The sequence below is a fragment of the Arvicanthis niloticus genome, chromosome 2, assembly GCF_011762505.2.
Source record: "Arvicanthis niloticus isolate mArvNil1 chromosome 2, mArvNil1.pat.X, whole genome shotgun sequence".
In the NCBI taxonomy this organism is placed as follows: domain Eukaryota; kingdom Metazoa; phylum Chordata; class Mammalia; order Rodentia; family Muridae; genus Arvicanthis; species Arvicanthis niloticus.
In genome coordinates this window covers 93,749,637-93,821,725 of record NC_047659.1, presented here as the reverse complement: position 1 = coordinate 93,821,725, position 72,089 = coordinate 93,749,637, and the positions used below count along the sequence as shown (strand labels likewise).

Here is a 72,089-nt window from a genome sequence, read left to right as displayed (position 1 = left end):
ACTGGGCTACAGAGTAAAAGATAGATGAAAACATGCAGATTCGCTTAGAAGAAAGGAGAGGATTGTGCCACAATCTCCAGTGAATACATCTGCAAAGTCTGTCTTCATATTCTTTTATTCTTCTATTTGGATTCCCTTACCCTAAAGTGAGCCCTTCCTATCGCATTCAAGTATAACGTCTTCATGTGTATTCGAATCACTTGGAGTATTTGCTCAAGTGCAGGTCTTTAAGCTCTGCAGCCAGAGGTTCTATGTTGGTTTGTGTGAGGGCTCAGAGGATGTTTAAAGGTAGTATTGAGAGTGTTAAGCACTGAGTACAACACATTTCACTTATGTGAGTTTCCTGGAATAGTTAAAGAGGCTGATGGGAACATATGACATCAGTTGTATGGCCTGTATACAGGATGATAGACCTACCAACGCTTTCTATCGTGGTTACTTGAAGATATTCCACTGTAACTCCTTCTAAATGCATTCTGGGAATATCTTCTTCCTTTTTCTCTTACAATCCAGAGGTAAAAATTATGGCCATCCTCTTACTACTTCTCTGTGTGTCTGCGTTCTGGACACACTGAATCAACAAATACTCCAAAATTGAAAATAAACATTGTCTAGATGATGAATCAAGGGAATGTCCATTGTCTGTAGTTCAGCCCATTTCCTGAGATGGACAGAATGGCAGTTTCCTGATGAACCAGTAAGACAAGTAGAAGACTCCCTTCATCATTTAAAATGCTTTATCTGGGAATGTAACTAAGGGATAGCATGTGTTGTGCTCAGCAGGCCCTGGATTAAACCACCAGCACCATATAAATTAAAAGCATTAAACATTTGTTTTTATTTATGTGCATGTGTTTGTATATATGTATGCTCTGTGTGTGTGTGTGTGTGTGTGTGTGTACATGTGAGCATGTACGTGCATACTCATGTATAGAGGTCCTCAGATCCCCTGGAGCCAGAATTATAGGCAGTTTTAAGTCACTCACTTTGGGTTCTGGGAACCAGCTCAGGTCCTCTGGAAGAGCAGGAAGCTCTCTTAACCACAGAGCCATCTCTTCTGCCCAAGAGAAAATATATGGCTTTATCAAAGTATGAACTGTAAAATTCATGTGGTTTTTAATATTTAAAAAAAGAAGACCTCAAAGAAATTTTACTACCACCTTGGCTTCTTTGACTGAATTCTTATTCTCTCGGGAGTTCTCTGTGCTTCTAGGGGTAATTTGGTAACTTAACAATATCGGGAAATCTTAAGAAAAATAATCTTATTTTCTTAGAGTGTTCCAACATCAATCATTAAAAACTTCTGTAGCTCATGCCAGAATGAAAAAAAAATTTTTTTCTAGGTTATTTAAAATTCAAGGCCAGCAAAATGGCTCAGCAGGTAAAAGTGTTTGCCATGCAGTCTGCTGAGCTGAGTTCTATCCCTAGTTTTGGTGGTAAGAAGAAAAGAACTTATCCCTGAGAGTTGTCCTCAGACCTTTGCATGTATGCTGTGGATGGGGACACACACACACACACACACACACACACACACGTATATACCTAATGATAAGCCTGCACTTGGTGTTTGTTTGTTTGTTTGTTTGTTTTGAGATGAGGTGTCTCTATGTAGCCCAGGCTGGTCTTATCTAAAGCATCCTGCCTCAGTTTCTCAAGTGCTAGAATCATAATCATGTGCATATGTCATGTATGCACTATGTATACCTACAACCTTTTAACATGCTAAGTAAAATTTCCTATGTAATTTCGTGAGCCAGCCTAATTTTCCATGATTTTTTTTCCTCTTCCAGTGATCACAAATGCTGAAATCTGTTCTTGCCCATGTTACAAATAAAAGCTGTGTGATTGAATTTTGTGTGGGAAGCACAGAAAAAAAAATGTCCCCCAGTCAAATCTGAGACACTGAGCCTGACACGTGCATCCACACATCCTGCCCTCAGGGACACAGAGACTGAGCTTCCATAAAGACCTCAAAAGTCCTTCCCAGGACCATCACCTCCGTAACCAGAGCTTTGGCTTCGGTCCTGCCTGGAATGAGCTACATTAGACACAAAGTTAAACTGCTTTACATGACTTCTAAAACCAGCTGCCCTCAGCAATTCCTTCTCTGTTTTTTTTCCTATTAGTCATTTCCATTCTAAATATACAGATATGTTATCGCTTTCCCACTTAACAAGGAAAACAAAGAAAGGCTCTCTTGGCCTCACTTCCTCTTCTGGCAACTGCTGTTTCTACTATCTCTACAGAAAGGCACCATCCAACAAACATCCCTCCTCCCTGCCCGAAGCTCGCACGTGCTCGCTCTTCCAAGCCAGTTCACTCAGGTCCCTACCCTCATCTCTCCACCTAACTATGCTTGTGACTCTTTTCCCTGATATAAAATCCAAGGCACATGACCTTCCCTCTCACATGGCCATCAGCAGCACTGCTATCTAAATGGCTTGAAAAATGTGTACTTTATATCTGGCCTCGTCTTGTCTGTTTGTGTATATTCATCTGCCAACGCAAGATTTCCACTCGACTGTCTGATAGGCCTGCTCCAAACTGGATTTCTGATCTTTCCTGCTAACCCTGCCCCTCCCTGGCTCCTCCTGTTGAGTTGAGGCAATCCTATCCTAGCAGGGAACAAGCAGACATTAGTAGAGATTCATTATTGGTTCCTCTCATTTCCTTGTCTCACATCAAATCCCCAGACAATGTTGCCTACTTAAACTATATCCAGTCTCCAGCAGCTTCCTAGCACTCAGGAAACAGAGACAGGTGGGTCTCTGTGAGCTCGATACCAGCCTGATCTACATAGTGAACTCTGATCCAGCCCGGGCTACACAGTGAGACGCTGTCTCAGGAAAAATAGCAACAACAAACCAGAAATAACAAAACTTTAGTTCCTTCATAATTTCACTGGGCATGTGGGAGTCCGTTTTTTTTCTGGTTGATTGCTTTTCTGGGGTGTGTGTGTGTGTGTTAAGAGAGAGAGACAGAGACAGAGACAGACACACAGAGAGACACAAAGACACAAAGAGAGAGCAATGTCGACTTCTTCAATTGCTCTCTTCCTTGTTTTGGGTGGACAAGGTCTCTCACTGAACACAGAATTCACCAATTTAGTGTAATCAATCTGCAAGCCCTCAGGACTCTGCCTTCCCAGAGCGAGGACCATAGGCAGGAAATGTCCACTTCTTATATTTTGCATGGATATAAGCATGAATGCTGGGGATCCAAACTCAGATCCTTCTGCTTTAGCGACTGAGCTATCTCTCCAGACCTATTGTAAGCTGCCCTCCCCCGAGTCTGAGAAGCTTGACTAAGGTATTTTACATGTGGCTGGTAAGAAAACCAAGTTGCAGATTCCTGCAAACTTCTATTCCAGGCACTGAGGAGCAAATAGATAGATACTTTTCATATTTTGTGGACTGAATCATTTCTGTGTGTTTACATCACCAAGACTCAAAGAAGCATCTACTTGTCACTTGACAAATGTTAGACTCACACGAGACTCCTGTGGGAAAGAAATTCATGGCAGATTTAGAAAGATCATAGGACATCACCCCTGCTGTTAATCATGTGGTTTTGTGGGGTTTTTAATTTTCAATTCACCTAAATAACCTTCTTCTTCTTCACCTTTCCACAAACACAGTAAACCATATCCCAAAAGGAGGAAATGAACATTACTAAACAGGTAAATCTCGAGGCTTACCGTTCCTCTGAGAGTGTCCATGGCAAACAACAGGACTCCGTCCTTGTGGTTTTGTTATGTAAGTGCTCATTTATTTGGATTTGTATTCTAGCATTACTTTTTTTTTCTACAAAAGATAGAGGAATGACAGGCTTTAGAAAATAAGAAGCAATAAGAAATAAATACCTGTTAGAGCCAAGGAATCCCATGATGCCCCAGAAAATGCTTTACAAATAGATGCTAGTACATGACTCATAGAAACTTGATGTCAAATAAACCAGGGTAAACGTGAGGGTAGAGTGGCAATGTTCTTATTAGGAAGTTTGTATTGGTCATGGTTCTCCAGAGAAGCAGGCCTGAGATTCTTAAGGAACTGGCTCAGGAAGTTGCTGGATCTGACAAGTCTAACATTTTTAGGGCTGAAAATTCAGGTTAGAAACTGTGGTTGCCAGTCTTGAATCCAAAACTCCCAGGGCGGGGCCACAGGCTGCTCAGGCTGGGTTTCCATGTTGCAGTCTGAGAATTCTTTCTTCTTTAGATATTATCAGTCTTGACATTTTAGTCCTCAGCTGATTGGATGAAATCTGTACCCTAAATGCACTAATTTAAATGCTAGCCACACTTTAAGATGCCCTCTTGTATGCTGTAACATCTGCACTGGTATTTGCTCTATCGTGCATGACAACCTAGCCAACTTGATGCATAAAACCACTCATCAAGCTGGGCGGTGGTGGCGCACACCTTTAATCCCAGCACTTGGGAGGCAGAGGCAGGTGGATTTCTGAGTTCGAGGCCAGCCTGGTCTACAGAGTGAGTTCCAGGACAGCCAGAGCTACACAGAGAAACCCTGTCTCGAAAAAACCAAAAAAAAAAAAAAAAAAAAAAACCACTCATCAAAAGGTAATCAAGGAATGTTCTCCCTCTGTTATCCTTTCATTGAGGAAGAAAAACAACTCCGAGACTCTAGGACACATGAAGGGGCTCTGGAAAAGGGAAGCTAAAGGAAGTTATTTAAAAATACCAGACAGTAAAGTAATCTTGTGGCTTTGATATCCAACACTGCTGCTAAAGATTCCAGAACTGTGAGTCCAGCCCTTAAAGCACGAGTTCAAGGGGAAAAAAAAGTAGTGACATAAGATAGCAATATTTGATTATTTTTTATCTAATCAATTTTCAATTACCACTGATACCCATTTGTTACTTAGACCCATAAAGTAAAAGATAAAATTTGCAACAACAGCAAATTAAAATAATAAGATTAAATGACAAATCTTAGGTTTAAAAAAAGGAATCTCATAGGCTGAATTTGAAAAATTCATTTCTGAACTATGTTGTCACACATGTCTGTAATCCCAGTACTTGGAAGTCTGAAGCAGGAGGACTTCCATGAGTTCAAGTCCAGCTTGGGTTATATAACAATATCCTGACTCAAATAATAATTATTTTTATTATTATAATTATTATACAGTTATTATAGTTGTTTCATTCTAACTATGGTGTGGATAAAAATGACGTATACAGAATAACAGAATAGTCAGTGAGGAATAATAATAAAATACTATGAAACATAATTTATTATACCTAAGTGTGGATTTTCTTGAAATAGCTAGTTGAGTTCAAGTTCTTTGCGCTTAGGGAAAACTCTGGAAATTATTTATGCTTAGCTCCTTTAGTGGTGCTATAATTTTTTTTTTTTTAAATAAAAAGCATAGCAATCTTTGACCCAGTTAATCTGTCTTTGAGAATGGCATCTGACAGTAGCTTAATTAATACCTAAGTGAATGCAAACTTTGCAAACCTAGGCTAAAAATCTCTGGTGGGATAGCAAAAGTCCAAACCAGTTTTTCTATGACATTTTCTTCAATCTCCACCTATCTCTTCGTTCTCCGTGGCTCCCTTCTCACTGTCAGTCCCTGTAACTCCTAACACTGTCAATCAAGAGGCAACTTGAGATCTTAAGAACCATCTCTTGGTTCTCTCTTCAGGAACAAAGTGTTCTCAACTTGTCAGATGTACAGGGAACGACTTCATCCTTTCCTTCCTTCTTTCTTTCCTTCTTTCTTTTGCTTTATTAAACCATGAAAGAACAAAATTATTGGCTTTCATTAAAATTAAACTTACCAGCTACTCATTTTACCCATGAACTTTGTGAGAGTAAAGCTGTTTACCTAGCTGTGGTGCTGGGGATTGGACTCCCAGCTTTGTGGATACCAGGCAAGTGCTCTACCACTGAACTACATTCTCAGCAAATCTATGTCTTTGACTCTCATGGATCCTCTGTGATCACTCACATAGTTTAAAGGATTGGTCTGTGCCGAGTAGCTGTCTAGATTTTATTAGCACTTCTGCATCTATCTATGCTAAAACAGTTTCAGACTCGTGGACAAAGTTCATTAACGAGTGGGTGACTGTCTTAGGAATAAGGACCCAAGAAAGCTAGTTTTAACAACACATATTTCAAATTCAAGGACACAGACTTGCTGAGAGTGTAGTTCAGTGGTCGAGCACTTGCCTGGTAGGAAGCACTGCCTTCGGGTGTAATTGTGTCTTTCTGTCTGGGGTTTGGCTGCAACCATAGGGATGTCTTATACAGCCCTTTTCTTTCTTTACTCAACACAGATTAACGAGGGTGCAACTCTGCCTCTCTGGACAGTGCAGATGATATATAACAACACATTGACACTCATTTCCTGTCTGATCTCCTATTTCGGAGAGAGATGTTTATTTTTACACGTGCATAGCTGCTGATACATCACAAAAGTTGGAGATGTTTAATCCCCAGGACTTTGGCTGCTGTAGGGACAGAGCTGAAGCTGCATGGCTGAAGCTTCCACAGGCTATGGGCCCACTGTCAGTAGCACTAAAAGTTAATCTTACAGCTCAAGTGCCTGAAAATTTAGGAATCTAACATGCTTCTTTTGAAATGTCCATTTTCTAAAAGTAGAATGCTGACATATTTCTCCATAGTTTCTGACAAGAAAGATTTTCCTAGGGAAATGAGAAAGGTTTATTTATCACAAAGATGAACATGGTAACATGCTGGGGTGAGGAGGGGCATGACAAGAAAAAGTATTTTTGTTATAAAGTGAGATGTGATTGTAAAGTGGGACGTGGTGGCTGCCTGACTCTGTCCTGGTTGCCTGATACGGAGTTGAATTTAAACTCCTGCTTCTGAGTAAAGCTATTTTGAAAAGCTAAGAGCTCAGAGTACTGCCATGCATTTAAAGGCAGCAGCCAGTGGTGGGAAGACACGCTGCCAAGGTCAGTGTGTCGCTGGCAGCAGAAAGTGCAACTCAGCAGTGCCCACTGCCAACACTGCAGCCTGGAGAGTCCCTTGGAGCCTCCTGGGGCCTCTGCTCAGGTCCTTGACATCCACCACAGGAAAAGATTCTTGATGAGTCAGCGGAGAAAAGTTAGTGAGCTTGTCCACTAAGCAGAAAGATCTGGCTCACTTAAAGAAAGCCAAGCATTAGGAGAGGAGGAGCAGACCAATTGCCTGGGCAGTAACTACGTAAGTGACATGGGGGCTCTTAAGCTAATTAATTTGCAACTAAGTTTCCATATTGGAAATCACGTCCTGCCATCCCACTTTTCCATAGCCTCGGAACTATATCTATGAAGATGAGGCTTTAAAAAGTTACATTGTGCTGGGCAGTGGTGGTGCACGCCTTTAATCCCAGCACTTGGGAGGCAGAGGCAAGCAAATTTCTGAGTTCAAGGCCAGCCTGGTCTACAGAGTGAGTTCCAGGACAGCCAGGACTACACAGAGAAACTCTGTCTCGAAAAACAAAAACAAACAAACAAAAAGTTACATTGTATCTATTTTAGCTGGAGAAGGACAAGCTGTAGAGACAAAAAATTGCCCAAAACCTTTAGTGACTTATTCATAGGTCACTAAGGGATTGTATTTCAGGCATAGATCACTAACCACTTTTAACATCCTCATTTGTGACGTGTTACCTAGAAAAGGCAGTACAATTCTTTTACAAGTGACCTGGTCAATTATGCTGAAGTTTTGGGCAAAAACGTGTAATCAAAACTGGAAGGGCAGGCTGGAGGGTTGGCTCAGCAGATAAGAGCACTGGCTGCTCTTCCAGAGGTCCTGAGTTCAATTCCCAGCAACCACATAATGGCTCACAACCATCTGTAATGAGATCTGATGTCCATGTCTATCATGCAGGCATACATGCAAATAGAACATTCATATACATAAATAAATAATCTTAAAAGAAAACTGGAGGGACATTTCTCTTGTTTCCTACCTATCCCTCACTGTCTCAAATGTGACAGTTGGGTTTATTGTGCTAAAAGTCTAGGTTGGTGCAATTACTGTGATACTCACGATTATATCTGGGGTGACTTCTGAAAATAAATTGTGATTGCACTCAGTAAATATGAGAAAAGAAAATGATAAGATTTATTTAAAATTTGTGTAAGGACATGACTTCACTAGGCTTCTTGAAGCTCCCAACATATCCCCATAGCTAAGTGCGGACATATTGTTCCTAATGTGATGTTTCAAGCAAGAGTAAACTCTGACTTCCAATGGTGTAGAATATTGTCCTGAGTGACAACCAGGCACAGAGATTCCTGTGCATTCACATCCTCCTGGTAGACCAGACCTTAGCTGGTAAAATGGAGGAAGTGAGGTTTGTATCAGATAATAACTGTTGCACAAGCATCGGCACCTTTTGCTATGCCCCTCAGAACACACATTTGGACCTCAGGGAAACCTCAGGAGACTGAACAATGAGAAGGGTACAGATAACGGAAACTGGTCTAGCCTTCAGTCACCCAAGAAAGGTCACTTTGCTTCAATTAGGCTCTAAATACTCTAATCCAAATGGAACATTCTGGAATAGAAGGCTAGAAAAACGTCAAATGATTTGGACCAATCCTGGCCCACTGAAATTCTCTCAAAGAGAACTTTTTGCCCCCAAAGCTAGCATTCTCCATCTGCAATGAAGTTTTTAGAACTTATCTACCCAAAGTCTGAGGACAGACAGGCAGTCCTGGCATAACCCAGGATTAGTACTGAAGGGAGCTGGGGGAATGGGGTGTATGTTTGTAACTCAGCACTTAGGAGGCAGAAGCAGGAGGATTGTTGGAGATCCAGTCCAGCCTGACTCAAAACAAAACCCCATCTCGCTAGAAGGCACCTAAACATAGAGCATTCTTAACCAAGCAGGAAATTTAGCACTTGCATCCACTACCCACGGACACTAGCTTCCTTTGAGAATAAACGCTGACACTCAGTGTTCCAAAGAGAATTAGACTTGATGCAAGAGCGACATGATCCAGAGTCTTAAGTTCTAGAATATGATGGAAAATACCCTGGGGATCTCATGTTCTTGTTTGTTCACAAAGGACCAAAGTAAAGATGTAAGACCATCAGGGAAACTCTTGCACAAGCTCTGATAGCTGGTGCTCCGGAGGGGCAGGTTAGGGCTGGAGCAGAGCCCTGTTAGACATAGGAGGCTGCCGTGGTGTTATTCAATCTGTATCTGCTGCTCTCACCTTTGTCCACATTTAACAAGAGATTCTCCCAGTACACACACAGCACCCTTCAGACTTCTTTCAATGGGAGCAAAATCACCAGCCTGTGGCTGCTTGGTAGGAGAGTCAGCATCAGCATCACTTTCTACAAGATAGTTAGCATCAGAATTCCAGTTCCCACAAATGAAAGAACCCTGGCTATTAGGCTTGCAAAGCTGCCCAAGAAGCAGGAGCACTGAGGTACTTTAGTTGGTGGGGGAGGGGTACCTGAGTTTGAAATTTGGAGATCCAGGAGATCAGTCATCAGAAAAGCTTGAAGTGAATTGACCTGATTAGTTTCTCTCATGGGAGAATTTTCTTTTTCTTTTCTTCTTCCTCTTCCTCTTCTTCTTCTTCTTCTTCTTTTTGTTTGTTCTTTTGTTGTTGTTGTTGTTGGGGTTTTTTTTTTGTTTGTTTGTTTTTGGTTTTTTCTTTTGGTGTTTTGTTTTGTTTTTTGAGACAGGGTTTCTCTGTGTACCTCTGGCTGTCCTGGAACTCACTTTGTAGACCAGGCTGGCCTCGAACTCAGAAATCTGCCTGCCTCTGCCTCCCAAGTGCTGGGATTAAAGGCGTGCGCCACCACTGCCCAGAGAAATTTCTTAACAATACTAAAAAAAAAAAAATCTATATAGACCCAGCAAAGAGTTTGGGAGACTGGGAAATTTAATGGTGAAAATATAACCTATTTTCTAAACTAATGGGAGAGATTTATGTTATTTATCACATTACAAAAACATCTTGTAACACGTACAGAGCTTCTGCGCCTAACTGCCCAAGAAACCGAGTCACCCAGGTGATGTGTCAAGAGACAGAAAATAAACAAAAGTATCTCCCTTTCTACTTCATTAAACCCTGGAAATACACTCGTGCGATATGGCCCAGCTGTTAGTGTGGGCACTAGCTTTGCTTTGGCTTCAGTCATGATCCCCGGAATTTACTTTTATGAACATGGATGGACGCATGCACATGCGCATACACCTTCATTCGTTGCTGTTTGTTTCGTAGAGCCAAGATGGCTACCTAAATGAGCTCAGAGAAAACTTCTTCAATATCCTTCACGCTAGAGTTCATTCAGCTGGCTGACCATCACCAAGAGGTTACTTAGAGACTCTAGCCCACTGTCTAGAGGTTGAATTAGCTCTTTTATAAATTACTATGTTCTATTATAGTGAAAGCAAAGCCGTCTGCTCCACAGCTAATAGCAAGCTACCAGTCTGCTCACGCCCTTGTTAACTTCCTGTTATTTAGTACAGGTTGGGTAGGACTCTATCAGCCCTGAAGTCTCAGCCAACACCTCAACTGAGTAAAATCTAATTGTCGATCTTTTCCTGAAAATCTGACTCACCCGACCTGGGTCTAGGAAAACGTGGTGGTTTGGTTCCATCTCCTCCGTTATGGTGAAGATCGATCAAATAGGTCTTTACAGTTTCTAGTAGTGTGCACTGTACTGACTAGTTTTATGCCAACTTGATATCAATGAAAGTCATTTTGGAAGAGGGAACTTCAATTAAGAAAACACCCCCACCGGATTGGTCTGTAGGCAAGCCTGTTAGGCATTTTCATGATTGATGATCCATGTGTGAGGGTGGAGCTCACTGTGGACAGTACCACTCTTGAGCTGGTGGTCCTGGGGGATAAGAAAGCAGGCTGAGCAAGCTACGAGGAACAAGCCAGTAAGTAGCATTACCTCCAGGGCCTCTGCACCAGCTCCGGCCTCCAGGTACCAGCCCTGCTTCAGTTCCTGCCCTAGCTTTCCTCAGTAATGGGCTTATCTAACCTGTGGGGTTCCTTCCTCAAGTTGTTTTTGATCATGGTGTTTCATCCCAGCAACAGAAACCCTAAGACATAGATGTTACATAGATCTACAGACATAGATCCTTTTCCCAAAACTCTCAGTGACTAAGAATAGTTAACGACTATCTTCTGAGATATCATTTACCAAATGTTGGACATTCCCTTGGCTTGGGTGGCTTATTTCTTTCCATACATCCTAGGGACTTCCTCTGGCACCATACTGCATCTTTTGACATTTTATTTATAATTCATAATATAAAATTTATATATTTTATGTAATTTATAATAGAATATTTAATAATATTAAAAATATTACCGGGGTGCCTGTCACTCAGCAGCAGGGCACACAGTCCCTCCCAAGTGGGAAGCTGCAGTACCTAGAACCAGTGGAACACAGACTGCTCTGAGGCTATAGGAAGGAGGATGTGTGGGCACCTGCACCCTGCAAATGCATTACAGCCGGAAAGACGAATTTCCAGGGCTGACAATCAAATGAGTACTGTAGAAGGAGTGCTGTGGCAGGGTGTTTCGGAGGAGTCGCTGTGCTTTTCAAGGGATCCACAAATGCTAAAGAACTTGCCTCTGAAGAGTGAAAATTTGGCACGCCAATCGCTTTTTGGCAGCTTCGGATTTTCCACACAGCAGAAAGAGGACCTGGGCCCAGCTTATGGTTTCCAGTAAAGGTATTTGGAAACAACTACAAAGATATGGATTCAGATGACTCCAGTTAAGGAGTAACAAACAGTACAGACCAACTGTAAGTGATTGACATCATTACAATCGATCCTGGTGACAACAGATTATCGTGTGTGCCTTGAACCCAAAACATTTTCCTTTAATGGGACTGCTTCCTTACCAAGGCCACTGACAGCTCTATGGCGTGAACCAGGAGCTGTCCTGCCAGCCATATCAGAGGTCAGAGATGCAAGCAGGGTGTGTCCTTCAATATTGTCAGTTTTTGCTCCCCTACATCAGCCTGTAGCCAGGTGATACTGTCTGTCCTTCAGAAGATGCATGTTTTTACCAGAGTCACAACAAGTACTGAAAATTCAGCTTCGGCAGGATCCAAGATTTTCCCAAAGTTCAAAATTCTTCAAGAAGTTGAGACAATTAATGACACCAGTGTTGAAGAGTTTCAGAGCAAAGGGAAAAATACAATCCAGTGATTAAAACAGAAATGGTTGTGTAGAGTGTTTTCAAAGACTCTGTGGATATCACTCGTCTTTAGGGTTTGGGTCAAATGCCTGGGGTAAAATAAAGTTCTTTTTTTTTTTTCTTTAAAGAAACAATGAACTAGGTAAAAATCTTACAGTGGCCTATTTGCTACTATTCATTAACTTCTAAGACACTGTCACTGGCAGATAGACCATCTTTGTTTTAATATTCACTGAAGGTACATGGAAAGCTGAGAGTGGATATATGAGGGAAACCGGAAATTTATATACTCCTAGCAAAACAAACAGACATTTCTGTATTCCCATGTATGTAACGTAAAATGATTATATACTATAAAAAGGAAATGATGACTTTGAAAAGAACAAGGAGGGGTATAATTGGTAATTTTTGGAGAAAAGATAGGAAAGGGGAAATTATGTAATTATCTCAAAATATAAAATAAACAATTTAAAAGCACAGAGTATGAAATTTTCAAAGAATTAACAAAATCATTATTAAAATAAAAACAAATAAATAGAGACAGCGGAAATCCCACCAGGGCTACAGAGATGGCTCGGCAGTTGAGAGCATGCGCTGCTCCTGCAGAGGGCTGAGGCTCAGTTCCCGGCACCTGTATGGTGGCTCACAACCGGCTTTGACTCCAGTTCCAGGGGATCCGTTGATCCCTTCTTGCCTCTGAGGACACCACACGCTTACTTGGAGCACATACATACACGTCGGCAAAACACTCATACACATATATAAATATGCTTTTAAATTAAGGATGAATATTTGTAGAATGCTTGCATGAAACTTTGTGTCCACCACAACAACTACACTTTAAAATTCGATCTTTAAAACCCCACCCACCTACACCCTACCCCCAGAGCCTGACAACCTCTCTCTGTTGTCTTGGAGTAACCCTGTGTTTTAATTGACCCCTTTGAGGCACCCCTGCCACCTGGTGGCCAACAGTCTCACTACAGAAAACCAATGTTTCCTTCTACTTATGAAGTCTCAGTTTTTCTGCTCGTATTCTTGGGTGGATCTTCCTTGACACATCAGGCTGTAAGTGCTAAGAATTCTGGAATTCTTGGATATTTTTCTCCCATCATTTTGTTCTTGCTGGAATATTTTTATCAGAGATCCCTAATTGATCTTTCACTTTCTTAATTTTTCTTCTCCCTACCCTCTCAAGTCTCTATTTTTTTTGAACACAAGTGATTTTTGGCACTGTACTGGCTGGTTTTGTGTCAACTTGACACAAGCTGGTGTTATCACAGAGAAAACAGCTTCAGCTGAGGAAATGCCTCCATGAGATCCAGCTGTGAGGCATTTTCTCAGTGATCAAGGATGGGAGGGCCCCTTGTGGGTGGTGCCATCCCTGCGCTGGTAGTCTTGGGTTCTATAAAAAAGCGAGCTGAGCAAGCCACGGGAAGCAAGCCTCCATGGCCTCTGCATCAGCGCCTGTATCCTGACCTGCTTGAATTCTACTCCTGACTTCCTTTGGTGATGAACAGCAATGTGGAAGTGTAAGCTGAATAAACCCTTTCCTCCCCAACTTGCTTCTTGCTCTTGATGTTTGTGCAGGAATACAAACCCTGACTAAGACAGGAACCATCAAAAATTTTACCAAAATAGCCTACTGAATAAACAAAGCTACATTTTCTGAACTCCCCTGTCTTGGTAGTCTCTTAGAGAAAGGGTAAAGTCGAGGTGTTTTGAAATCTAGTTTAACAGAGGTCTTAACATACACGGACTTGATCAGGATTGGGGATGGTTTAAGGCTGGTGGTCACAGGGAGCAAGGGTGTTGAGACCAGCAGCTCCATCTTGTCAGTAAGTGAACAACCTGACTAACTGAACAGGTTGGTGTTCAATCTAATGGAGTTGTTTTAGATTGAAATACTTAATTCCAGAATAAAGAATTTCTTCCATTGCCCCTTGGGAGAGTTCTCTGTTCTGGGATCTTATTGGTGAAATGGGGAAAGAAAGCACTGTAGATAAAAACTGTAACTTATGGCTATGGACAGTTCCAAAGCCGAGAGGACTCCTTGCCTCTCTTCCTTCTGTTTAGGGGGTGGCTATAGACTGAACCCAGAACACAAAGCGCATACTCTGACATTGACCTACACCTAGAGCCTGCTTTTTTTTTTTTTTTTTTTTTTTTTTTTGACTTTTTAACTTATTTTTTTAAATTTATGCTATGGTATCTTTGCATTTTTTTTTACAGCATTCTTTTAAATGTTTTTTTTTTTTCTCAAAGCTTCCTTTCGAGGAAGGGAAGCCTGTTATATCTTTTCTTACTATCAATAATAGGTCTTAAGGTCTTTAAATGATGTTTTCTTGCCAATTTTATGCCTTTGTTTTCTCTGGAGATATTTTCTGAGTGTTTGAAGGTGATCTTTAACCACATGTTTAAGACCTCTTATCAACTAAGCAAGACAAATAAGCCCTTGGGGTCTGCTGTACAACACAGCACAACACAGATGCATTGGCTACTAGTGTATAAAAGTGATCAACGGTCTTATCCCCCTGTGAATCCTGTAAGCAACCTTCAGACAAGATGTGGCATGGCTGCCACTTCCTGACTGGATTTGAGACCCGCTCCACAGATAATAACTCATGTCTGATTATATAAAATTGGTGAAGATACTGTGGCTGAGGAAGGATGTCATAGACCCTAAGGGGAAGCTACGACCACTGTTTTGCTCAGTGGTTATGTTGTCAAACAGCCTTCTAAATACTCATGTGTACACATATATAGTAGTGTCTCACCCAGTCTTCCTCACTGACTTTTACAGCGGATGGCAGTTATAGCTGGCCAAAGTGCCTACAATGAGTGACGATGGAGTTCTTCGTCCTAAATGAAAAAACATGACAGAGCCATTACACATCTGATTCATTGCAGCTGTGATTATCTGTACAAGATCAGAACCCTCAATGCTTCATCAAGGATAGGGGAGGGGCCACGAAGCCCCTCCCATCCCCTATAGGGGTTAGCAGTTCACAGTTCTTGGGGGATGGGTGTCAAACCACTCTGTGGTGCCACCACTGTTAACTTGCCCTTGTTCTAGTAAGTAACCTCCCACTCATACTCAGGCAATAATAAACTAACCAAACTTACTGGATCACAGAAAGAAACAGAAAGTAAGATGGAGACTTTCTGAGAAGAAAGGGTCCTAAGAGAGAGAAAGATGAGAGAAGTGACTAGCAAGTGGAAATGCCTAAAATTAATCATGTTTACATATGAAACTGTCTCACAAGAAAAGATTTGGAACTTTACATGGGTACATTTCACCTTGAGTAGTCTTAAGACAATAAAATAAAACTGTGGAAAGAACTCTGAGGCCCACAGCAGGGGTGGTGCGGGGTAGGAGGGAGGTTGAGCCAGCCAGGGTCTGATGTGCTCCTTAATCTTGGAGGCTTCTCCTGCTTCTGGCTAATAAGTTTTCCAGTAGAGAATGTCCCTGCCGTTGTGTGTGTGTGTGTGTGTGTGTGTGTGTGTGTGTGTGTGTGTGGTCTGAAGAGGTGAGCCTGGCTGCCACACTCTCAGCAGAGCTGGTGTTGAGCTTGGTCTGTTGCTATGTATTGTAATGCATAATTACAAGGCTTCCATGACTCCTGTGTACTGTAATGCTGAATTCTGTACTGGAAGATCAAGGTGAGCAAATTCTCACAGTTACCAGCCTTTGTTGTGCCAACCTTGCTCCTTAATTTAAAACTGTTGAGGTGTGGTCTGTTCTTATGTATTACAATGCTAAATACTGGCCCTGGCTGCCTTGGGGATGAGGAGATCCTCATGCAGACCAAGTGATGCTGTGCAACCTTGCTCCCTAAGTTGTCTTATTGGTGAATAAAGATGCCTACAGTCTATAACTGGATGAAAGAGAGATAGGCGGGGTTTGGGTTCCTGGGCTTGGGGTCTGAGTCAGGAGACCTGGAGAGATAGGAGAGAAGATGGAGAGAGGAGAAGACATCATGGGGAAGGCAAGTCATGAAAACATGGCCATGAGGCCTACCCAATTGGGGTTAATAATTAGAACATGGCAAGTTAAACACCTTGGGGTTAATGATAGGAAAGTGGGTAGTAACAATAGCTTGGAGGGTAGATGTCTGCCCGGCTCTATTGCTTTAAAGGCTTATCATAAATATAAAAGGTTTTGTGTCTTGTATCTGGGAACTGAATGATCTAAGGTGGGTAGAAACCCTCAATTAATATTAAATGTTTACCACAACAAGTTGGAGAAAGGAGAGAAGACATCTATGATTCATATTGACTTTCACAGAATCCCCACTGTGAATACAGCAACCCTGCCCACCACTATGCCTTGTATGTTTGTGTCAGACACTTATTCGTTCAGAGGCTCCTAGTGCCTCCATCACTTGAGTTTTCCTGGCATTTGGGGACCTCGCTTGCTCTGAGTTTCCCTCACTGATGGTTTACTGGTAACCACTCCACTAGACAGTTTCCACTCTTGCATCTGCTCTGTGGCTTTCAGAAGTTGGTCCCTGTTTCATTTTGCCCAGTGTCTTTGTCCTTGTCTGTTTGTGCAGTTTGACATATTTGTCATCTTAGAGGCTTTGGGAATGGGCAACAGAAACAAATGGATGTTCTCATTCAACCACATTTAACTAGGACACCTGCAACATCTAGTTCTGTTATTTAAAATGCATTTTAGGCAAGGAAATAGTAAATAAATCACTGAATATGATACTGGGGTGTCACATCTTGGGAAATTTATGGGAAGAAAAGGAAGAATCCATCTAGGAGAAGCTTCACGGAAGAGATAAACTCCTAAAAAGTAGGCTTGCAGGCTTCCCTCCTTCCCTCTCCTTCCTTCTGTTGAGGTACACTAGGTGGTGCTGCCTACCATGAAGTTTCGGCAGCAGCCCACTGAGCACCTCCTGTGAGTTCTTTCAGAACCCCTGTGAGCTGCTTTCCAGAACTCCAGCCTGCAATTTCCCACTTGACAGCCCTGCAGGCAGCAACTGGGCAGACTTCATCAGTCAGTGGAGTAGGCCAGTCCTTCATTCTGCTGGAAACCTAGCTATCAGTAAGAGAGACGGATGCACTTCCAAATTGGCTACTTCCTTCCATACCCTGTCTCAGCCCAAGGGATGGTGGCTGCCCTGTTCATCCGCTGTTCCTGTATTCTGTTACTTAAACCCTATTACTATAGTATAGTCCTTTTTTTCAACCATTTAAGAATTTTTTACTATAAAACTTTCCAAACAAATGCAAAAGGAGACTCTCAAGTGTCCATCTCCCAGCTTCTTTCTGTGCATTAGTTTCATCTCGTCTACTGCTTTTTTAATGTCATGTGGCTAGAGAATTTTAAATCAAATCTCAGATATTGTGTCACACCTGCCATCTCTAAATAATTCAGTGTGCATCTCAAAAAGAAATATGTAAATAAGCAGGGTGTGGTGGCACTCACCTGTAATCCCAGCACTTGGGAGGCCAGTGCAGAGGGACCACTAGATCAAAGTCAAGCAATGGGACCTCATCTCAAAATAAAGAGAAATATGCAAATGGTTTCCTGCATAACCACAATGTCATTATCTTGTCCTTAATTCCTTAATATCATCTGATATTCAAAATGCTAATCTCTTCTATTATCTAAGAAAAACTGTAATTGTCCTTTAAAGTCAAGATTAAAAACAAAAAGTTACTCATTTAACTTAGTTATATCTCTTGAGATTTTTTTAAGTCTTGGAAGTTTTGCTCATCTCAGTCCAGTGCAGTACCCCCTTCCCCCTTTACTTATGTTTGGATTGATTTATTTATAGAATGAGAGTCCAACATCAAGACCCTCTTCTGGTATTAGAGATGTTACTTATTCATGTGTTTTTATCTTTTAGATGTAATATTGTACTAGAGGTAAAAATAATTTTTTAGAAAGTATTTTATGTGTATGAATGTTTTGCCTGCATGTGTGTCTGTGCACCACAGCACATCTGTGCTTACTGATCCCCTAGGACTGGAGGTACAGAGAAGATTCTCTTCCCTCAGCGCCCCCTTCATGCAACATGTGGGTGCTGGGAATCACACCTGAGTCCCCTGGAAGAGTAACAAGTGTTCTTAAACATTGAACCAACTCCCCAGACCCTTCTGATTATGACTTTGAAAGATCTTCCTGGGTAGGGAGATGTCTTTGAGGATAGAGTGTTTGGTGCTCAAACCTAAGTTCAGATCCCCAGGACCCATGTAAAAGATGGGTGTGACTAAAAGCATAGACAGTCTAGTTTCTTTACTAGCCAGCCAGAACCCAGGGGAAAATGGAAACACCAGGTTCAGTGAGACGTCCTTTCTCAAGGAAATGAGGCAGAGAAATAGAGAAGGACACCTGACCTCCTTGAGATACGCACATGCATATCTTGGCATACACAATTGTATATCCATGCACACACGCATGTGCTCACACACACACACACAAATTCCTTCGAGGTAGTGCTGTAATTTCTATGCACAATAATGAAGCACATGCTGTTGTTTTACTTCTTGTGGCTTTAGGGTTGATCTTTGAAGCCAGATAGGATGGTACATACGTATATAAACCTATCTCACTAGGGGCTGAGGCGGGAAGATCTTGTGCTTGAGGCCAGCAGGAGCTACATAGGAGACCTTGTTTCAAACAATCCAAAGCCAATTTATTTTTAACTAATTTCAGGCTTAAGGAAATGTTACAGAAACAACTTATCATTCTCTCGTAGCTTTGTCTAATGCTAGCATCTTATATAAGTACCACCATCAAGAACAGGAGATCAACCCTAGTATAATGCTATTATCTAGAGCACAAAACTTATTTGAATGTTAGCGATGTTTCTACTTCCATTTGTTTTCTGTTCTGGGAGTTTACCCATTACATTTAATTTCATTTCTGCTTCATCTCTTCTAATCCATGGCAGCATCTCCCCCTTTTCATTTCCTCTCATGACCTTGATTTTTTTTTTAATCAAGAATATTTTTTTTAGTGGTAGGACAAAATACCAGACAGAAGCAACTTAGGGGAAGGGCCATTCGTTTTAACCAGTCTCACGATGAGAAAAGTACAACAGCCGCTCATGGCAGTGGGGGTGACCCTGTCCATAGCAGCAGGAAGGAAGGCAACTTGTTCACAGCTTAGTGATTGACTAGCGAGCTCAAGCTAAAACTGGAGCCAGATCTGACCCTCTCCTGTGACCATCTAGACCCTATGTCCAAAAGGTTCCACAACCTTCTGAAATAGCACCGCCAGGTAGAAACAAGTGTTTATTTAAGATGAGCCCACAGGAGACATTTCACACTCAAACCACAGCACCCTAACCCTGGGCCTCCATAGGCTCACAGCCATCTAATGATTAGAATGTATGCAAACCCAGTTCCAAAGTCTTTATGGTCTTAAAGCTCCAACACTGTCTAAAACCTCCAAGTCTTTTCTGAGAAACAAAGCAATCTCTTAACTATGAGTACCTGTAAAGTCTGAAATCAAATTATGTAATTCCAATATAAAATGACACAGAATTAGCATTCCCAAAAGAAGGAGTAGAGAAATAGCAGAGAAAGCCTCAACCAAAGACTAAAACCTGAAGCTCCTTGTCCACCATCCAGGACTCTGGTGACCTCATCCGGAGTCCAGTGGACTTGGGTAGTCCTGGAACCTTGGTACAGGCCTCCAAAAAGCCTGTACCAACTCTTGTATCTTGCACACCTGAAAACCCAGTACCACGTGAACAGTAACATCAAGTTCTGCAGCCAGCACAAGAGCTACCCTGGCCTCTCTCACCACAACCATAGTGACCTGTGTAGTTGGTAGCCAAGCCTGGGGACACACTTTCCTCAGAAACTGTTTTGAATTAGCAAACCCTTGTAGGAATACTCTTTGTTTAAGCATTCTTTTTCAAGCGAGTTTCCATTTTCACACCCTAAAGCCTTTGGTTGGGTAGGCCTTTGCCCTTAGCATGGCTTTCCTAGTGTCTTTCCTAGTGTCCCAAGGCAAAGGCACAGCTTCTTATTAACCACGCTCATTCCTTTAACTACGCGGCTCCTCTGCAGTGAGTACCCTGCTCAGAACTTTAACTGGGCTCCGATAGCTTTTTAGCTAAACTTCACATTTTTACCATCTTTCTGCTCTTTCTCACCATAAACCTGGCTAAAAGACGAGTGTTGGGGTCCACACTAGCCCCACGTTGGGGCGGCCAAAATAAATGTTGCAACCCAGGCAAAATGTTGAGGCCCGGGCCGGCCCACATTTGGGCGGCCACTGTATCCCGGCCCAAGCTGCTGCTTCGATCTGCATGTCGGGTTTCAGCAAGAGCGAGGGTGAGGGCAGATTTTACCTAATGTCTGATGTGTATGAATCTCTCTCTCTGGTCTGATGTCTGGTTCTGTCTTCTATAGTCTGATTCTAAGCCACGCCTCTAAGTTACACCTTTAATCATGCCCTTAGGTCTTGTCTCTAACTCTGATCTCTATACTTCTAAGTCACACACCTTTAATCTCACTCACCTTTAATCTCACGCACCTTTAATCTCAAGGTATCTAAACCAAGATTATCGGAGTGTTCTCAGCTGTTGTAGGCTATTGTAATTCAAGTCTCATGTCAGGGTATATGGCTCAAGATGGCTGCAAAGCTGATAGCCGCTTTCTGCTAAAAGTCAGCCCCCAACAGACGAGAGTGGGAAATCCACCAGACTCAGACAGGGGTGCAGATAAATCAGTGAAAACTGTTCAGGGAGTTAAAGTCAGGGAATGTTAGCTGAGTCTAGGAAAGTTGTGAACAGTAGCGTCTGACCAAGCCAGCTCAGTCAGTCAAGGAGTCTCCAGGGAAGGAGTGAGGATTGAAAAAAAAAAAAAAAAAAAAAAAAAAAAAAAGACAATTAGACAACACTATAACATGACCCCAGCCAGTTCTGAGGCTGAAGCGGGTTTATCTTTTTCTGCTTTTATATCATTCTAGGTCGGTCACAGCAGATTATTAGACACTGTTGACCAGAAATTATTTTAAAAAAGCTTCCATGTCCTAGCCCAATGTCAAATTCTTACCTGAGCCTACTTCCTTATCCTAGCCCAATGTCAAATTCTTGCCAAATTCCTAGAAGGTGGCCCCAAAAGCTTTCCAGAAACGTCCCTTGCTTCAGTACACCTGCCCTCACTATTTCTCACACTTGCAGTAGCTGCTTCAGGAAACCACAATTTCTAGCCTCAGCCACTTCAAATTTGCCATCCTGTAGCTAAGATGGTCTTTCCAAAAGGAAAATCTGACAACAGTGCAACTTTTCAAAGTTATGGAGAACCCAGGTATGGTGGTGAAAGGTCTGGGACTCCCCAGAAAGGAGGTTCACTTAAGTCACAGGATAGCACGCACCCAAAGGACACACGAGAGACCGTCTTGCTGTAAAACACATGAGGTGGTTTATTAAATCAGAGCTCTGGGCCAGCCCATATCCCCATATCTCACATAGGGGATAGAGGGACTGACCCCGTGGCTCAGTGGTCTAGCGCTTATATATGGGCGGGGTGGGGAAAAAGCGAACTTTTGCTCGGGTGCACAGGATTGGTTGTTTTACTTTTTTTTGAACACTAGTAGGCCGTACCATGGGGCAGGGTGTAGTTCCTCTCTTGGCCAGTCAGTTTCTGGGATGTTCTTAACAGGCCTTTGTCCTGTAACTCCCCCTCCTCTGTAACTAATTAGATGGACCCAAACCTGCTGGCAGGTGCTTTTCTGCCCAAGGTCTAAGGCGAAAAAATTTACACATATTTCATAAAATGGCCTTTATAATTTTTCACTCTACAGTGGCACATGCCTTTCATCTCAGCCCTCAAGAGGCAGAGGCATGCAGATCTCTGAGTTCAAGACCAGCCTTGTCTACAGAGAGAGTTCCAGGACAGCCAGGCTACCCAGAGAAACCCTATTTCAAATCAAATAAGTCTAGAAACTTATTTGAATATTAGCCATGTTTCCACTTCCATTTATTTTCTAGGAGTTTCCAGGAGTTGTAGGAGTTTACACATTAAACTTAATTATCATTTCAGCGCTTCCCCACGTGTGTGTGTGTGTGTGTGTGTGTGTGTGTGTGTGTGTCCTAAACACCATAACAAGCACACACACTCAGTCACTCACTCTTGCTTGGGCAGTGTTGAGTACCTCATACTGCTGCGCTTTTATACTTCTGCCCAGTGTATGTCAGGGGAATCCCTGAGTATGTGAAGGCCTGAGTGGCTGTGTATTGTTTACATGAGCTAGCCATGTCAAGGATCCCAGCCTCAGACCCATGGGAAAACAGCAAAGTGTCCCATGCCACCTCACAGGGTGTGGTGTGGCTCACAGGGCAGGCAGAGCCTTCTCTTGTCCATGTGCAGATGATGATAGTGTGTGCAGAGAACATCCACCAGAGCTTCCCCACCAGACTCAAATCTCAGTGATGCTACTATATGCAGCTCTGGGATGAGACAAGCACACAGTGTGGGTTGGTCCCCCCAATAAGGATACTGGCTGTAACTACTATTTGTTTAAAGTTTTATCAACCATAAAGTCCTTATTATCTTGATAACTGATTGGTAGCCGGTGGAAATGTGCTTCAACATGATCAACCTTCTAAGGACCAAATAAGTGTTTCTGATGGTTTGTATATGCTTGGCCCAGGAAGTGGCACTGTTGGGAGGTGTGGCCTTGTTGGAGTAGGTGTGGCCTTGTGGGTGTGGGCTTTAAGACCATCATCTTAGCTGCCTGGGAGCCAGTATTCTGCTAGCAGACTTCAGATGAAGATGTAGAACTCTCAGCTTTTCCTGCACCATGCCTGCCTGGATGCCACCATGTTGCCACCTTGATGATTATGGACTGAACCTCTAAACATGTAAGCCAGCCCCATTTAAATGTTGTCCTTATTAGAGTTACTGTGGTCAGGGTGTCGGTTCACAGCAGTAAAATCCAAACCAAGACAGTGTCTTATCTGAATAATTTGATGCTATAAAGATCAGCAGATGCTCATTTTCTGTCTCCCCCATTCCTGCCACATTTATTAGTTGTTTTTAGCTGTAAATAAGTCTACTTCCTCCCCATTTATTTCCGTAGCTTTAAAATCTTTTTTTCTAAAATTTGTTCATATGGGTGCTTTTCCTGGATGTATGTCTATGCACCACATGAGTGCCCGGTGCCTGTGGCAGCCAGGAGAGGGTGATGTACCCTCTGGGACTGATTCTAATGGCTTTGATTTTTCTCCTTTGTCACTTTAAGACAAGAGAGCAGAGACCAACATGAGACCTAGAACAGGCTCTGCGTCTCTGAGAACAGAGTGTTGAGTCATTGCATTAAGTGGGTAAAAGGCCACGTGGGTTTGAAAAACAAGACAGTTAAATTAGAATTTCAGATAAACAGTGAATAATTTATCAGTTGAAATATGTCCCAAATATTGCATGCAACAACTTACTCTAACTTTTTTAGGCTTAATGAAAATTCAAAGCTAACTGAGCACTTTGCATTTTTTATTTGCTAAACCTGGCATCCATAGAACCAGACTGTGGAGAGATTTAATATATGCTGAGGAATTTTCTCCATGGCTAATATGGACCCATGGAGGGTTTGGGCACAGAGTGGCATTAGTATAAAGTGAGATTTGAGACCAACTAAAAGATGATGACAGTTGTTGAGGTCGGGGTTTCTGAGATATAAGACTGAGGTTTGGCAGGAGAGAAAAAGAATAGATTCTAACTACTGGTTAAATATGACTGTAAAGAAGGAAAACAAACAAACAAACAAACAATCCAGGAAGAATATAATGACAGATTTTCAGACTTAATGCCTGAAAAAATGACATTCATCAATGTAAAGAGATGGCTACAGGACAAATTGCCTTGAAAAAATAAAAATGAATTTTGAGATGATTTTTTTTTTCATTTTTTAGTGAATTTTACAATGGGTAGAATAACAGCTACATTTTCTTTGTTGCCTTCAATAAGGTGCTATGTAATTTTTTTAAGGATGTATTTATCATTTACAGAGCCTTGCTCTGTAGCCCAGGCTGGTCTTGAAACTCATGACCTTTCTGCTTTGGTCTCTTAAGTCCCAGGATTACAGGCAGGGACCACCCCACTCAGTTTTGGATATTTAACAACCTCACAGCCATCCCACTTAATGAAGGAAGCTGTTGCCTCCTGGGTAGTTGGTAAAGTCAAGGATTTAAAGTCTCAGGAACAGCAACTAAGCAGGACTCCTGGGAGCTCACAGAGACTGAAGCAGCAAATCCTACATGAGTCTGCACTGGATCCTCTGTGTATGTACTATGGTTGTTGATTTGGTGTCTGGGGGGACTCCAGAGAGTAAGAGTGGGGTGTCTCTGACTCTTTTTCCTGCTTTTGGGACTTTTCTCCTCCTATTGGATTGCCTTGCCTTGAAGTGAAGATGAGGGCCTGGTCTTATAGCATCTTGTTGTACTGTGTTTCTTTGCTATCCCTGGGAAGCCTCCTCTTTTCTAGGGCGACCTAGAAGGGGCATCTGGGGGAAAGGGTTGCTGAAGCGGAACTGAGAGGAGTGGAGGGAGGGGAAGCTGTGATCAAGACGTATTGTATGAGAGAAAAAGAAATATTTTTTTTTTAAATCTCAGGAGCTGAATGTGGTGCACATCTCTAATCCCAGCACAGCAGAGGCCGAGGCAAACAGGTCTCAATGAGTTTCAGGCCCAGCTAATCTACAGAGTGAGTTCTAGACCTGCCATGGTTACATAGTGTGAGATAGATGGATGGATGGATGGATGGATGGATGGATGGACAGACGGACGGACAGACAGACAGACAGACAGACAATGTTAGATTCCTGAGTTCAGCCATCTTACGAGCAAGTTCCATCTTGCTGTCAGGGCCAAAACTGAGTTTATGTTCCCAGGCCCCAGAACCAGCTCTTATTCCGCTTCTTCAGATATTTCATGTTTGTCTGTTAACCACTAAAGAACGTAAAGAGGGAAGATGCTCTTATCCTGTTGTCTAAACCAAGGCACACAAGTTGTAACTGTCTTGCTTGTCTTGACTTAATTGACCACATGCAGCTTACCCACTCCTGTGTTCCCTTATCATTGTAAATTCTAGTAGAGTCCAGGAGGGGACCTGACTGCAAAAGCTGAATCAAGGACCCTGAAAGCAGGTGACCCAGATGAGCCCAGAGAAGCAATGTTAACTTCCATGCTTAATCCCGGATGTCAAAATATAACTGTTCAATGCAACAGCCCACCCCGCTCCCGCTCACTTTGTGATCCCATCCTATAAAAATGTTGTACAATCTCCTTACAGAGATGCAGTCTAGATCACCAACTGGCCGCCTCCCAACTGGCTGCTTCCCTGCACGAGCAGACAACAAACCTTTCCATTTTAAGCTTCCATCTCCGAACCAGATAGATAGATAGATAGATAGATAGATAGATAGATAGATAGGCAGGCAGATAGACAGACAGACAGACAGACAGACAGACAAAGATGGCTACTCAGCTTCAATTCTGTACCTATCCCATCTGTCATGCCTGACCCTGAAGAGTTTCAACTGTTTCTCTTGAAGACTGCCTTCTTCTCTATCTTGGAGAACTCCCATCTTCTCTGAGACACAGTGTTTTATAATTTTGAGGTTTGGGCAGGAATGGCTGCCAAGCCAAGGCCCCACAGAAGGAAGCAGAGCTGCTTATCCAGACACCGGGTTCTGTCAATGAATTGCCTAGAAGCCACATCTGCAGTATCAGTTCTCATGGCGGAGTTTGCTCTCAGGTGTACAGAAAGTACACGTTCCTTTGAAACACAGTGGGTCTCCTGAAAGAACCCAGACTCTTGAAACCTGCCAACTATTTGGAGTGCTTAATTGTTTAAGTAATGACATAAAATCCATACTTCCTCACACGAGATGTTTGCACGTTTAAAGGGTGAGCTCCTCCCAGACATTATGTATCCTCAGAAGGAAATTTTTCTTGGTGTTCCTGACTTTACAAAAGTAAATACTCAAGTTATTTTTTTTTTAATATTGATCAGTGATCATCTTTATTTGTTAAAGATGTTAACATTTTATTTACATGTATATGTGATTATATGTGTACATGTCTTGAGGCACCCATGGAGACCAGAAGATGGCATCCAGCCTCTTGAAGCTATAGTTGCAGGCAGATGTGAGCCCATCAGTGTGGGTGCTGAAAACTGAACTCAGGTACTCTATATGAGCAAATACTCTTAGCCACTGAGCCACCATTCCAGTCCCCAGCAAAATTTATCTTTATATACTTTCTGCCCTCTAATTAAAATAATTTTAAAATAATTTTATAGAATCCTTTATGAAAGATAATTACACCCTTAAGTGACTACTTAATTACCAATGCTATTATATAATCAGATTATTATTTGCTTTATAACAAGATATTGAGATTGGCAGAGTTTGTGGTTGAAATGTGTCTGTCCATCTGTTTGTCTGTTACTCAAAGATAAATTAGTGTTATAGGTCAGAACCAGTGATTACGTTTTACTTGTGTCCATATCTCACATCCCTTAAGCAATGTTACACAGCATTCACTGTTGAATAAAACTTGATAAAGCTCTCTCTTCCTGTTTTTCAAGACAAAGACTAATAGTTTCTCTTTTTAAAATGTATAAATCTAAACGTCACAGATTCTCTGCGATATGGCTTATTAGGCATGCCATCTATATATTTGTTACACACATACACATATTCACACACACAGACACACTCACACAAACATATCAAGAAACTTTTAAAGAAGTATCACAATCCACTGATCATTGTTAACTTCCTTGTAGGTCAAGACGGTTTGCCATTGCTCAGGCTCTGTTGTGCACAGCAGTGACTGTGTGCACTCCCTTGGTTAGTTAAGGGTACAGAGAGAATCTTGTGTATTGTATGGATGCGTCACTTGTCAACTAAAAAACTATAGCCTATAGGAAAGGGTAGACAAGAAGGCGGGACATCCAGGAGGCAGAAAGAATTCTGGGCTAGACAGACATGGGAGATTTGCCTGAGAAGATGTGAAGAGACAGAAGCATGCGTGGTACCTGAGCACAGGTAACCAGCCACATGGCGGAATGGAGGTTAGAATAAATGGGATAATTTAAGCTGTGCTCTAATCAGAGAAAAGCTTAACTATATGGCCAAGGTATTTGTAAATATATTTTGAATCGGAGTCTTATTTCTGGAAGTGTGGGGCTGGGAGGAAGAGCATTAACTTCTATAGCTGAATGTTATTCCAGGGCCTCTGTTTTTCTAGAATCCCATCACCACCTTTGATATTAAGGATTCTGGTTTTATAGCAGCATCCTCCACTACCGGCACCAACTTACAAGAGCCCTGACATCAGGCCCTGACTCGGGGTGATCTTTATTCTTTACTAAGAAGAAGTGTCTTAAGTTCTACTAAAGTGCACAATCAGGTGGCAGCTTTCCGAGTCTTACACACAAAAGTTGTCTCTAAACATCGTTTTTCTATCTAAAATTCTCACTTTTTATTTCCGTTTAGTACAACATTTCTGATATTTCCAACTCCAGTTTCAAGGAACCATCACAGCCAACTCACAAAGCTTTGGCTTGACGTTCCAGGGTGTGTCTGTGTGTCTACTTACCAGGCACTAAATAAAAGTTTGCCTGTAGATGCATCTCAGACAATCCTATTCTTCAAAATCTTGAACCCTCCTTCTCCCCAGCTTTCACACATTTGAGATCTCACCTTTCCCCACTTGCACAAATTCCCCAGGCCCCATGAATCCCACAAAGCATAGGCTAGTTCTTTCTACAGCAGGAACTACTTTCCTTCTTGGCTGTGCTGAGCCCTAACACTGGTGATCACAGCAGAGGCAAAGACACTGCAGGCGAATCCTGCTGTAAGCGAGTTGTTTCACCATTAACCTACTTCACCCAGTTCCTCGGTGTCCTCCAGGCAAGGAGAGCTCACTTCCTTTGTCAATTGAGACTTTTTAAAAACTGTCCCTGCTGGCCAAGAAGATTCTAGGACAATTTTAGAATCTTAAGATTCTGAGGCTGATGCATCTGAATATTTCTTGTCCAGGCTTTAAAGTCACACACATTTTTTTTTTCTGTCTGGAAGAGACTGAGAAGAGAGAAATGTAATTTTAATTTTTTATGATGGTTCTTAAACACTGTAAGCTCCCTTGTAGCCGACCACCCACCAGAGGTAGTAGAAAAGAAAGAATACAGGGGAGGGAGGAATGGACCTGTTTAGAAATGGTTCTTTGGAGCAACTCCTGTCTGTGTTGTCTAGAAATTGGCAGTTCAATTCACAGGTCAGCAGCGGCAGCTCAACCCAGTAAACACTTCATGAATAAACCAGCAGTCCAGTTCAGTAGTGTTGGGATAGCAAACACGAATCAGCAGTGGTGGTACTACCTAGCAGAGATAGCCATGCCTGAGCCTCAGCATGAGTCAGTAGGAGAAACCCAGAGGGATGTCAGAAAAACTTCTTGTTTGTGCCTCTCTCAGCAACGCAAAGGTGCAAGACCCACAATCGCCTCACAGCTAGCTGTACCAGCAAGCTTCCATCAATGTCTATGGAGTCCGATTTATACCCTCCAAACATCACCTGTCCTCCACGGGTCTTGCCTCAGCATGTGTCTTGCCTCAGCTGACATCATTGTGCAAGTCATCCTGAGTCCAAGGAAACAGCAAGAAACCTCAGCACACCAGAAGTTTTTCGGTGCGTTTCTCCCTATGGAGTCCCAACAACTGGAGCACAACTACATAATGAAAAGTCTTTAGCTAAGAAGCTTCCATCTGCTTGCTTTAGCAGAATATCCTCTCTCCTGTGTCTGCTTCAGCTAAACATTCCTTCAAGAGTCTGCCTTAGTCTTTCACCTATGTCCACTTCAGGAAAACACTTCTTTACATGTTTGCCCCAGCAAAACACCATCCAGCACATCTGACTTTCCAAAGAACCCTTAAAGCTTCCACTTTAGCGAAGCACTGAGTCTTGCCTTTGCCGTCTTGTGCAGCTGACTGTTTCAGGTCTGAAACCCAAAATTTTCAACTGTCTAATGTGTTGTTGCAAGAGAGAAGTGCCTCACTTATGGAAGCTCTCGGGCTTTGGTAGAATTTTCTTTTTGCAAAATGTTAATATGTGTTCAAAAGCTTCCTGTTTCTCCTCTAGTCCTTATCACCTCCATCATTCCTGGGCTAAGCAAGCATGGCATTCCCTGTGGTCCCAGGCTTCATCTTCCCAATCTTCTATCTTCTATCTGCTCTTCATCCCCAGGCTGCAGTGATCACAGTGTGGCCTAAACTTTTACTACATCTCCACCACAGAAACAGCTCCAGACGCCTTCAGACAGGTGTGGGGGTGCTATTCAACCCCCCCAATCCTTCTGTGAGGATCTGTTCTTGAAGACCACTTCTGGCATCCACATGTTTTTAGCCTAGGATCCCCCTCCCCACCCCACTTCCTGGGGGAAAGAGAGGGGAGAGGGAGAATAATATACAAAAGAGTTCAGTTTTTTTTTGTAACTGCTTTTTGGATGGTATTGACTGGTGTGTGCATCACATTACTGGCTGAAGCACCTCCCATCCTGCTTAAGCCTTAGTTAAGCACCATGGTGCCAAAATGTCAGTCAGACACACAGCCAGTAAGACCTGGCTATAGGCCATGGTCAGCATAGGCCAGGCACAGCTAGTGGTCCAGGAAATCCACATGATGGTGATCCCTCTAGGTGATAAAACTAGGTAGCAGTGAGTGACTCCTGGTGACACCTTGCATTGTTTATCTGTCTTTAAACATTTTAAATATTTGATTTGTCTCTGAAAGCCACCAAATAAGTCTATATTAGCTTTGTTTTATAAATGACAGCCCCATGGCTAAAGAATAGTTTTCTCAGTCACAGATTTCATAAATTTGCTTCCAAAACCACACAGAAACTCTCAAATGTAAAATATAAGAATAGTGATATTTTCTTTGGGGAATTTGCTACATTATCCTTTGAGTTTGCCTAGCTGTGAGAAAATATCATTCATTTGATGAATAATTCAAATTCAAGTCATGTTGCCATGGAAAGGGATCAGCTACCCTTGCCAATTGTTTTTATGAGGTACTCAGTTCCACAGACATAATGTTTACCTCTCTTGAGGGAGCAACAGCTCTTGACTAGAGGAAATACGATTTCAGCAAAAGTCCTAGTTCTCTGTGCTCATTAAAAATTGTTTCCGTATTCTGTTTGGCTTCTTGCTCCAAATACATAGGAACGATTATTATAGTCATGGGTTATCTGGCAATGACTGCCAGAGATGCCAACCTTGAGAGAGGGACAGAGAGAATTTTGAGCTTTAAAAAAGTGTAAGTTTTGCTTTTCCAGAAATTGATCAAAGTCATTAGTTCTAGTGAAAATGTAAGCTGTGAGGGAAATGGTTCCCAGCAAATCTCCTGATGTTCCCTCTCCTGTTGTTAAAACTCATCTGTGTGCATGTCTGGTTGTAGAGATTCAGCTTGACTAGCCATCTTGGCTGGAACTGCCATTTTCCCTGCCAGGCGACCCTGGCATACACTCCAAACTCTGTGAGGCAAAGTTAAAATGGCTGAGTATGTTATGTTAGCCATGATGCCAAGATTTTTTTCTAACATTTTATTTAATATTGTATATGTGGTATGTGTAAGAGAGAGAGTGCACATGCCCAGGGTGAGTGCAGAGACCAGAGGACAACTTTGTGGAGACATTTCTCTCCTTCCAGCTTTGCATGAGTAACAAGTTGAACTCTGGTCATCAAGACTTTGAGGCAAGCACTGTTGCTGGCCCCTAGCCTGCTACTTGACTGACACATGAATCCTCTCTGAGAAAGGACAGGCACATTCTTATTTGCTGTTGTCTGCTTTTGTCTCACTTAAACCCTTGCTTCTGATTGAGGTGCATTAACCCTCTCATCCCACTATCAGTCGATATGAGTGTCTATCCATAGGGTATCTCCCAGATAAATTGTACTGTGTGCAATCCTGGATGTAGCTACTTCTTCAAATGCTTCCTCACCTTCACCCTTGGTGGCCAACCTCTCATCCCTAGGACAGGTCATTCCAAGGAACTCTTATTCACACTGGAGCATTTGATGACCTGTATACTCCTGTTCCTGGGATTGTTTAAAAGTGTACATGGCTCCATCAATTCTGAATTTTAGACTTGTACCTTAACCAGAGCAAGGGCTTCCAGTCTGTACCCCTGAGCAAACTCCAGCCCAAATAGACCCATCCTCTAATCCTGCCGTTCTGAGACTAGGTAGGAGAGGAGTTGGGCATATACAGAACAGGGTACCCCTGGAGAAAATAAAATATGTCTATGGTAGAAGTATGCAAAAAGTATCCACCTTCATCTACCTGATTTATTAGAAACAAAATACCTTAAATCAAATGGCATTTAAACAACAGAGATATATTATTCCTCACATTTCTGACGGCTGAGAAATCCCATATCACAGCAGCAGAGTTTGGTGTTTGAAGACCCACTTAAATACACATGCCCGTCACTCACCGACAGGTGTTTTCTGGTTCTCTCATCAGAGCACAGATCCCATTCATGAGAGCTCCACCCACACGACCTTACCACACTCTAAGTTCTCACCTCTAACACTAACACCTCCTGGACAGGATTTCAATATATGAATGGGGTGGGGTACAAACATTCAGATTCTAGCAGTGTTAAAGGTTAGGACAGGAGCTATGGAAGACAATGAAGGCAGGAGAAAAGAGAGCAAACACTTGCTATGCATCTCTGTGTCCCAGTGATGATACTAGAAAGAAGATACTGCATCTTCCACAGCAAGCCTTCTATGAAGCTGTAGTTATTTTCACTTGAGAGGGTAGGGACCTTGGAGGGTCACTTAGTAGGAAGGTATAGATTTTTAAGGAAACTCAGTAGTTGTGTGTGGATGACTGAATCGGCGTGCTCATGGGTAGGTGGCATGAGATAATGTACAGTGATGAGAAAGACAGTCTTAGGTTGGCAACATGAACTAATGGATAGAGGTCCTAGCACACAGGTTAAAGACCTAAGACAGATTTCCAGATTCCACAAGGGGGCAGGACAGACCTGACTCCAGACACTGCAATTCTCCGATGGCTCATTCATACCAGCATACTTAGACAGACAGACAGACAGACAGACAGACAGACAGGCACACACACACACACACACATGCACACACACACACATACATACACAAACACACATGTACGTGGGCACACACTAAAACACACAGTAAAATAATTACTTTTAAAGCTACTCTTGGGCTAGAAAGATGGCTCAGTCAGTAAAGTGCTTGCTGAACCCCTGGATTCGATCCCCAAAGCCCACACAGAGAGTATGACAAAGGATTAGCTGTCTTTATGTCCTCTGTGCCCTCTAGCCTACTGACGATGACCCAATCATGCCGAGGTTTCCTGGACACCCAGCCGCTCTGTGATTCATGGCTGCTCTGGGTAACTCCGTGGAAGCATTGCTGTCTATGGCACTGCCTCTGCCACCGGCTACACTGGACAACTCCTGGGTTCTTCGGCATGGCACCAACACCAGACCATAAGTCCAGCAGAATCTCTTTTGCGTTTTAATTTTGTTTTTCCTTCTGTTTTTTGAGACAAGTTCTATGTAGCCCAGGCTGTCCTGAAGCTCACCACATAGACCAATCTGGCCTCAAACTCACAGATATCCAAGGCACGTGTGACCCACACTTGACCCCTTACTGAGGAGCTGAAGCCAAGAGCAGTGAGGGTACTGGAGTGACAGATAAGTAGCCCTGGTGTCAGAGCCCCTTAGCCATTTCTGTTCAGAGAAATCCTCTCGGGGTCTAACTCAGCTTTTTACAGGGCGACTCATTTAGATGATCCAAAACAATTTTAAAGGATTCTCTATAAGCCTGATGCTAAATCTGAATACCAAATCAAAATAAGGGCCTTTTTTAAAAAAAAGGTATTCCTTAGGATTTTTCAGTGGCTAAGTTGTGTACTGCTCCTGCAGCAGACAGGAGTGCAGTCTCCGGGACCCATGTTGGATGTCTCAGGACCACCTGTAACTCCAGGTCCAGGTGGCCCCCACCTCAGGGTTCCTCTGGCACATGCACTAATATGCGTATAACCACACACACACATACACACAATTAAAAAATAAGTACTTTAAAAAAATACCTTATTAAAGGAAGCATTTTTATTACTGTATGAAAATAAAAAGAGTTTTTAAGTTTATAAATCTTTGGCAATACAAAAAAAAAGTTTATCTTTAAATTCACGTGTGTTACCTATATAACTTTAAAAATATATTCCCTCACCTCCACCCCTGCAGGAGGACATGTCATCTACTCTGTCACTTCTATGAAATACTTCGGGGTTTGGGCCAGGCTTTCCTTGAATCTGAGGCAATCCCTTTAGCTGTGAGCCTACAGGTAAGAGACGACAGGGGTGTGCCAACATTCCCCAGTTAAAACTAAGCATCTGCTTTGATTTCCCCACTCTCTCCACTCTGGGCCTGGACAGGGGTTGAACCTTGATCTTACCACACACATATTTCCCCCCTTAGCTACATTCCCACCATACTTTGGCTCAAGAGGGCCTATAATGAATTTCACGTCTAGTATGTGGCACGCCAGTGGAAAGGTGGGGGTTAATTTTTATACAGAGCTACAGTGAACTCAGAACTTTCACTTTGTGGAGTTTAGTGCGGTTCTCAGAGAATGCGAAGCTTGAGTACATGAAAATCTGTTCTATAAGAACTGTCATGGAATGGCCCCACCAGGCTCATGCACACACAGTGCTGGTATAGAGGTCACAGCAGTTGGCAAGACTCCTGAGGCTGGAATCCTTGTCTTGCCAGGGGCCTGAGAAAGAAGGCATGTTGGTGCCGTTCAGCCAAGTACTGAAATGATAAAACCAGAAACACACGGGTCAGACACAAATAAGGCAGCGCAATCAACAAGTTTTCCAAGTAGCTGAGAACAAACCTACTGTGAGTAGATCTGTTGCTGTAACCAGTGACATGAGACCCAACTGAATGAGCTCTGCTCCTCACGCTTTAGATGACACTAGGACAGAACCCTGACCATTGTCTGCCCAGTGTCCAGCTCCTAACCTTGGCCCAGCTAGAAATGTCATTTCCATTGACATTGAAAAAAATTATTGAGTTGAGAAAAAAAATTAGACCTTATAAATGATCCAGAATTAAATTTAATAAAAAAAAAAAAATAAGCTGATAACTAGGGTCACTTTCCTCATGAGAAAGAAAAAAACTGTTTACACTTCACTGGTATAAATTAATTAGATAAAGGTATTTCTCTTTCCAATGTTTTGCTTTTCATTTTATTCAAACTGAAACAGAATTATGTCACTTTTCCCCATCCTTTTCCTCCCCCAGCCCTTCCCATTTACCCTCCCTGCAATCCCTCCCATATTACCCTCTACTCTCAAGGTAATATCCACTTTTTTATTATCATTACAGACAGACAGACAGACAGACAGACAGACAGACAGACAGATTCAGCTGTTATTTTTCTCAAATTATATGTCCATGTGCAGGTGTAGGTGTGTGCATGTGCCTGCAGAGGACTTAAGCATGGGACCCCTCTGGAGCCGGAGTTACAGATGGGTGGAAGTCACCCAGTGTGATGTAGAATTCAGGTCCTCCACAACAGCATCCTGTTGGTCCCCTGCAAGAGCAGCATCTGAACAACTACTTGAGCCAGACTCCAGCTGACTTGTGAGTGGATTTATACAGTGTTTTCTACCCCTGAAAACATTTCTTTTGGCTTCTAGATGCTAATGACTCTTAGAATATGTCTTTAGAAAATCCACTGAGAACATACACATTAGAACTCCACCAGATGACCAATCTACCTAGTTTATAAATTCCTCTTTAACAATAAATGAAATTTGCAATTTACTTTTACTTCGTTTCTTAACCTGTATACAGCTAACATCTGAATAAGTACACGAATACATCACAGACATACACGCCACCTCCTACTCAGGCTCCAGCTCTGATCTCTTTCCTGAGCCTCAGACTCCAGTTGATTGAGTGGCTTTATATGGTGTTCACACAAGTACCTCCAAACTAACATATCCAGAACCGGAAGAGGCCACACCTTTCTCCTCTACTCCTATTTCTTGTTCCTCCTTGTGATGGACACACTGACCCAAGTCAGAAAAGACAGTTCTTTCTCCTCCTCACACTGGGCCTTTCTCCTATCCAGTGAGGGTCAGTCCTATCGATTCTCCCTTGTCTGGTGTCCCTGTATCAGCAATGTGTTCACGCTCCTTGTTAGCAAATGTCCTTCTGTAAGGCACAGCTAACTGTGCTGGTGTCCAGAATCCTGCAGGTCAAAATTGGATTTCTCAAGGCTTTCAGACAAAGCTTTTCTCTAACGGTTCAGCCTTGCTTCCTAGAGCTCTCCTCACTCACCTGCAGGCCACTAACTACCAGCACACACCTTTGGCTTTGACAATATCAAATATTCTACTTCCTCACTCCTTCCTTTTATGTGTCCCAAAACTAGTCCCTTGGGCTCGGTGATAGGTTCCTTTCTTATTCTAGAATATAGTAAACAAGGTCGGTCACCTTCACACTATCTGAGCTCGATTTAAATTTTAAATTTTTAAATTTAAAAATCTGTCTTCTCTTGATCTGCTTTTATTTCCATCTGGAAAAAAAATCTGAGTTTTAAGACGATTGTAAAATCATCACCTGTCTACTACTTATATTTCAAGTCACAATAAACACAGAAACTTCTTAACTAACAGACCAAACTTCTTTCCCTTCCACTATACACCACCAATAAACAGAATCTGCCATACACAGTAGGACTAATACTGAAGATAATGCCTACTGAGAGAAAAGAGTCCAGACTATGTCCATCACCAGCATCCATGTTGTGTCTCATACACACACACCTTCAGCGTCCCTGTCCTCAAGACCTCCATGCCCCAACATCCAGAAGTTCCCTTCCTGTAAGAGGATATGCTAGAAGGGAGCAGGAACCCTGGTGTTTGCCTACCTCTGGAAAAGCTCTCTGCAGCACACATATGTCTCATAGGTTCTGTTGGTGAAATTTGTGTTTAAGAATGAGACACAGTCAGTTTCAGCACCTCTGGGAACATAGAGGATTCCTGCATGGAGATAAAAATTACTTTAAGAAGGAAGGTCTGACACATGGACCCCCAAGGTTCTGTATTGCTTGGTTGGGAGTTGGTAACACTGTAGATTAGGGGTGGAGGGTGAGCTAAATAAACAATCTAAGAGAGATCCTGTGACCTCTGGCAGGGACGACGCTTAGGCACCTACCTGCCATACAGGCACTGATAAAGGAAACACAGGCACCTGTAAAGAGGGCCCTGACCACAATCTTGCACAAGTCACTCTTCCGTTGAGGTATCATGGATGCTGTAGGCAACAAAAGAAAGCAATTGATGTCTTCCTCACACAGTAAGAAGGTGTAGCCCATGAGTCCCCATTAGAAGAATGTAAAACAATATCAGGTCAGATGACTTAGTGTTCTTTGACCAACCACCTAAGCCTGCTAAAGCTTCCTTAAGAGGTGTATACATACATTAGTCTTGATATATAACTCAGACTTCTCCTAGATCAAGGATTATAATCTGACCCTCACCTCAGTGGCTCTGGAATCCATTCAAGATAAATCTGAATCAAGCAGGGCTCTGAGCTGCTCAAGCAGGCACAGATGCCTGTGTTGGCCAGCTGAGACCTACACTGTTAAGTCCAGACTGGAATCACATGTGCCATTTTAAGCCAAAGGACTAGAGAGGACAGCATCCATCTCATTCCAGCCCAGTGTCACAGCTACCAAGTGGCAGACATAGAGCAATATGGATGAGAGTTTAACAGAGAGGAAAAAGATAAACCAAAAGAAATTATTTCACCTTTAAACTGCTTAATCAGCTATCAGTGACATAAATTTAGTTAAACTACCCCAGAATATGATTACCATAGATGGCATTTTTAACACATTCTTTTCATATTCTATTGCTTCTTAGACCCATTTCTAACTTGTCTCTTCCAAGTGCTCAGCTTGGGATTCTGATAAACACACACACACACTCACTCACTCACACACACACACACTCACACACACACACTCACACACACACACACACACTCACCACACACATCACATTCACACAACACACACACTCACCACACACATCACACTCACACACCACACACACTCACCACACACACTTACCACACATATACTCACCACACAAACACACTCATCACACATATACTCACCACACAAACACACTCACCACACACACTCACCACACACACACTCACACTCACCACACCACACACATATACCACACTCACCACACCATACACACCACACTCACCACACACCACATACACTACACACACACACACACACACACACACACACACCACACACACACCACCCTCCAGGACCACCTCTCTCTCCTGGTATTCCAGCAACCATCACTCACAGTCAGCACCCTGAATACCTCTACTTCAAGTACTAACTACTCCTCTGTACTCCAGGACTCTCAACTTTTGCCCAGCAAGGTATGATGCTCACTGACCCCCATTTATCTGCTTTATCTTCTGCTGCCTGTTTTAAATTCCTGTGCAAATATCACTCTTATAAAAGAAAAAAATTGTTGGGTAGGTTAATTTCAGAAAGTTCTTTTGGCAGTTTAACGGCAAGAGACAAATATAATTTTCATAACTGTTTCCTTATAAGGAAACTAAAAATAAAACCATTTTCTGCCTTGTCAGAAAGGAGAACAGGCAGATAAAGCACTGGTTGTAAAGGATATATCATAGTCAGCCTGACTGCATTAACTCTGAGTTACATGTGGCCTGAGAGGTCCACTTCATTCCAGCTTCTCTATGTAACCTCAGCTTTGCAGTGAGCAGAGGCTGGATCTGCCTGGCGTGTAGAGGACCTGGGGGGATTGAATAACTCACTCAAGCCTCCCAGTGTGATTCCTATGGAACTAAGATTGGCAAATCCACAGAGGGAAAATGTTGCAATGATTTCAGCTTTCACCTAGGAGGGGAAACAAGTAGATAAATTTAGTTCTGGTGTGTCTAAGAACTGTGTTAGAAGTTCCAGGGCACACCAATTTGTCTTACAGTGTTCTAAGGAATGCACAAAAGTTGCTCAAAAAATAACTGGCCCAAGTTACAACTGCTGTCATGATATGGTAATACTGTAAGACTCCTTGCCCAGCAGGGTTCTTACTAAAGATACAGAGAAAATGACCCAGAGATGCAAAGAGAGAGGAAAGATTGTTTCAAAGTAGTTGGAAAGTGGAAATAAAGGGACTTCGGGACATCCAGGAGAAGGTATGTTCCTTGGACTGTCCCAATGTAAAGAAGCAACAATTATCTTAGAGATCAAAGTTGGGTCAGGATGCAGGAGAGAAATAACAGAGACCTGGAGCAGAAGCTTGGGTCCTGACACACATGCTTCTGCTTGTCTTCTTCTTAGGCTGGGGCACTGAGAAATACTTGTGGGCCTGCAATGTTTGTGTGGCACACTGTGCCTTCCCTCAGATAAGCCTGGCCCAAACCTCTGACTCTGTAATTTGCTGGATTGTTGCTTACAGAAATCCACTGTTTCTCGCCATTGATCCACTCTTCTACTCCAGAGAGACGTTTGTTCTTGAACTGAGACAGTTGTTGATAGGCCACAAATTCATTTATGAAGAATTTGACTCCCACTATCTCAGCCACCAGTGGGCAGTCTGCCCACTGTACACCCATCATGAAAACCATGGGCCTTAGGACATAGGAGCAGATGACCTAAGGGACAGATAAGAAGGGAAAAGAAGAGTAGACAACAAAGGTCAGGTGCCAGGAGCCGCTCCAGACACTTAGCCTCCTCTCCTTCTTCCACCTCCTTCTCCTCCTCAGGCTTTCAGCTTACTGAGGGTCAGGAAAACATGCCCAACACAGATAAGATTTTACCTGGAAAGTGAGTCCATGGATATCCACCATTTCCCCCAGCCAGGAGAGGGTAGCATTGACGAAGGCCAATACAGCCAGAAAGGCAATCAGGTTGGCTGCCACGTTAGCAACAAGGCCTATGGCATCTGTGGCTCCATTGCTCGCAGCTTCTAGGATATTCCTCTCTTCCCTGTGGTTATTGGGCATAGAGAAAGAATATGCTACCTACAGTAGTCTCAGCTCCTCAGAGAGCTCCTCTGACCCTAAAGTGGAAGAAGTGGGTAGCCAGCCATTGTGAGGGGTGACGGGACTCCTTAGTAATTATAATAGTGGAGATTACTCTGAAGTGATTCAATGCTATTGCCATGAAAGTCTGATGCCAAGGACATGGAATACTTGTAAAAGGCACCAATGCCAGGTGGGAAGATTAAATTCAGACAACACAGAATTGAAAATGATTAGCTGGAAGCAGAGATAGCAAAGGGGGACATGGAGTGACAGACCTTCTTCCTTTGGGGAAACTGGAAGTCTCTAGCACACTGGGCTTCTGTAGGTAGCACACCTTACCATCTCCTGACCTGTCCCCAGCTCACCCTCGAGGCAGCTTCACTCCCTCCTTGCTCTTGAACTTGGACTCTTCTACTTCTGGATATACCAGTTTGGACAAGGCAAGTGCACAAGGGGCAGCCATCACTGAGGCAGAGATCAAGGACGATGCATCAATCTGTAAAGACAGATGGGGGTTAGCACCACTGTAGGGCTCAACTTGGGTGCACCAGGATCGATTATGTTGACTTAGCCTCACCCCAAAGGATATGAAGGCTCCCAACACCGTGCCTGCTATGGTAGCAAAGCCTCCAGTCATCACTGCATGGATTTCAGACATGGTCATGTCTGCAAGGTAGGGACGGATGAGAAGAGGTGCCTCTGTCTAAAAACAAGGAAAAAAATAGTCACATGCCAACAGGTTATTACTCCTCATGTCGAAGTGCTTACTTAGCCCAGGCAGAAAATAGACCCATCAGATACACGCTCTTCCAGCTGGTGGACAAAAAACCTGCCCAACGGTCTCCTTGCTGGCCTGTTTTCATGTGTTCCTGTATCATGTTATAGAATACTGTAGATGACTGGTGTTCATGTACTTTGTTTGCCATGTCTAAATCCATGCAGTTAGTGAGTAAATTATAAGGTACAGTCCACTTGCTGACCACACACTACATATCAACAAAACATACATTAAAGGAACCGAAAATAGCTTATCTAAGCTAATACTTCATGAAATAATAAGAAAATAATGTCAAGCCAGCAAGAAAGTTCAGCCTGAAGACCTGAGAGCATTATCTAGAACCCACATGGTAAATAAAAGGAAGAAACTGACATCCACACGTTGTCATCTGACCAACACATGAGAGCCATGAAACATGAGTACTTACACATACGCAACTGACATCCACAAGTTGTCATCTGACTAACACATGAGAGCCATGATACATGAGTACTTACACATATGCACACACACACACAGAGAGAGAGAGAGAGTCCACATACGCAACTGACATCCACAAGTTGTCATCTGACTAACACATGAGAGCCATGATACATGAGTACTTACACATACGCACACACACACACACACACACACACACACACACACACACACACACAGAGTCATTAAATGGATATAATGCAATTTTTTAATGAAATGTTTGTAGCTTTTTATTAATTAGGAAGATTCAAGGAGGAAATTACCTAGCCTTAATCTAGGAGGTCATTTATCCTTTAATGAGTGTCAGCAAAAGGATGTATCAGCTTAGTAGAGCATTAATGCAAGGTTCCTGATCTTAGATGACTAGGGTCTAGCTGGAAAAATTCAACTGATTATAGATAATTTTAGCAAAATGTTAGGTCATGATAAAAGAATCCAGAAGTACTCTGAAAACAGATCAAAATCAGATAAACAACCCAAGACTTTGGGAGAAAAAGACCCCAATGTTGACTTCTTATTCACTTGAAAAACTATTGTCCCTAATGTTGATTTGACCAGTCAATAGCATAGATTTAACACTAGAAAGGTTAATGTTGATTATCAATAATTATGATAGACTCTCCTAAAAAATGACTCTAGGAATGCCTGTGAGGGGTTATCTTGATAGGTCAACCTGTGAGAGATTATTTAAAGCAGAAAGACCAACTCTAAAAGTGAGTAGGACCATTCCCTAGGCTTGGGTCCTGGACACTGGGGACAAGCATCATTCATTATTCAGCTGCCTTAAGCTCCTGTCACCAAGCTCCTCCAAACAGGATGGCTGTACTCTCAAACTGTGAAGCAAAATAAAGCCTCTCTCTCTCTCTCTCTCTCTCTCTCTCTCTCTCTCTCTCTCTCTCTCTCTCTTCTCTCTCTCCTCTCTCTCTCTCTCTCTCTCTCTCTCTCTCTCTCTCTCTCTCGCTGTCTCGCTCTTCTCTCTCTCTCTCATAAACAGAGTGTTTTATTCTGCAGAAGTCCAGCATGCTGGAGTCTCCCATTATCAAGATAGACAAGCAAGTGAACTTGCAGGCCTGATTTAAAGCACATAAGGGAATTCCAGGGTAGGTGACCTCTTGGTTAATCTTCATTTCATTACTAGGATGTGGGGGTTGAAAACTTGCTGGGGAGATCTAGAGACTGTTACTGAGGAAGAAAGTCTAGAAACTGCTGTTGACCCATTGTCCTTGCCTCAGGCCAGGTGGAGGGGCAGCTTCTGAGGTGTGGACTTGCCTGGAATTGCCCAGTTCTTTTTTTGGTTTTTCAAGACAGGGTTTCTCTGTGTAGCCCTGGCTGTCCTAGAAATCACTCTGTAGACCAGGCTGGCCTCGAACTCAGAAATCTGTCTGCCTCTGCCTCCTAAGCGCTGGGATTAAAGGCGTGCGCCACCACCGCCCGGCTGCCCAGTTCTTAGAAACAAAGATTTAAGGCCTTTCTCTCTTAATATGCTTTTTATTTCAAAGTACTTGATTGCAGCAAAAGGGAAAGACACCTATTCCACACAAATACTTGCTCTCATTCCACACAGATGGATGCTCTGAGAAAGATGCTATAGAAAGAACTCTGTTAGTCCTGAGCAAGACAGGTCATTACCTCCTCAGAAACCTTGGAAAATCACAGGGAATCACAGCAAGAAACCCGAGGTAGCTCAGCCATCCTTCCTAGCTCCTGAGAGGATAAGGCTTAGACCAGGACATTCACCTATCTAACCGTGTGAGAAGCTGGACCAGTGGCTAAGGACATCCTTCTAGATAGTGTGTCCAGACTGTGCATTAGGTATCAAGGGTTAAAGCAATGAACTAAGTTCTCCTTAACCCTCTGAGGAGTCTTTCATAAGGACTGACTGACCCACAGTCTTCATCTGTCTACTTTTCATAAGAAAAAAACGAGCCTTTCAAGCTGCATGGTGACATATGCATATACGCTCACCACTTGGGAGGTGGAGGCAGGAAGAAGAGGAATTCAAGGTCGACCTCAACTACTTAGTGAGTATGAGGTCAACCTGGGCTACATGAGACCCTGTCTTAGAAAAACAGGAAGGAAGGAGGTGGGGAGGGAAGGGGGAGGGAAAATCCTCTTTCTAAATTTGTTCTCTGCTAAGTTCTCGGTTCTTGAGAGATGAGAAAAACAGAAGGCTCCAGGGTACGTACCATCCCCACAAAGATGTTTCCTGCCACAGCCAGAGTCTCTGCAGCAGTGGTACCCATGGTGATTTGCAGGAACCAGGCAATCTACAAGAATCCAGACACATAAATCTTCGACATTAGCAGGAGTCTTGGATAGTGTCCAGCAAAACCCCTCCCTGCTATTCCATTTAGTGGTAAAGAAACTGAGACCTGGAGAGATAGTGTGGTCCAGAGTAACAGAACAAATTACAAACATATTAGGCAGACCTCAGGCCTTGGGGCTTCTAGAACAAGCAAATTCAACCCAGTATGAAAGAGCTTTTTACCATATTCTGCCTTCCGCCTATCTCCAGCCTGGGGAATCATTTGATACCAGGACACTTCAGAGAGCTTGCCTTTTCAATTTGGTTCTGATTCTCCACATCCCATGTATGAACTTTCTCCCCCAACCTAAGTATGAACTCATTCATTCCCCTGACAGACTCAAGCTGAAGGGCCTTTCGTGGAACCCAAATGCCTTACCTTCTGAATCACCCACTGCACAAGGCCCAGGTAGTAGAGAATAGACATCACGCATCCAAAGAAAATAATGATTGGCAGAGACTGCAACAAGAACAGAGGCAGCATATGAGAGATTATCCTGCGTGGGCTGCGTATGACATGAGCTAGCTCTTGCAGGCCTCTAAACAGAGTTCTGGGAATGCCCAGATATAAGATTCTGGGTATCAGATGCAGTGTAGTTTAGGAATAAACTCAAAATGTACTGCAGACTATCAGCCTATCAGTATTAAACACAGGATACTTCCTGAGCCTCTTCCTACACCTGCCTTTAAACCAACTTCATGATGGTAAGGATCATGGGGAAAGAGTAGATCCCAACTCCAGGATCAAGTTGGCAAAGGCTGCCAGGTCTTGGGAACAGTCACATCATCCCTGGCTCTACTTCCCTGCCCTTCACTGACACTGCCATTCCTGCCCACAAAACAGGTATTACCTGGAAAGCAAAAACACTTTGGACCAGTGTATCACCAAAAACAAAACTGGATCCTTCCACAGTATAAGCCAGGAAAATCTGAAGTGGGAAGAAAAGGGACAAGAATTAGGACAGGCGGGATACAGAGGAAGATGGGATCTGACTCAGGCGTGACCACCTGTGGGCCATGTCCCAAAAGTTGGTCATGAAATGACAGACTTAGCAAATCACTTCTCTTCACCTAGATTCTCACATGAACCCCCTTTCTCTCTCTCTCTCTCTCTCTCTCTCTCTCTCTCTCTCTCTCTCTCTCTCTCTCTCTATACCCAACCAGATTCTGTATGCTACCTGAATCCCATTTCTCTTTACCCAACTGAATTCTGTATTCTTATCTGAACCCCATTACTTTCTCTCTTTACCCGACCAGATTCTGCCACACCATCATTAAGGCGTAGTTCCAAAGCCTCCTGCTTCCCTCAAATCTACATTCTTTGGGGTTCCTGGGGAAGAAAACTCCGACATCCAATTCCCTGTACCTGGATCTGATCTCCCAGCCATTGAAATGCATTAAATCCAGGTTCAGTTCTGATGACCAAAATCCCAAAGACGAACTGGAGGCCAAGGCCCCAAAACACTGTCCTCCAGCACACCTGAGACCAAAAAGAAAATATTCCAGCATGAGTTACAAACTTCGCTCAGCCATTGCCTAATTCTACCATGTGCTGGGAGTGGTGCTAAGTGAGGGTGTTAACAGTCTGGGTAACAAGCTGTGCTGGCTAGTTTTATGTCAACTTGACACAAACTAGTTATCTAAGGGGAAGAAACCTCAGTTGAGAAATACCTCCATAAGATTGGGCTGGAAACAAGACTGTATAGCATTCTTAATTAGTGATTGATGATGGAGGGCCCAGGCCATTTTGAGTGGTGCCACCCCTAGGCTGGTGGTCCTGAGTTCTATAAGAAAACACGCTGAGCAAGCCATGTGGAACAAGGCAGTAAGCAGCACCCCTCCACTGCATCTGCATCAGCTCCTGCCTCCACACATCCCACCCTGTTTGAGTTCCTGTTCTGACTTCCTTCGATGATGAACAGTGATGAGGAAAGCATAAGACAAATAAAACCCTTCCCTCCCCAAGTTGCCCTCGGCCATGGAGTCCTACCACAAAAATAGCACAGGGAACAGGGAAACGGGTAAGGAAAAAGATGGTGATATTGTGCACAGGCAAGTATGTTCGTACTGAGTTTTAAAATAAGTTACATTATAGAAAAGACACAACTTCTGCAAACATCACTCCTGCATAATGCCATCTGATTCTCTGCCATACTCTGCTTTCTTTCTTTCTTTCTTTCTTTCTTTCTTTCTTTGTATTTCATTTTATTTTTCTTTAATGCTGACTAGATTCATATATACCACCATAACAATTAACAGGCCAAAGGTCTCTAAAAGCTTTCAAACTTCGCAAGGAATAAACCTGTCAAAGGAAGATTCCGGGAGATATTGCTTAGCTCTGCCTTTATCACGAGTACCTGACATGGGCACTTTATAATTTCTGCATAGCCCTTGCTGTGTGTTCTATGCCCAACCTAAATACCCCAAACTCACCGCACTGTGATGTTTGGAGCAGGCAAAGAGGATAAGGATGAACATACAGATCCCTGCGAAGGAGATTAGCTGCTCTGGCCTTTGAGCTGTGTCGAGAGCCAGCCATAGGATAAGGCCAACAACAGAAGCTCCCATGAACACCCTGGAGGAGGAATGACAAAGCTCTGTCACCGACTCAGGTGGTGAGCAGCAGAGACCCCCCTTAGTCGGAGGCTCAGTGAGATAATGCAGAAGCTTATTTCTCATTAGACAGAAATGGACCATGAGAATCATCTGGTAGCTCCCTAGTTTCTTCTCCTCCCTGCCCCAATTTACATAAAGAAGTATCTAATCTGAGAATACAAACCACATAACTTCTCATTTCTCATATAGACATATTAATAAAATGTGATGTGCAGAGTCATCCATGCTTCCAGTGACTAATAAAAATATCGAGAACAGAAGAAAATAATGAGCCGGTCCCTTATGGATTGCTACTCCTTTTTTAACCACTCCAAAGGTTGGAATCAAATACATCATCTATGGACTTACAGCCTTTACTACATAGACTAGAGGCTGAGGATATAACTCCGCAGAGCATCTGCCTAGAATATACAAGCCCCTGGGTCCAGTCTCTAGCCTACCAAAACAAATAAGAGCCAGTCATGTGCTGCAAACCTTAAGAAGCAGAGGTAGGAGAAATGTGAATTTAAGATTGGGATTGGAGAAGTGGCTGAGCAGCTGAGAACACTTCTTCTAATGGCAGACTCAGGATCAATTCCCAGCACACACATGGTGGCTCACCAACCATCTGTAACTCCAGTCCCAAGGGATCTGATGCCCTCTTCTGAACACAGTGGTCCCCAGCCATGCATTTGGCACACACACACACACATACATGCAGACAAAATGCTCATGCACATAAAATTGGAAAAGATAGTTCACTTATGCTTATGAGCAAGTGTGCTCCTAGACTCTGAGAGTGTCTCTCAACCTGTGGGTCAAGACCCCTTTAGAGGGTCGTATATCAGATATCATACATATCAGATATTTATATTATGATAATAGTACATAACAATACATAACGGTGGCAAAATTACAATTAGGATAGCAATGAAACCATTTTCTGGTTGGGGTTACCACAGCATGAGGAATTACATTAAAAGCTCACAGCATTAGAAAGGTTGATAGCCACTGCTCTAAGGGGCTGTAAAGACGAAAGCAGGTAGAGGGGCTCTGGAGGACCAGAGGGGAAAGGGCTAAATCACAGGGCAGGAGAGACAACCTGGCTAATAGCTGGATGTAAGTGCAAGCATCTGCTCTGACCACTCCACTGAGGAGAAGCATGGGTGTTCTCACGTCTGTCATGGACTCTTGGGATTTGGGACTGAAACTCCTCCCTGATATGGAGTCCCATCTGCACCAACAGTGCTGACCCAAGGCTATCAGAAACTTGACTGGAGCTCAAAGGCCTGTTGCTGCTATGTGTTCTCTACATTTTGTCTTTGGATAGGTAAGAGCCTAGAGCCCACTCAGGAACTGTCAAAGGAAGATAGTAAAGAGATGGCTTTGATACTCAGCCATCTCTTGCCTAGGTAAAGGCTTGCCTGGGATGCATAAGGCCTTGGGTTCAGCCCCCAGCAATCCATGAACTGAGTGTGGTAGTGCATGTGTAATCCTGGCACTCAAGAGGTGGAGGCAGGAGGATCAGAAGTCCAAAGTCATCTTTCGCTACATCCTTGGTTCTGAGACCAGCCTAGACAAGAGACCTTGTCTTATGATAAAGAAAAGAAATGGATGAGGGGGAAAGGGGGAGAAAAAAGGAGACAAAAAGAGAGTTTTGACCTCCTCAGTGAGTTAATCTACTGACATATTCACAATTAAAAGGGCTGTTAGGAGGTGGTGGAGCTATAGACGGTGAGATCCAACTGGTGGAAGTCAGTCACTGGAACACGCCCTTGTAGATTGCACCCTGTGCGAGGTCCCTTGCCCTACTGATGTCCTTGCCTCCTGGCCTCCATGATGTGAACAGCTTTGCTTCCCCTGTTCACTTTCCACCAGATATTCTGCCCTATCACCAGCCAACACTGATGGGGCTAAGCGACCATACAGACCATACACTAAGCCTGTGAAACTGGGAGCCAGGACAGCCTTTGTGTTGTTCTTACGTATTTTGTGAACAGCAGCAAAAACTGATCAACACACTTACCACTTTACCCAAAGTCTCAGGCGGGTGTTTTTCAAGGGCTTCAAGCATCTTATTAATTTTTTAGCAAAGAATTTTTTCAGAAAGTGGCAAGCCAGGATGAAGATCACAAGACAGGTGATGACAAACAAGGCCAGCGCCCTCTGGAAGTTCAGGATGCAAGCTGCCAGGAAGTAGGCAGCGTAAGCTGTGAAGAGAAGGTGAAGAGTGGGAGTCACCATGCCAGTCCTCTCTGCTCCTGGGGAAGTCTCACCCCCTTCTTGTTCAGCTGCTGCCCTTGCACTCTCCCTTAGATGTGATCCACATCCACTGCCAGTCTCTTTGAAAATCAGACATCTCTTCTTCAATGTTTTAAAAAAAAATTTCAAACCTGTCAAATAGTGTGGTTTTGAACTGTGGCTTATCTTTGAATTTCACTTATCCTTCTGGGTATGAGGCAATAAATTATATTTACCTACAGGCAGTTAGGATCTGTACCTCAAATAGCCTTCTGGCTTATTTATGAGTACTACTGGTTTTCACCCAGCAATAATCTTGACACAAGCTGACAGTTGTAAAATTGCTCGTGTTTCCCCCTCCATGAATTCTCATGATCTCACCTAAACACAAGAGACCAAGCAGGATCTTTTTGAATAAACCAGCATGTCTTTCAAAGAAACTTCTCGCCTTGGTGAAAGGCTGAAGAATCCTCCTGATGAGAAGCCAAAATTAGAATGTGAGCATTACTTCATCCTGTTTGTGCAATTCTTTGAACTTGATAGACCAGGCAAAGTTTGTTCTTAATAAAGAAAATTAATCAGATGAAGATGTTCGACATTACTCCAACAAGGCCCCCAAAGGCTAGCTCAAACTTTTCGCCTGTGCGTCAGGTCAGAAAGGCTGACTCGGTCTAGAGTAGCTACGTCATTGGTGATTTACTACCACAGAAGTGGACAGTGATCTGTGTTTCTCCTAAGGACAGGCATTGCTCAGCTTCCACTGTCCTCCTGTCCTTCTTAGAGGCTATTCTATCACAGCGCCCTACAACCACACAAAGCTAGTACTTTGAGTAGTTGTTCATACATTGGCAGATAAGACAGAAAACAACACCAAACTCTAGGTTGACAGGCCTGAGTGAAGATGCTCAGTAAGATTGCTTTGTATAGTCTTTCCTATGTGTTTGGGCTCAAAGGACTCGCAAATACTAACAACATTGATTCTCTAATAACCCTGGAGGTGGTTGCTATTGCAACCTGAAAGCCAGGGAGCCAAGTAACTTTCCCAAGGTCACAGAGATTGTCAGGAGGAGAGCTTGTCTCTGAGTAGCCTGGCTTCTGAACCTAAACTCTCCATCATCATCATCATCGTCCCAGGCTGCACCTTACCTAACCCCATCATCTGTCTTTGCCATCCTAAGTGTCCTTAGCATACTGCAGCCACGTGTGCAAAATGATCCCATGCCCACATTCTTGGAAGCTCCAAAGAAAGTGAACCCAGCTAGAACCCAGCTAGAAGTGACCTGTCTGACTATGGTGGTATAAGGTATGGTGTTTAGCTGCAGATGGGACCAGCTGCTAAACAGTCTGGGGTCTTGGTACAAACAGTTTTGGGTCCCATCTCTATTGGTGCCTATACCACTTAACTTAGGGCTGAACCTGTTATAACCATAGCCCCCATATCCTTCCTTCTTCAGTCTCACCTCTCTCCCCTTATCTTCTGCAGGAAGTCTAACCCTGGCTTGCCTCAACAGAGTGTACATTCTCAGATGCAGGGAAGTAAGAGAGCGAGGGAAACTATCCTTATCACCCTTGGATTGGTGATCCAAGACCTTGGGTGGTCTAAGCCCATCACCTCAGTAGGATGTTTGGGATCTCAAGGCCTCTGCACCTTCTCTGCTTAGTGGAATGCAACAGAAAGTTTACAGTGTCAGTACCTGACAGCAGTGATCCTCTAATAACCCTAGAAGCGATTGCTCTTACAATCTGAACATCATTCACGAAGTACACAAAGCAACGCTCTCACTTTTGACTCTAGAATATCCATGAGTTCCAGGTCTTTAATTTGCTGCTCCAGGTCCTCACTCCACCCTGCTTAGGTCCTGAGAGTTCAATCTGTGAGAACATATCACTGGACTCCAAACCCTTTGGCTCATCTAGTGAGTTTCTGCCAATGGAACCTCACAAGAGATCACAATACAGAGAGCTCACACCTAACCAGTGAGAGATTCTGATCTGACTAGACTACCGGGTTCTCTTGCACTATATCCTTCTGGTCTAGGAATACACTGTGTTCACTGTTCCAAACCTTAGATCTGGTACCATCCTTCCCATGGCTCAGCTCCACTTTACAACATTTTCAAATATCCGTCTTTGTTTGTTGCTGTTATGTGTGTATTTGTGGAGGCGAGAATTGTGCATGCAGAGGCCAGAGGAAGCTGCCAGAACTCGTGGAGCTAGGATCACAGGAAGTTGTAATCCACTGGCTGTGGCCTCTAGGTGCTGAGCATGGGACCTCTGAAAGAGCAGTGCATGTACTTAACCACTGAGCCATCTCTCCAGCAGCTTTTTTTGTTTTTTTCTTAATTCTCTTTTAGGTTAGCATTGGAGTTTATTATGCTATTTTCAAACATCTGTCATTATACTTTATTTGCACATAGTGGTCTCTTTATGAGTAAATTCTTTTCTGGTTATTCTAGTTTAAATATGCTACCTGTTTCCTAATTCACAAGATGAAGCTGGCTTAAAACTATGCCCAATTAAATACTTGTTGAGCAAAGCCACTGCAAAAGAGGAAGGGATATACATGAGTCTAAGAGTAAATGCACAGGCTTAGGGTTTCACCACCACCATTTCCTGGGAGGTTCAATAAGAACTTCAGAAATCACCTAAATATTTGCAAAACCCATGAACAATGGAATCCTAGAATACCAAGTTAGAACTCAGTATTAAAAAGAAAAAAAAAAGATGATGGACTATACATGAGAAATGTTCCAAAATGAAAAGAGAAAAGCATTTCAACCTTTTAAATTAGTCAAGTAGTCATAGATACACATACACAAGTGTCCATGAGTTCTGTATCTTGCCTGGTCCAACATCTTGCTACCAGTACCAAGCTCTTGTCCTACATAACGGTACAGTTTGAGCACTCGTATCAGTGCTATACCTAGAAATTGAATTGAGAAGTTTAACTGCTAGGTGAGTGAACACTGACACTTTGCCTGTACCTCCAAATATTTGTATGGAGGCTTTCCGGATATTGACTAAAGACAACCTTCTCACAGGCTTTCTGCCTCCATCCCCACGTGGTAGGTGGAAGACAAATGGGCGAGCATGGTTGGAAGCTCTAGCTAAGCATGACTTTAGTGGTCACCACATCCAACGGCAAAGATGCCCATGAGCTTTCTCAGTAAAACTATTTACAAGACGTAGAAACTCTCCTAACTCAAGGAGACAGAGGCCTGTGTAACAGCCAGAATCTGGAGCCCTTGATTTAGCTGTTAATTCATTCAGCTCAAGCTGAATAATTTCTAACAGTAGAAAACTTGAGGCATCTTTCAGACAATCCAGCTCCAGTGAATGCAGACAGTGTGGCCCTGGCTGTATCTTTACTACTCTGAGTTGAAGAAAGAAATAAAAGCAGGAGCTGAAGGAGTCAACTCAGAAACAACTGATGGTGTAAGAAAATGGTGAGGATTGCCCAGCACAGATGTCCAGAATCTTTCAAAAAGTTGAATGTCTTATTTTATACCCAATTAAATACCAGTCAGATAAGCTGCTACAAAACAAGAGAGGACATGCTCTGATATTGTAAAAATAAGTCACAGGCAAGAGATTTTGTCCGTTGTCTCCTAACCACAAACCCATTATCTGATGTACGAGTTCCCATAGCCAAAGTCATGTACACAACTGTGTTGTGCTAAATTTAGGGGGTGGGGGGTTTCTAACCCACCTTAGATCCTTTAGTTCTCAAATAAAAGAAACAACCCTTCAGAGTTATAATAAGCCTTAAATCATTAGAGCGTGGCAGCTCTCAGCCCTCTGTGCTATTTTGTCTGCTTCCTTGTCAATGACCTCAAGATATCACTTGCCATGTTCTCCCTGGGCTGCTCCTACTCCAACTGGACAGCCCTCAGGGCCATGTGCTCACAACCCATCTACCCCATGACACCTTCTTCCCTCTTTCTTCTTCCTTCCCAAGAGGCTGCCATGAGAAGAGATGGACCATGAACACATGGCCAAGAGAAACAGCAAGTAACAAAGACATATGGCTGGGATATAAGTTAAAATAGCTCCAAAGTCTGCCCAATCTAGGATTACAGCTAGCTGGTAAATAAAATACATGGATTGTGTATCTTTTATATGTGCTAGCTAGAATAATTATTTCTTTTTACACAACTGGTTTTGAACTGAAGAGCTGGATGATACTGTTGCGTAAGAAATTTACAAAGCCATCCAAAGGAGAATGGCAACTGCGTCTCACACACAAACACAGGCTAATAACCAGTGTGTAAAACTAAGAAAGGACTGAGCCAGAGTCTATCAGGGAACGCCACCATGTTTAAATCAGAGGTGATAGCTATGAGGAGCTGGAGAAGCTGGGGATAGATAGTTCTAAAGGTTCTCAGTCCAAATACAGTGATAAAGGACCTAAATCAGAACATAGCCACTACTGAGTCTCAGTAGTTGTGTTGTCTGGGAGAGAATTTTCCTCTACAAAACATCCACCTCCTTGCTTGATACAGCCCTCAGATAGCTGGTATCTGATCTTTACCATGCTATGGAGAAGCAATGCCAAAAGTCTAAAACAAAACAAAACCAAACACGAAGCTAGGTGTGGGGAATCATCACAGTCACAACTATATGCCCAGCTGAGCCAAGAAGAGTTTTGAGGCCAGCCTGAGTGTCAGAATAAGACAGACAGACAGACAGACAGACAGACAGACAGACAGATGATAGATAGATAGATAGATAGATAGATAGATAGATAGATAGATGATTGATATATAGATAGGTCTATAGATACATGGATAAATAGATGATAGATACATCAATAGATTATACACATAAATACATACATAATAGATATGAGATACATACATACATAGATAGACACATAGATACATAGATATATAGATATATAGATACATAAATAAGTAGATGGGCAGGCAGACATGAAGAACCTATACAATGGGTTTTCCAACCTACCCTCAGCTTCCTCCTCCAGAACTCTTCTCTCTTCAAGTTGGAGGCTGCATTTGTTCTGACAGGCAGTAGAGTTTTCCAAGGGAAGCTGTTCTGTCTCATGACTATGGCCCATGCCCATTTCAGGCTGGGCCCTTGTGTTTATTTCTTTTGCAAGGAAAATTTTTTGGTGCTATTTGAATAACTGAGGAACAAGAGAAGTGCTTAAGGTCACCACTCCTGCCGTGTGTGGTGGTGGAGGTTTCGGATCAGCCCTTGGTAGGTAAGTAAAAAATAGCTCTAACATTCATGTCTAAACTATGCTTAAAGAGGAAAAAATAACTTTAGGTGGGTGAAAGAGCATCTTACTATACTTCCCAGAACTCATCTTCCTGTATCAGCCTTCAAGGTAGAGTGGACAGGTGTGTATCACTATGCCAGCATGAAATTCCACTCATGTATTTAACAGCACGAATATAATCCCAGCCCTCAGGAGTTTGAGGCGAGAGCATGTCTGTAAACCCAAGGGCACCCTAGTTTATAAAGTGAGTACCAGGCCAACTGTGACTAGGCAGTAACATTCTATCAAAAAGCAAACTGAAGAAAGAAAAAGAAGAGAAAGACAAAGACCCAAAACCAAGCCAAAAAAAAAAAAAAAAAAAAAAAAAAAAAAAACAGGACATTCCTGGGCAGAGTTCAGCTATGGCTCCAAGCAGACTGACCACAGAATTTACCTTATTGACTGTTAAACTTCTCACCAAACGATGGAATGTTGTGATTACAAAAATTTACAAACTCTATTGTTCATCATAGATAATTACACATAGTAGTGCTTGATAAATGTTAGCCATTTACTGTTATTATTATTGCCGTTGCTGTTCTTTTTTTAATATTATCCCTGCAGGTACTGATGGGCTTGTCTACGTCATGGGCTTACATGCAGTTAATTCTATAAAATACGCACACACACATATTTACGTAGTAACATGTAGTGATCCTGGTCCTGTCTGTGAGTTCAGCAACCTGAGGATGAGCAGCTTCTCAGCCACTTCTCTTCCCTGCCCCCTCCCCCTCAGGTTCTTGGTTGCTAACTGAGCTGAACTCTAAAACACCCTTACCTCCAGAGAGAGGAATGCCCCAAGCCATCTTCCAGGCTGTGTCCCTGTGTCACTTCCTCCAGTATTTTGCCTTGCTGGAGATTTCCAACTTCCTATAAGTACAGGTAAACGTGAGATCAGCCATGCAGCCCTGCCAGGGGATCAAGAGACTGAGAAGGGCAACCGGAGCCACACAGCAGCCCATCGTCCTGAATTACCATGAGTTCCAGCCCTGGGTTCTCCATGCCATTCTCCGCTGTGGCCTGGGAAACAGACTTTCTTCCCTCTGGTTTCTCCATCTCCTGTTATCCCCTGCTGAAAAACAAACTGAAGGCTAAGGCTGGCTAATTTGTCATTCGGTCATGTGTGGCAAAGGAGAAGTTTTAAAGCCAGACCCTCTCAGAAAACGCAAAATTAACCTCTCTAAAAAGTCTGATGCTTCCATTAAGAATAAGAAGTAGAAAGATTGGGAACAGATTAATATAATAAATAACAAAGAGAAGAACTTGATTTCTTGTTGTAAATGATTATGGAAAAAGAGGCACTATGACAGACAAGAGATAAAGGTCAGGGAGGAACTGGGATCAATCGGTGGGCCTCCCAGGGCCCCAGAACCTGGGTTGAAATATAACCTATTTAGTCCCTCAAATTAAGGGTCATAGAGCAATCTTCTTTATCTTTTTCCTAGAGCAGGCCCCGCTGAGCTATGAGGAAAGGAGCGAGAGAGAAGATGATAGCTGAGGAAGCCCAGTATTGCTGGGGGAAAGAGAGATATCAACAGACTGCTTTAGGTAGGGTTCTCTAAGGAACAGAACCGATAGAGTGTGTATCTAAGAGATGGCTTCCACCAGTGACTTACAGTATGCTGGGTGGGTCCGCACAGCCCAGTCCCACAATGGCTGGAACCTGAGAGCTGCTCAGGTAACAAAAGCCAGATGCCTCAGCACTTCCAAATCTGGTTCCTGGAGACTCCTGGAGAGCTACTGATCTTCAGTGCACACTGGATCCTGGAGAAACTGGAGTCTGATGTCAGTGGGGATGGACAGCTGCAACAAGGATTAGTACTCTCACCAGCAGGAAGTGGAGGCAGGCAAGCAAACAGCAGTTTCCCGGCAAGCCTTCCTTTTATGTAGGTGGTTACCATTGAAAAGTGCCACCCACTCTAGGGGAGGGGCTGCTTGAAAACACGTTTCTTAGTTAAGCCTAATATTGTATAGTTATCTCATTACCGGTGAAAATGCATCGTTTTTCCCTCAGAATAACTGGAAGGCCCCTGGAGGAATACAGTCTTTTAGTGTTCTATGGCTTAACTACAATATAAATTTAAGAACATTTAATTACTGATATCATCTCAGTCATTACATTACTGGGTAAAGGAACAGAAAAGGGATGAAAATACAGATATTTGCTTATTCTGTGCATCTATCTACTCAAACATATTCTGAACAAAATTGGGACAGAAACATTCATGGGAATAACAGTCCTCATTTCTATAACAGATCTTGTCGCCTTAGCTGGAGCTATAACTATCTTCTGTACCCATTCTCTAGTCCCTCCACCCTCAGCAAGCACCTCAGGCAGTCTTGGTCCTTTACCTAGAGGAGTGACCGATGCCCTCACTCTTGAAGGGTCGAGGTTATGTATCATCCTTCCTGGGTTGAGCTGTAGTTTCCTGTTGGCTTTAATCACAGTGCAGATGTCTTGCATTTGATATGATCTTCCTTACCTCCATTGTGGGGAAAGAGTCCAATTTCCCTTTGGTCTGGGTCAACTATCCCTCTTAACTCTAGTGTTGCTTCCAAAGTGGCTAGAGAGTAATCTTAGCTTCCAGTTCAGTGGGATGTCTTCAGTTCCTCCTGGCCAAAGCATCCCCACTTCTGGAATCAAGACTTCTAGGCCAACAGAGCATAAGCTTGTGTGAACACAAAGCAAAAGTTTGTCTAGTGGGTCATGGGGATGCCGATGAGGTACCATTTCCATCTCCACATCTCCATCCTGGACCTCTGAGGCCTGAGAAATGGGAAAAACCACACACTGGGCACTGATTTGAGCATCAGACCTTCTGGAGAACCTCAGCATTTCCGACTGCTGCCAGCTGGCTGGCTATATAACTGTGGTTTTTTTTTTTCAAGGTGGAACTGGAGATATGTTCTTATTATCATATATCAATTACATATGGATAAACATTATGACATTTCCATGCATGTGCATAATGTACTTTGGTCCTATTAAGCCCTACTACCCTCTTCAGCCTCCTTCCACTCCCATTAATAAATACTCCTTCTCTTCCAAAGTAGCCACTCCTCCACTTCCACATCTCAATTTTGCTTTCTTTTAACAACCCAGTGAATTTCGTTAGGGTTTCTTTACAGGGTCATGAGCACCTTGTCAATGTCTACACCTGAAGAAGAGGTGTCTCCTTTCCCTATCAACCACCAACTGCCATAAATAAATCCTCAGGAAGGGGTGGGACTGCACATGTCTCTTGTTCCCTAAATAGACTACTGACAGCACAGCTATACACGTCTTACATAAGTAATCATAGCTGGAGTGAGTCCAAGAGTGCAGCAGTCAAATCATGCCCAGAAGTCATCACCCCACCAGCACCACCAACTCCCTTCCTCCAGCTCAGAGATTCCTCCCACCCTCTTTCTGTGACATTCACTGAGTCTTGTACGTGGCCGAATAGATAGATGTCTCATTTATTGCTAGATAACCAGTGGTCATTCATTCTGAGTACTTTGACCAGTTGTATCTCCTCAGTCACCACTGACCACTGCAGAAACAAATTCACTGACCTAAGCAGAGAACTACTATCCTATGAACATGAACAGTTATTAGGACGCAACTTAATGGGAACATCATGTCCTTTAAGCAAGGCAACAGCAATACTTCCCCATTGGGAAACATAACCTCCCTAACCACAGGCTTTTTGACTGTGAATTCCTTCCTGATGGTCGACACAAAACCTAACCAGATAGCAGTTGGGTATCCCCCAACTACTATTGTACTTGTGGGCTTATCTTATCTAGCCTGTCAGTAATGTTGCACACAGGGTCCACAGCTAAGTAAGAGTGTCGGCAATAATTCTCCCCCAACAGCCTGCATGCACCATCTGGCTTTGCGAGAGATACCCAGCAAGGAAGAGATTTCCAGCCGAGATCTAGCTTGATTTTCTATGTCTTGTGATCAAGAAATGGGGCATCTTCAGCAATTTGGTTTTACTACCTAGTCCTGGTGAGCAGAGGCAGGTCTTGCTGTTGTGGTTGGTCCTGGTATTTTGTATTCTGATGTTAATTACGCTCTCCTGGGAGGGGTTGCAGACGAGGAATGAGTCACAACTCAAGGACTTCTTGTGAACACTAATGAATAAAGGAGCCAATCACTGGGCGAATAGGAGGTGGGACTTCCGAGTTGGATGGAGGAAGAGGAGAAAGAGGAGAGATAGAGGCTTTTGTAACGGGGTTAGGTCATCGGCTAGATGTAGCGGTAGAGTTTCCCAATACCGTGGCGGCTCCGTAAGGATCTGCCACCAGAGGATTAGAGTCAATAAGGCTTACAAGATTAGGTTTTAGTTGTTGCTCCCAGAGATTGAGTTACCATTGTTTCTAAACTCTGTGTGGTGTTTTTCTTCTCACAATGACTTGACCTAGTTCGAAAAAGGTACTGGAGGCAAAGCGTGGGTCTGCGTGATGTGCCCCTCAAAGGCCGTGGGGGTTTGAAGCACCGGAATGGCGTGGTAGTGACCCACCAGTGGGAATTTAGCGACCAAGGTGGTGGGATCTTGGAGCTCTGGAGCTCCGGTCGGTGCTGGGCATAGAGTGGGAACTTGGTTGGCAGTAGAGCTGCGAGCTGCCGGTCATCTTTTTTGAATACCTCCTGCAACATCTTGCCCCCGTCCCATGAGACTCCCTGACCAACAACTCAGGGGAGGATCATCCTTGACACAGGTTTTTGTTAAATAACTCATGACTTGGGGTTTACAGCTCTTTCCACCTACACAAAGTACCTCTATTTAAACTATTAATTTTAATTTTGTTCCCCTATCAAGACTCATGTTTCCTTGTGGTGTTTTCCAGCATCCTTAGTCTGGGTTGACTCCTTTCCTCTGTGTCCCGCCACACCTTCTCACACCTCTCCGCTCCCAGCATTTCCCTTTCCAGTTTCGTATCATAGACATTCTACTTCCATTAAAGATTCCATTTCCCCTTTAGCATTAGAGCCTTTCTAGTTTTCTGGGATCTACACAGTTACTTTCACATAAATGTTCATATGTAAAGGTTAGAAGACAGGATCCACCTTGAGGGAGAACTATATGGAGGTTCAGTTACCTCAATATAGTTTCTACTCCTATTCATTTTCCTGCACTGTAACTAGGTCTTTAAAAAGCTATTCTACCATTTGTTCAAGTCAGCTACTTCAAGATGATGGAGCATATGGCAGTCTGAATGACTGGCAACAACAGAGACTAACTCTGTGCTCCTGATACCATGCCACTCTGCAGCATGACCAGCCAGAAACCAGGTGACAGGTGGACTACATCAGTTCACTTCTAGAGTAAAAATGACAGTGATTTGTTCTTATTGGAAGAGATACTTCTTCCGGTAATGGATTTGCCTCCATAGGCTTGTGCATTTGAACAGTGGTTAACAGTTGGTGGTGCTATTTGGGGAGATTATAAAATGTTTAGGTACAGCCTTACCGAAGGAAGTACATCTCGAGGCATGGTATTTGAGGGCTTACAGCCTCACCCAACTTCCTGTTTCTGTTTTCTATGTATGATTGAGATGTGAGCTCCCTGCTCCTGCTGCCATGCCTGTCTGCTGCCATGTCTGTCTGATGCCATGACTGATGCCATGACTGTCTGATGCCATGCCTGTCTGATGCCATGCCTGTCTGATGCCATGCCTGTCTGATGCCATGCCTGTCTGATGCCATGCCTGTCTGATGCCATGCCGTTCCTGCCGTTCCTGCCGTTATGGATGTAGCTCTCCGCAACCGTAAGCAAAAATAAACTTTCTTTTAAGTTACTTTTGGCCATGGTATTTTATCACAGCAAGAGAAGTATAACTAATACCAGCATCATCATACTTCTTTATACATGAAGTGAGTTCTTTGGTGAGAAACACTATGTGTAATACTATGGAAGTACTTATTAATCCAAAATTGGTACTTTATCCGAATCATTGACCTTCAGGAAAGGCAAATCCATCACCAGAAGAAGTATCTCTTCCAATAAGAACAAATCACTCTCACTTTTTTTTTTTTTACTATAGAAGCGAACTGATGTAGTCCACCTGTCACCTGGTTTCTGGCTTGTCATGTGCAGAATGACATGATATCAGGAGCACAGAGTTTGTCTCAGATTTCACACTGAGCAGCAGCTGCACCAGGTCAGTCTTGGTGAAAAGGAGTCCATGCTGTTGAGCCCGGTTATACTTTCCATCTGTGCCACCATGACAAGCGTGTTCATGTGTTCCATGAGCCAATAATGAAGGAATGAGAGATGAATTAGTATTCAACGAACAGCCAACCTATATATTTGGTTATTAAAATCCTCTGCTGACATTAGGTTTGGTGAGCAATTCTGTGAGACACAAATATCTTCATGTTTGGGGTGGTCTGCCCACACACTCCTTTCCTAAATGTCTTTCACTCCAATTTTCCAATCATATGTCCAAGTCTCTGACTATCCAGCCAAATCATCACCTACAACAGTATATAAACATCAGTATATAATCCCACCTCTGATCATTTTTATGCCAAGGAAGGTACATGATCATAATCAAAATTATGCCCACTTTGAGGATTTCCCTTTCTCAGTGTCTTTCGTGTTTACTGCAGAATGGGACAGCGATGCTACAGGTGCCCACTTCTGGGTGGACTCTGCACAGCATTCAGAGCCGTCTGTAAAGCAGGCCTTAGTCTTCTGTTTCTCAGTCGATTGTCATAAAGCACATCCAGCAAGGTCTAAGGTGCACACTGTGAGACAGAAGGCATACTGTTAGTAGTCCACAGGCTCTGTCAACTTCTTCATATAACTTCATTGTGCCCTGTGTATCTGCTTAGATCCAGCCATCTATATAGTGTATTGCTGCTGTGAATGTCCAGTGAGGTAGTTTGTGGATCCAATAGCACACAGCTCATGACTGACAGCCCGTGTCGCATGATAATTTTATACATCATTGGCAAATGCTCATTTCCCACTAAGTAAGGCAGAATAGCCGATCAAGAGCTGCTTCTCAAAGTGGCTGTCAGCAGATGCCAAGGACCAGCCTTGGCTTGGAGAGGGAAGTCAGTGAAGGGTATAAGCAGACAACTCTGTCTTCTGCTCAAGACAGTGCTCTAGATTGCTCGTCTAGATAGTTCAGCTCTTGCAGACCAAAGTTCAGTCTTTTGTTTACATGTCAATTCAATCATTACCCCAGATTCCCTTTTGAATATTCCATGAATCAGCATTTTATGACCTTACCCCCTTGATACTTAGGAAAAGACAGCAAATACATTTTTTAACAAAGCAAATGAATTAGCGATCCACCTGCCTTTGTAAGCACAGACAATTAGCCAGCTGGGTGAGATCCAGCTCTGAGATCACCATTTCCACCATGCCTGGACCTAAATTTACTCTGTCCCAGGCTGACCTTGAACTCAGAAATCTACCTGCCTTTGTATCTTTCTGACAAGCTGGCTCATTAGTGCAGCTGCCTTTAGTTTTTTTAGGTCCATGAAGCCCCTCATACAATTCATACTATGTTCTTATATTTTGCATAATTGAGAAGTTATATATTCTTGAACTCATGTTTTCAGAGTTCTTTCCTTCAGCCTTAAGGGCTATCTTGAAGGTCACAGTATTTACCATTTTGCTGAGGAACACATTCTTGCCTCCTGGACTCAATGCTGTTTCTAATTATAATAGAGTCATTAACATTAACAGGAAAACTTTCTGGTGTTGTAGGAGGTTCTGCCTCAAGAGGACCTGACCTCCCACTCATCTGAGGGGATCTATGTCTGTAACTGACTCAAGATTGAGAATTAGTTGGGAAGACCTTGATTCTCTATTACAGTAATTCAATATAACTCTTCTTTCCATTCTCTGAGGTTCCTTTGCTTATAGAGATCAAGTAAAAACTTAGTTGACAGCCAATCTATTTTACTTCTGGGAATACCATGATTAGTTAGGCAGTGCTAAAGTTTATGTGAGTCAAACCATTACTGTACTGTCTGTTTTGGGAAGTACTTTCAACCTTGGATAACTGCCACGTAGACCTTGCTTCTCCCTGATCAGTTGAGATGGGAGGTTGGGTAAGAAGCACTTGACTATGAATCATAAAATTAACTTTGGGGCCTATGAACCAAGGACTGCCCATTGGACTTGGATTACACATACTTTCCCCAACAAACAGAAAAAAATTAGTCACAACCTAGAAATAAAACTCACTAAAAGATGTGTATATGTCTGGTTCCCATAAAAGCCATAAGGGGGATCCCATAAGATCCCCCTGGAACTGGAATTAAAAATGGTTGTGAGCCGTGATGTGGGAGCTGGGAACAGAACTTGGGTCCTCTGGAAGACAGCCAGTGTTCTTGACCACTGAACAGTCAGTCCCTCCAGGCCCCTTCTTTCTTATATCTGGGATGCTACTGGGAAGGGCTGCTAACATTAACAATGGGTCTTCTCTCTTCAAATAATCGGGTCAAGAAAGTTCCTCACAGGTGTGCCTAGCTTCTTGCCTTAAAAAAATAAAGTTGATTCCATATTCAGTCATGTTGACTCCCAAGATTAATCATCAGAAGCCTGCCCCTTGTCAACTTGATACCCACTCACCTGTCCTTATGCCATGCTTAATTAATTCCCAAATAAAAACAATAACAAAATCATAATTCCACCTAGCATGATATAACTATCCCACATAAAACCATAAGCACATTATTTTTTTTCTTCCACAATAGGTAACAAAGTTGCTTAGGGAACATTTAGTTTCTTAGTGTCCCATAACCTGAGTATGATAATACACATTTACAACACTTGACCACTGATATCTCAATTTGATGAATCTCAATGTTACATCAAATGGTAAAAAGGGGGTTCAGTGAGTGAGAGCATTTGCTGCTCTTGAGGAGGACGAGAGTTTAGTCCTTAGCATCCACATCCATTGGCTAAAAATCACCTGTAAGCCCAGCTCCAACAGATCCAGTACTGGGAATAGATTACATAGTTGTTGGCCAGTGGGTTCCCATGGAACCCTCTCCAGACGTTACAGGCTAATGCTAAGGCTGTTTCCCTACAACTTGATGATAAGACACTATTACTGAAAGCACCAGATACCTGTGTCATAGAACATGGTGAAACACTGATGCTACTCATTGAAAATTCCCCCCTACTGTCTCGTGTTCATCGTCCTGGAAGTTGTTGTACCTGCTACTGAAGGTAGAAGGTCATCAATCTCACCTAGCTGTGAATCCTGCAAGCCACAGTGGGTATATCCTGCCTACAAGATATACCCACTGGTGAGATGGTGGTATGAATATTACATGAGTAATAACTCTTTAAACTGGATTTAAACCCAGATCAATGAGATAGAACCCATAACTGACACTGTCAATAAAGTCAAAAATCTAAGTTTGGATAGGAATGGTCCATAGAGGAAAACCTACCACTATTATTCTGCTAAATGAACACAGCAGTAACTTGACTCCTAGTGATATATTGCTAAACCCACAGATCAGTGCAAGCTTCTTGCGGTAGATGGTAATTAACACAGAGATCCAAACTGGTCCATATGCAGAGAATGGGAGACTTTGTAGTGCTCAGTCTATTCATAATGATAGTTCCTGGGAGAGAATAAATCTGTTTTCATGAGTGGAGTGGCAATGGGTGGGTATATCAGCAATGCTGTAGGACAAGCCTCATGCATAGAAGTCGTCCACCAACATAAATTGCACTCCATAAGTTTATTTCGTTTTGTTTTATTTTTTAGAAAGAACAAGAAGTTGGTGAGGGAGAACTTGGGAGGAGCTATGGAGGGGGAAGAAAATGATCAAAATATACCATATGGAATCCCCCCAAAAATAAATAAAATTATTCATATTTTAGAAAGTCCATAAAGTATGTTTTATTTACCTGATGTAATTGTCATCTGAGGCTTACTGCCTCAATCTGCTAACCTAGGCCTAGTCCTGGAAGCTTCTAGCATCTGTACAATCTTATCTGGGCCAAGAATATTTTCAGCCTCTGAGACTTGCTGCTGAATAAAACTCTGCCTAGCTAGTTCAACTGAGCTGTTCTGCCTCAAACTCTACTCCAAACCTGACTGATTCAGTTTGCGCTCTCTCTCTCTCTCTCTCTCTCTCTCTCTCTCTCTCTCTCTCTCTCTCTCTCCTGAATTGCTCTACTTGATCTTATACTAACTTTTGACAATCTGTTCTAATCTCCCTCTCATTCTCTGTCTCATCTGTCTTCACCTGTGACTAACTTGATATCTCTCTATGTAACCTGTTTTTGTACAACTGTACAACTGTCTCCTTTCTGTCTCTGCTCTGTTCCCTCAAGCGGCTTCCCTTTCCTCTCTCTCATGAGAGTTTGACATATCCTATTCTGTCAGATCTTTCTCTGATTACTTTGTCTGCCACTCAATTAGACATCACTTTCAAACTTGGGTTTGGGTGTTTCTTTCTACAAAATAACTTTAACTTCATTGTTTGGGATTAAAGGAGTGTTCTAAGAGCATGCATATATTCCAGCCAGAGCATTAAAGGTGTGTGCTAAGGTGGTGTGAGCCACGCCACAACTAGAAACAGGTTTTTTCAGTAAATGAGACAATCTTGGGGTTCATACTGTGATCAGATATTCTGTAACGAAAGTCCATTCCACTATGCTATCAAGCCTACTGCCTCAAGATGTTGGGAAACATGGTAAAACTTGTAGGATCCATGAACTTGAGTCCATTGTCACTCTTAATTGGCTGTAGGGTAAGTTCCTTGGCCAGAAGCAGTGCTATCTGGATGGTGAATAAGACATCCTGTAAGCTCATGAGTAGTGGTTTTGACAGAAACCCTAAAGAGGAGAGAATAGGGGCTGGAGAAGTGGCTCAGTGGTTAAGAGCACTGACTGCTCCTCCAGAGGTCCTGAGTTCAATTCCCAGCAACCACATGGTGGTTCACAAACTTCTGTAATGAGATCCAATGCCCTCTTCTGGTATGTCTGAAGACAGCTACAGTGTACTCATATGAAGAAAGAAAGAAAGAAAGAAAGAAAGAAAGAAAGAAAGAAAGAAAGAAAGAGAAAGAAAGAAAGAAAAAGAAATAAGCATAAGTTTCTATTTCTATAAGAGAAAAATGCTGCCTTTTCCACCACAAAACTAGTCCAGTGTTGTCAAGCTGCCACCAGGGTGGCTGGTAACCCCCAGGGAGGATACCATATCAAAGGCTTGTTGTTAATCTCTGTTGTTGGCAGATTTGGCACTTAGCAAGCACCTTGGTTCAAATCTTCAGTGACAATATTTAGGAAAAAATATGCAAATTATAGCCGTACATGCCTGTAATCCAAGAACTGTGGAGGACAGAGACAGGAAGGGCTCATTAGTTGCGTGGTTACTGAAAAACTCTCTCAGGGAAATAAAGCAAAGAGTAACACAGTAGAACACTCAGCATTCTCTGCACGTATGTATGGCATGCACACACACACACACACACACACACACACGCAACACACACTCAACTAACTAAAATTTAAAAATAACATTTCATTAAATGTATCTAATCAACCTTTATTGTGTAAATTATGCCTTCCTCTATAGGATAGGTTACCTGAATTTCATCTGAATATTAAGAAATCTGATAAACAGAGGTCTGCCCTCCTCCAGGGGCCTCTCTTACCACAGCTTATGATCCTTTGTAGATTCTTGTTGAAGACTAAGACCGCAGGAGTCAGAGGCAAGGTCTCCGGACGTCGGTTAGTTTCATGCCTCAGGCCCTCCTTCACTGTGTCTGCCCTTGCTCTCAGTTTAGGAGTGCAACTCTCAAGTTACTATTTATAGATTTCTGACTATTTTTCAGGTCTAAGAATTGTGTAGGAACTTCCAACCCAGGGCCTCATACCTGCTAGATAAGTATTCTACCACTGAACTACACCCTCAGCTGATTCTGCTGAATTTAGCACAGATAACTGCAGCAGCATTATCCACCACTAGACTAGGTAATGAGTGACATGTAAACAAGAGTCAGCAGTTTTGCACTGGAATAGGTCTCCTAGAAAACAGTAGAAAGCAGGACCATACATGACTCTATGCCAAACAGCTGATAGGAATCCCTTTATTAATCCGTTTGACAAATGTATGAGCACTCACTACCACCTTCACTGTCACTGTCTTGGTTTCTGAGGACACTAAGACAATGTCTTTGTCATTCAGAAATTTGGAAATCACTACAGGATCCTGGAAAACAGTTAGGGGCAGACATGGGGATGAAGATATGACAGGCACTCATCCCAAAAAGCTGGGATCAGGTAGGCTGTGCTAGCTTTGATGGAGGGTGCCTACTACCCAAGCCAGAAACTCAGTGTGTTTGTTACATACAGAACAAAGAGGAGGGGTTAGTTAGTCTTGGGAGGCAGGATCTCTGTAGATGAGCCATCTCAGGCTCTATACACTTGCAAGGAAAATGCTAGGGTAGGTTGATCCTTTCTGTAAACTGTCAACATTAACATGTGGACCAGTGAATGGCTTTGCCTGAGCCTGGCTATGGAAAGGATTTGCAATTCCCCTGGGCCTGAGCCATTGGGGTTCTTGACATAGCCATAATCATGCCAACATTTACAACTAAGACAAGGCAGATGTGTCAAGAAGCTGGTAACATTTGGCTGAAAAGCAACAAGGCGAAGAATGAAGGACATTGCTGAGAAACAAATTAAAAGATGTTAGGATACCTAATAAAATAGTTACGTAGTGCTGGGAGTGCTGCTTTGTTGAGCTTGCAGTGTTTGGAATTGACTTGGTCCTCCTTTGCTTAACTATGGTGATAGCATCCTTTACTCTTTCTTTCTCCTTCAGTTATGAAATAACTTGGTAGAGAGATCAGCTGCTATCTAGTGGGCCTGCCTTTATATGACTTGGCATCTCTCTCTCTTGTACTTTCCAATGTGCTTTCTTCATTTTGTGTCTTTAGTGTTTTAACTATGAAGAAGACCTGGGAAACTTCTTTAGTGGTCCTGCCTGTTTGCTGTTCTGTATGCCCCCTGTGCCTCGATGGGCATCTCTTCACCTAGACTTTAGAACTTTTCTGCAATTTCTGTGTTTTATTTCGGTTTCCATTCAATATTGCTTTTCTTTACTGTTTCATTTCCGCATCCCTTATTGACTTCCTTATTTAATTCAGCTGTTTTATTCTCTTGGGAATTCATTCAAGAGTTTTATTTGTGTCCTCTTTTTATTTCTTTGAGCAGATTTATAATCATTTTTTTAGAATTCTTTGGGATTTCATTTAAGTCATTCTCACTGGGGCCGCTACTTCATTTTGTAACTTTGGGAGAAGATTTTACTGAAAATGCTTCTGATGCCTTTGTCACGGAATTCTTCTCCTTGTCCATGCTCTTAAGTAACAGCCACGGGTTTTTTTCATAATATGCAGAGATCTCACAGCTTCAATTGGTAACTTTTTTATTCGTCATTGTCCCTGACAGAATGCTCCAATTCCTCGACCCTGTCCTCAAGACCTGAGAGTCTGTGTTCCTCATGGTCCAGTCTACCACTGAGGCTGCCCTGTGAGCTTTTTATTTGATGGAGTAAATGTTTCGCTTCAGTTTCTATTTAGTATTTCTATTTCTTTATTGTTCCATTTTCACATCCTGTATTGACTTCCTTATTTAATTCACTTGTTTTTGTGAACTCTCTTATGAGTTCATTTAGGAGCTTATTTGTGTCCCCTCCTTTATTTCTTTGAGCATATTTATAGTCATTCTTTACAATTCTTTGTCTGGTATTTCATTTAAATCACTTTTATCGGAACCATTACTGCATTTTGTAGCTTTGGGAGAAGATACATTCTTTTGTTTTCTAGCATTACTTATGTTTTTAAATTGCAAATTGATTGGTTTGGGGTTTTTTTTAACTTTAAATTTTTTAAGTCACTTTTGGTTTGGGGCGTTTTATATATATATTTTTAGTGGAGGTGTTTGCAGTGCCTAGGAAGAACTAGGTTTTAGTACAACTGGGGTGTCATTCCTTTGGTAGATGGATGTTGGAGGCAACAGCATCTATCCTTAATACTTTCCTCAGAGGAGCATGCTACTCTGAAACAATAGTCACTCTCCAGGGATCAAGCTGTGAAAATGGATTGATAGCAAATTAAAAATCAATTAGCTTTTAAGCATCAATCATTTTAGGGAATAAAGGAAGACTGATAATACCATGTGTGATGATATAATAGTTACTGTGAGTACAAGTGGAAAGAAAAAAAGGAAAAAAGAAACAGCCTGGGTCTCGTGATTAGTGTTGGGTCGATGTGGAGAGGTGAGGACACTGATAGAAGTAAAGGTTCAGGAGAAAGGGGAGCAGATGAGGGGTTTGACTAAACATAGACTGAAAAGAGAGAAGGAAAGTCTGCAGTCATCAGATGGATTGGACAGTCCAACCTCTCAGGAGGCTGAGCCAAAAAGACCATGCTTCTCTACGTTCTTTAGAAGAAGAAAGTGGAGAAATTCAAAAGAGAAGAGGAAGAGGAGGGGGAGGGAGAGGGATAAGGAGAGGGAAGAGAAGGAAAAGAAGATCATTATCATCATCAACAACATAAAGCAGAGTGTGTTCTGCCTACTAAATTGGCGTTAGGTGTTAAATAGAGGAGGAATAGGTACAGTGCGGTGAGAGAGCAGGGTGAGGATAACAGGATATGAAAACTGGCTACCCTAATTGGTGGATTTAATCTTGAGTCTCTTGGCATCCCTTTCTCATACCTGGGAGCTCCTCTTGATAGGAGATCCTGGCCTCCTTTGTATGACTGATTTGAAGATGCTGGTCTTGTCTATGAGATATGAATCACAGGCAAAATCTCAGATGCTGCTCACATCTTTGTGTGTTCCTTCTGTGTCCCAATTGCAAATGCTGGCCTCACCTCTCTGTGCAGCTCTTTCCAGGATCCTGCATGCTGCCTGGAGTCTTTGTGAAGGATTCCTGTAAACTTTGGGTTTTGAGCTCATTGAATGAATGGTTCATGATGGGTGGGTTCTAATGAGGGCCTACTTCCTGGTTGCAGGCTGTATTTTCTTTTCCTTCCTATGTGGATGCCAGAGGACAACATTCCAGAGTAGGTCTTCTCCTTCCTCCATTAGCGCTAACCTTAGTGTTGTAGGAGTTGACTCAGGGTGAGAAGAGGAGAGAGAAAGGAAAGTGGAAGAAAAGGGAAGACTAATTGGCTCACTGTAGTGTTCATTTTACAGTCTCTTTGTGAGTCTTAACTGAGTTAGTCCATGTAAGAAATAAGCTCAGTGTTCACTGTGGACTGCTTTTCACTTCAGTTTAAATTAAAACGTACTTATGAACTCAAACCACATTTAACAGATCTACGTCTCAGAATGGTGCTCAGTACCTGTGTAGCCATTCCAGGATTTGTTATTCCTATATTTCTTTTCTTTTTGTTGTTTGGTTGGGGGATTTTGGATTTGTGTGTGTGTGTGTGTGTGTGTGTGTGTGTGTGTGTGTGTGTATGGATGGATGGATGTATAGATGGATGGATGGATGGATGGATGGATGGATGAATGGATGGATAGATGGTTGGGTGTGTGGGTGGGTGGATGGATGGATGCATGGGTGGGTGCGTGGGTGGGTGGGTGGGTGGGTGGATAAATGGATGGATGGGTGGATGGATGGGTGGATGGATGGATGGACGGATGGATGGATGGATAGGTAGGTGGCTGGATGGGTGGACGTACATGGGTGCTCTAGAAGAGCAGAAACTGTCATTAGATGCAGTAGAGCTGGAGTTACAGGCAGTTGTGAGCCTCTCAGTGTGAACACTGAGAACTGAACTCAGGTCCTCTGGAAGAGCAGTAAATGCTCTTAACTGCTGATCAATCTCTTCAGTTCCTTGTTGTTTGTTTATTATTCTTATACCCTAAGATTCATTGCCACAAAAGACCACTTCCTGTCCAGGAATAGCTACATAATCTTCAGGTCCTAGTATATAGAATGAAAACAGGGGCCTCCTGTCCAAATGTACAGAGTATTCCAAGACAGAATTAACAGAGCATTCAACCAAGCACACGGTCCCCTAAGAGTGGTCCTGGGTTGCCACCCAGGTCACATACACATGACCTCATTCCTGCCCCTGTTTAACCTCCAGAGAAGTCCCAGCCCCTTCCATGAAGCTGTCAGTCATTTGTTAAACAGTCAAAACCTCTCAAGCAGCCCCAGTCACAGGAAAAATACACAGGCTAACCAATCATCAAATCCATCACTGGGGCCTCTACAGGGTGCCTCCTGGGATGCTAAGCCCCTGGAACTTAAGCAACTGCTTTCTGGATAATGACTGATGAGAAAGACAGAAGAGTTTAAGGACTCTTCTAAAGGAGAGGGGTGAAGGCACATTAGACGTCAGGACCTCCCTGGTACATTTGAGTCTCCCTAATGTGATTGGCCCCTTCTTCAGTTCTAAGGTCTGTGGTGTTGATGCAATGGTAGTGTCATGTCATCTTGCAATCTGTGGAGAAAATCCAGAACATTTCTTTAGAATTGAAGAATTATAGGTGGAAGAAAGAGGAAGAACCAACCAACTGAAAAGTCCAACCTTCTAATCTTTGGCCAAGCAACTGTTAAGTGGATGTACTAAATACTACTTAGTCATCAATGGAAGACTCTTCCTGATCCAAGAAAATGATGTTCCAGTTACATCAGCACCACCCAAAATGACTATTATCAATGGGTGTGGAACAGAGATTCTTACAACAAAATGAGCCTTGGAGACCTTCTTGATGATACCAATCTCACTGGCTGGGATAACACAAGCCAGCCAGCTGCAGATGTCTGGTAGCCAGGTCACAGGGATGTCACACACTCCAACCCACAATAAAACAGTCACACAACTTACTTAGTGAAGACAGCCTGTATTCATCTCTCCCATCCTCACCTCCCATACATACCCCAGATTTTACAAAAACCTGGACTTACACCTGTAGCAGGATACTTATTCTGCTACATTGTATTCCCAGAGGGTGATTAAGCAATAGGTGAGGAGGTGGAGTTGGGAGAGGAAGAGAGGAAGAGGAAGGAGAAATAGAGGAAGGGGAGGAGAAGAAGGAGGCTATCAGCCATGGAGAACCACAGATGGGTTGAAAGCTGTCCTGGGTAGCAACTTCTATCAAAAGGTTAGCTATTGGTTAACAGCTTTAACTGTGTGGGCATCTTGTTGATTAAGCATTTCTAAATATATAAGTTGTTTAGATAATAATTAAGCTTTAAGAGTCTCATTTCTACAGGGTACTGAGAGGATGGCAGATATTGTCTGGGGTTCAGCTGAGTTTTGTGGATGCAGCGTAGTGGATTGGAAGAGCCATCTCCCACGTTGGCATCTTGTGGGTGCCACGGCCTACCTAGAGCCCCATCAGAGCCAAGGAGCAGTGGGAACATGGCTTGGCCGGGAACAAGCAACTCATTGTTTTCTGAGCACACACAGAAAGTTGAATGGGAATACAGCAACTCCTGAAGAGCTACAGTGTCTCTGTGGTGCTGGGCCTCTTCTTCTTTCTTGTCTCCTGCCCTGATGGGGATGAATGAGGCTTGGCAGGGTAGGACTGTGAGCATATTCATTGGTTCTAGAGATTCAATGTCAAGGACCTTCTGTACCATCTTCTGGGAGTTTAAGATCTTTGTTCTCAGAAGTTACTCTTCTTGAGAAACTTTGAGTTCTGATTCTAAACACCTGACTTCAACCATTCCTTATTTAATTTTAATTAGTTCCTTATTGATTTGGGGTTGGCTTATCATTTGCATGACTACATTGTAAGGGGGACAAAGTCTGAGAATATTGTTTTTGATTGACCAACTCCTGGCCTTCCCACTATGTGTTCTGACCGCATCCCACTGGTGAAAATCTACCTCTCTTGGAAAAACAAGTTATCAGGATGTACTCGTTGGCCAAACTACCTGCTCTTAAGCATTTCAGAGCTTGAGCCCTTGGGTTTGTTTGGTTTACTGTTTTACTATTAAGACACAAATGCAAAGATTTGAATTATGAAGCTCTGTGGGCAGAAAGCCTTAACAACTATGAGGAGATTAACTTCTTTGAGCCTCGATCTCCACTTCTGTAAAATGGAAGTGATGTCATCACCTATACCTGTAAGATTACTGGAGAAGTTGACTCAGTGGATAAAGGTTCTTGCCACCAAGCCTGAGGACCTAAGTGCAACCCCTGTGATTCACCTAGGAAGAAAGAACACACTTCCACAAGTCATCTTCTGACTTACACACATCCCTACACCCACACACATAAATTTTAAAAAGTTAATTGGAGACATTAAATTACAATGAATATTAAGGAAATAACAAATGTGAAAAGTCATTCCAAAACATTACTTTGGTAGGCACTTTCAGCACAGAGTTGTTAGTGATGATCACTTATTTCTCTCTTTTAACTTAAGCTAGGTAGTTCTTTCACATTTCCAGAACTGCTCCCTCCTTTTACTTACGTTTTCTCACTTATTCCGATCCATGAAGTTTTAGTAAGGTACCTAGTAATAGGGCAGTTTTCCAGTTCAAGCAAGGAGATGGAGTAATTTGCAGAAGTCATCCAGAGAGCAAATGACAACACCGTTTGAGCCCGGGTCCTCACTGCTAAGCTGGACTGCACTGCTCATCCTGCTCCGCCCCCTTCCCTGCCGCTTCCCTTCCTGCTCTAATATCACTTATTCTTTAAGACCCAACTCAAGATCCTCCGTTTCCCTGACGTCAGCCTTTGGGCTGCAGTCCAGTGCCATGGACAGTCTTCTGCTGCAGCCTGAGCTATTCATGCAATGTCATGTGGTGTCATCTGTACTTCTTTCTAGTCTTGCTGTTTGTCATGTTATCTTGTATTATACCCTAGAAGGAAAAAAAGCTTATTGTGATGGTTAGTTTTTAGTCAACATGACATGACATAGGGTCATCTAAGAGGAACTCAGTTGGGCAAATGCCTCCATCAGAGGGTCTGCGTGCAGTCTGAGTCACTTTCTTGAACAATAATCAATATGGGAAGCTCCACCCCAAGGTGGACGATGAAACTCCTGGGCGAGTAGTTCTTCTTTTTTTTAATTCACTTTATATCACTGCCCATACTCCTGGTCACCCCTCCCACCATCCCCCATACCCTTCTCCTCAGAGAGGGTGATCTCCCC

The 72,089-nt window shown here is 42.9% G+C and overlaps 1 protein-coding gene and 1 long non-coding RNA gene across 7 annotated transcripts; one reads left to right on the top strand and one right to left on the bottom strand.

The window, feature by feature from the left end:
• Positions 1-22,877: 22,877 nt before the first annotated feature.
• Positions 22,878-47,688, top strand: LOC143441410 (uncharacterized). Of its 3 annotated transcripts, XR_013108777.1 has the most exons (8): positions 22,878-22,998; positions 24,205-24,414; positions 24,745-24,835; positions 28,613-28,826; positions 33,436-33,535; positions 41,550-41,655; positions 42,471-42,576; positions 47,546-47,688. It is a non-coding gene; the product is annotated as an uncharacterized LOC143441410 (long non-coding RNA). The 3 variants fall into 3 exon arrangements; XR_013108776.1 differs by lacking the exon at positions 42,471-42,576 and having other exon boundaries at positions 47,546-47,687; XR_013108778.1 differs by lacking the exons at positions 24,205-24,414; positions 42,471-42,576 and having other exon boundaries at positions 47,546-47,687.
• Positions 33,279-55,808, bottom strand: Slc28a2 (solute carrier family 28 member 2). Of its 4 annotated transcripts, XM_076929646.1 has the most exons (19): positions 55,330-55,808; positions 54,594-54,780; positions 53,953-54,049; positions 53,756-53,847; positions 48,078-48,169; positions 47,482-47,665; positions 45,294-45,435; positions 44,227-44,340; positions 43,712-43,789; positions 43,240-43,320; positions 42,742-42,822; positions 39,875-40,000; positions 39,663-39,793; positions 39,091-39,259; positions 38,728-38,925; positions 38,086-38,167; positions 36,424-36,522; positions 36,137-36,248; positions 33,279-34,005 (listed from the first exon to the last, which is right to left on the bottom strand). In XM_076929646.1, the coding sequence occupies exons 3-19, from the start codon at positions 54,031-54,033 to the stop codon at positions 33,888-33,890; spliced, it is 1,980 nt and encodes a 659-aa protein (XP_076785761.1). In that variant the 5' UTR covers positions 54,034-54,049; positions 54,594-54,780; positions 55,330-55,808; the 3' UTR covers positions 33,279-33,887. The 4 variants fall into 4 exon arrangements, with proteins under 4 accessions (XP_076785761.1, XP_076785760.1, XP_034351660.1 ...); XM_076929645.1 differs by lacking the exon at positions 55,330-55,808 and having other exon boundaries at positions 54,594-54,843; XM_034495769.2 differs by lacking the exon at positions 55,330-55,808 and having other exon boundaries at positions 53,953-54,046; positions 54,594-54,843.
• Between the last annotated feature and the right edge of the window lie 16,281 nt (positions 55,809-72,089).

Coding starts and splice junctions, on each gene's coding strand:
- Slc28a2 (XM_076929646.1), bottom strand. CDS start 54,033: ATGGAGAAACCAGAGGGAAGAAAGTCTGTTTCCCAGGCCACAGCGGAG. Junction 43,790..44,226: donor GGCTGGGAGATCAGATCCAG/GTACAGGGAATT, acceptor TTCCCACTTCAG/ATTTTCCTGGCTTATACTGT. Junction 40,001..42,741: donor GAAACATCTTTGTGGGGATG/GTACGTACCCTG, acceptor CCTTGTTTTTAG/ACAGAGGCACCTCTTCTCAT.